This window comes from Salvelinus alpinus, chromosome 33 (genome assembly GCF_045679555.1).
Source record: "Salvelinus alpinus chromosome 33, SLU_Salpinus.1, whole genome shotgun sequence".
NCBI lineage: Eukaryota > Metazoa > Chordata > Actinopteri > Salmoniformes > Salmonidae > Salvelinus > Salvelinus alpinus.
In genome coordinates this window covers 29175565-29247653 of record NC_092118.1, presented here as the reverse complement: position 1 = coordinate 29247653, position 72089 = coordinate 29175565, and the positions used below count along the sequence as shown (strand labels likewise).

General features: G+C 44.1%; 1 protein-coding gene across 3 annotated transcripts; it reads left to right on the top strand.

Moving 5' to 3' along the window:
- The first annotated feature begins 52569 nt into the window (after window positions 1-52569).
- Window positions 52570-69287, top strand: LOC139563126 (alpha-protein kinase 3-like). Of its 3 annotated transcripts, XM_071381432.1 has the most exons (15): window positions 52570-52644; window positions 52932-53220; window positions 57252-57373; window positions 57535-57652; window positions 57807-59664; window positions 62433-64734; window positions 65223-65370; window positions 65604-65731; window positions 66308-66343; window positions 66578-66855; window positions 67038-67126; window positions 67246-67463; window positions 67564-67612; window positions 67791-67979; window positions 68395-69287. In XM_071381432.1, the coding sequence occupies exons 2-15, from the start codon at window positions 53084-53086 to the stop codon at window positions 68516-68518; spliced, it is 5796 nt and encodes a 1931-aa protein (XP_071237533.1). In that variant the 5' UTR covers window positions 52570-52644; window positions 52932-53083; the 3' UTR covers window positions 68519-69287. The 3 variants fall into 3 exon arrangements, 2 of the variants coding, with proteins under 2 accessions (XP_071237533.1, XP_071237534.1); XM_071381433.1 differs by lacking the exons at window positions 52570-52644; window positions 52932-53220 and adding an exon at window positions 56733-56767; XR_011672495.1 differs by lacking the exons at window positions 66578-66855; window positions 67038-67126; window positions 67246-67463; ... (1 more) ...; window positions 67791-67979; window positions 68395-69287 and having other exon boundaries at window positions 65609-65731; window positions 66308-66333.
- The last annotated feature ends 2802 nt before the right edge of the window (window positions 69288-72089 follow it).

Genomic DNA, 72089 nt, shown 5'->3' with positions numbered 1-72089 from the left:
GTAAGTTTGGCGGCGTGAGTGAAGGAGGCTTTGTTGCGGAATAGAAAGCCGATTCTTGATTTGATTTTGGATGTTTGATATGAGTCTGGAAGGAGAGTTTGCAGTCTAGCCAGACACCTAGGTACTTATAGATGTCCACATATTCTAGGTCGGAACCGTCCAGGGTGGTGATGCTAGTCGGGCGTGCGGGTGCAGGCAGCGAACGGTTGAAAAGCATGCATTTGGTTTTACTAGCGTTTAAGAGCAGTTGGAGGCCACGGAAGGAGTGTTGTATGGCATTGAAGCTCGTTTGGAGGTTAGATAGCACAGTGTCCAAGGAAGGGCCGGAAGTATATAGAATGGTGTCGTCTGCGTAGAGGTGGATCAGGGAATCGCCCGCAGCAAGAGCAACATCATTGATGTATACAGAGAAAAGAGTCGGCCCGAGAATTGAACCCTGTGGTACCTCCATAGAGACTGCCAGAGGACCGGACAACATGCCCTCCGATTTGACACACTGAACTCTGTCTGCAAAGTAGTTGGTGAACCAGGCAAGGCAGTCATTAGAAAAACCGAGGCTACTGAGTCTGCCGATAAGAATAAGGTGATTGACAGAGTCGAAAGCCTTGGCCAGGTCGATGAAGACGGCTGCACAGTAATGTCTTTTATCGATGGCGGTTATGATATCGTTTAGTACCTTGAGCGTGGCTGAGGTGCACCCGTGACCGGCTCGGAAACCGGATTGCACAGCGGAGAAGGTACGGTGGGATTCGAGATGGTCAGTGATCTGTTTGTTGACTTGGCTTTCGAAGACCTTAGATAGGCAGGGCAGGATGGATATAGGTCTGTAACAGTTTGGGTCCAGGGTGTCTCCCCCTTTGAAGAGGGGGATGACCGCGGCAGCTTTCCAATCCTTGGGGATCTCAGATGATACGAAGGAGAGGTTGAACAGGCTGGTAATAGGGGGTGCGACAATGGCGGCGGACAGTTTCAGAAATAGGGGGTCCAGATTGTCAAGCCCAGCTGATTTGTATGGGTCCAGGTTTTCCAGCTCTTTCAGAACATCTGCTATCTGGATTTGGGTAAAGGAGAAGCTGGGGAGGCTTGGGCGAGTAGCAGCGGGGGGGGCGGGGCTGTTGGCCAAGGTTGGAGTCGCCAGGAGGAAGGCATGGCCAGCCATTGAGAAATGCTTGTTGAAGTCTTCGATTATCACGTATTTATCGGTGGTGACCGTGTTACCTAGCCTCAGTGCAGTGGGCAGCTGGGAGGAGGTGCTCTTGTTCTCCATGGACTTTACAGTATCCCAGAACTTTTTGGAGTTAGAGCTACAGGATGCAAATTTCTGCTTGAAAAAGCTGGCCTTTGCTTTCCTGACTGACTGCGTGTATTGGTTCCTGACTTCCCTGAACAGTTGCATATCGCGGGGGCTCTTCGATGCTATTGCAGTTCGCCACAGGATGTTTTTGTGCTGGTCGAGGGCAGTCAGGTCTGGAGTGAACCAAGGGCTATATCTGTTCTTGGTTCTGCATTTTTTGAACGGAGCATGCTTGTCTAATATGGTGAGGAAGTAACATTTAAAGAATGACCAGGCATCCTCAACTGACGGGATGAGGTCAATATCCTTCCAGGGTACCCGGGCCAGGTCGATTAGAAAGGCCTGCTCGCAGAAGTGTTTTAGGGAGCGTTTGACAGTGATGAGGGGTGGTCGTTTGACCGCGGACCCGTGGCGGATACAGGCAATGAGGCAGTGATCGCTGAGATCTTGATTGAAGACAGCAGAGGTGTATTTGGAGGGCAGGTTGGTCAGGATAATGTCTATTAGGGTGCCCATGTTTACGGATTTAGGGTTGTACCTGGTGGGTTCCTTGATGATTTGTGTGAGATTGAGGGCATCAAGCTTGGATTGTAGGACTGCCGGGGTGTTAAGCATATCCCAGTTTAGGTCACCTAACAGAACAAACTCTGAAGCTAGATGGGGAGCGATCAATTCACAGATGGTGTCCAGGGCACAGCTGGGAGCTGAGGGGGGTCGGTAGCAGGCGGCAACAGTGAGAGACTTATTTCTGGAGAGATTAATTTTTTAAATTAGAAGTTCGAACTGTTTGGGCATAGACCTGGAAAGTATGACAGAACTTTGCAGGCTATCTCTGCAGTAGATTGCAACTCCTCCCCCTTTGGCAGTTCTATCTTGACGGAAAGTGTTATAGTTGGGTATGGAAATCTCAGAATTTTTGGTGGCCTTCCTAAGCCAGGATTCGGACACGGCAAGGACATCAGGGTTGGCAGAGTGTGCTAAAGCGGTGAGTAAGGCAAACTTAGGGAGGAGGCTTCTGATGTTGACATGCATGAGGCCAAGGCTTTTTCGATCACAGAAGTCAACAAATGAGGGTGTCTGGGGACATGCAGGGCCTGGGTTTACCTCCACATCACCCGAGGAACAGAGGAGTAGTAGGATGAGGGTGCGGCTAAAGGCTATCAAAACTGGTCGCCTAGAGCGTTGGGGACAAAGAATTAAAAGGAGCAGATTTATGGGCGTGGTAGAATAGATTCTGGGCATGATGTGCAGACAGGGGTATGGTGGGGCGCGGGTACAGCGGAGGCAAGCCCAGGCACTGGGTGATGATAAGAGAGGTTGTATCTCTGGACATGCTGGTCTCAATGGGTGAGGTCACCGCATGTGTGGGGGGTGGGACAAAGGAGGTATCAGAGGTACGGAGAGTGGAACTACAGGGTCCATTGCAAACCAAAACAATGATAATGATAACTAGCCTGAACAACAGTATGCAAGGCATATTGATATTTGAGAGAGACATACAATAAGGCATAAAGTGATTGCAGGTCTTGATTGGGAGAGCTAACTAAAACAACAGGTAAGATAACAGCAGCAATAACAGGGTGCTAGTCTAACACAGCAACAACAGGTAAAAATGGCGACGACTAGGCAGAGAGGGTCGGATTAACTACACACAGATCCTGAGTTAAAGCACAGAGCCGACAGATAAAACACAAATAAACAGAATGGAGTACCGTGAATTAATGGACAGTCAAGCATGCATCAGCTATGTAGCCAAGTGATCATAGTGTCCAGGGGGCAGCCGTAGATGGAGCAGGGAGGCCTCCACTAAGCTAGCACGCGGCGTTTAAAGTTAGTAGCCCGGGGGGTGGTCTGCTCAGACGGAGGGGGTCTGCTCAGACGTGGTCGTGTCGACAGAGAATCCAAGCCGGATGGCGAAAGAGAGGTTGTGAATTGTAGAATTGTGTTTGCTAACTGGTGCTAGCTTCGTGGCAGTGGCGCTAGCTGCGCTAGCTGCAAGCTAGCTGTGAGGATCAGAAGTAGTGGCTCAGGGATTACGGCAGGAATCCGGCGTTGTTGTCGAGAGACAGTCCGATGCTGGTAAATTGGTGAGTAATATCCAGGCTAATAACAGGGCTGGTGTCTGTGCAGAAGGTAAAAGCTACTAGCAGCGGCAAAAAAATGGCTAAATTAGCTTGTAGCTGATTTAGACCAGTTGTGATGGATTGGCAGGGCTCTGTGTCGGCAAAAAAAGGTCCAGTCCAATTGGCAAAAGAGGTATAGTAGCCCAAGAATTCGCTGGTAGACCTCTTCGGCTAGCCGGCAGATGGGCCTAGCTCGAGGCTAGCTCAAGGCTAACTGGTGCTTGCTTCGGGACAGAGGTGTTAGCCAGTAGTAGCCACTCGGTTGCAGCTAGCTAGCTGTGATGATACGGTGTAATTGTCCAGAGCTTGCGTCAGGAATCCGGTGATGTGGTAGAGAAAAAGCAGTCCTATATGCTCTGGGTTGATATCGCGCTTGCAGACTGGCAGGTATTGGCCCGGTATTGAAGCTGGCTGTGTCCGAGTTGATATGGTTCCCAATCAGAGACAGCTGTTTATCATTGTCTCCGATTGGGGATCATATTTAGGTAGCCATTTGCCTCGTTTGTGTTGTGGGGTCTTGTCTTCATTGAGTTGCCTGAGTGCACACAAGTAGCTTCACGTTCGTTTGTTCTTTATTTGTTTTGTTAGGTGAGTTTCAGTTTATTAAAATGATGTGGAACTCTACTCACGCTGCGCCTTGGTCTCATCTTTACGACGAACGTGACATCTCTCTGCAATTCAAATGTCCTCTCCACCCGCCACCATCCCTCCCGTCTTATGAGGCCAGCTATGCAGAACAACATTTTAATGTACATCTGTGACCTTTCCTTCCGCACAGAAGCCAGATCGGTGAGAGAGGAGCAGACAACCCATTATGTGCTCCCTGAGCTGGTATTTATCCCTAATTGAGGCAAAGTACCTTTTGAATCTTTTGAGAGAGAGAGAGAGAGAGAGAGAGAGAGAGAGAGAGAGAGAGAGAGAGAGAGAGAGAGAGAGAGAGAGAGAGAGAGAGAGAGAGAGAGAGAGAGAGAGAGAGAGAGAGAGAGAGAGAGAGAGAGAGAGAGAGAGAGAGAGAGAGAGAGAGAGAGAGAGAGAGAGAGAGAGAGAGAGAGAGAGAGAGAGAGAGAGAGAGAGAGAGAGAGAGAGAGAGAGAGAGAGAGAGAGAGAGAGAGAGAGAGAGAGAGAGAGAGAGAGAGAGAGAGAGAGAGAGAGAGAGAGAGAGAGAGAGAGAGAGAGAGAGAGATGATGAGATGATGAGATGATGAGATGATGAGATGATGAGTGATGAGATGAGTAGAGTGATGAGTGATGAGTGATGAGTGATGCACTGCAACTCATAACCAGATAGCCACTGAATGGGACTGTTTGAATGCAGGAAATGTTAGGTGGTGCCCTCACATGCCCTACAAACAGACCTGAGAGGGCCAATTAGATCCTGTCTGTTTATATTGAATACAAAATGGTAGGAGAGAGGCAGCTCCACTAACATGAAACACAAAATAACAACCGATGAAGGAGGTTAATCATTAATAAACAGTTGAAACACATTGGTTGAAATTAGTGATGCACGATATATCGGTGACCATATTGGAATCGGCCGATATTAGCTAAAAATGCCAACATTGGTATCGGCCCGATGTCTAGTTTAACGGCGATGTTAAAAACCGATGTCAAAGCTGCCGTGCATACCTATATAACGTAGGTACATGACGTAATGACGCCACGTAGAAATGTTGCGCTACACGTGCAACACAGCATTCCTAACCTAGCCCACAACGTCTGCTGTGTGGATCCAGCAAGTTGAGCAGTCATTTGAAAGAGTAAGAACATTTCAGCGAGAAAATTCAAAGGTGACATCCAATAAAGCCAAGATAATGGAATTCATTGCCTTTGACATCAATCGTTGTCTGTCGTGGGTGATGTTGGCTTTTGCCGATTGGTCGAGCACAGGGACACACTACCAAGTGTTCGGCCACGAACAATGTGTTTACAATACCGCGTTGGTAATAAAGCACCATTTGTTCGACCGCAACTTCTGGAACTTGGTACCTAGCTAGCACCAATAAAACCAGCCTGAAAACAATGACCAGGAGAAACTGAATTAATTTTCATTATTCTTGGCAATGATTTAGGAATCCTTGTGAGTAAGTATTAGCTAGGTTGCCACTTGTTGTTCGCCTACTGAAATTGAACTTCAGTTCATGAAAATAAATAGCTAGCCAGCTACTTAACACTGTTGCCCAAAGCTAATGTTATAAACCGCCAGCTAGCTTCATCTGGCTATTGAGGCTCGACCGGATCGGGTTAGCCACAATAAGGATTAGGCACAATAGTGGAATTTGCAGTTTGCCTTCAAAATAAAAGTATATAATTGACAGTGATGCAAATGAATACAAATAGTAGAATTATGCCATACTTTTATTTTGAAGGCTAACCACACAAAGTCCACTATTGTGGCTAATCCTTATTGTGGCTAGCTTCACATAGATGGGTCCGACCACCATTAATCAAATAAGAACTATCTTATAAATTAGGGTTATTTTAGATGATGACACCTAGCTATATAGTTAGCTAGCTAACTATACCTACTGAAACAGATTATGTTGTTTTGCTATGTTTTTGGGGAAGAACATTGTTTGCATCCATGAGCTAGCTAGCTTTTTTTAATGACCAGCACTGTAGGTGCACGAGACAACTTTACCAGCATCATAGCATACGTATCGATGAATCGTTATGAAATATGAAATATGAGTTATTGTCTAATCAATGTGTAATAACTACATAAAAAATGTATGAACGCGTTAAATTATTATGTGACATGCAGTCATATTCAGGTCCTGATTGGTCAACAAGCTTATTTGACATGTCAAATAGTGTTATTTGACACATCAAATAGTGTTATTTGACGTGTATCGTTTTTGACACGCAAAGTCCCAAACGGCGTTCCATAGAAATCCTGGATGAGAATGAAACGATTGAAGAAACGACAAAAAAACAAAACAGCACAGCAAGTAAGTGAAAGAAATAGGTTTTGATTATATTTTACTGGTAATGGGGACGAACGTAGATGCCAACAAAATAATTTTTGGGTTAGTGTGGTGTGTGTGTGTGTGTGTGTGTGTGTGTAACCTTTATTTAACTAGGCAAGTCAGTTAATAACAAATTCTTATTTACATTACCCGGACGACGCTGGGCCAATTGTGCGCCGCCCTATTGGACCAATCACGGCCGGATGTGATAGAGCCTGGATTCGAACCAGGGACTGTAGTTATGCCTCTTGCACTGAGATGCAGTGCCTTAGACCGCTGCGTCCATGTGTGTATGTTAACTATTTAACTGGCCACTAAAATTGTAAATATTGATTATCGGTATCGGTTTTTTTGGCAAGCAAAATATCGAATATCGCTATCGGCCAAAAATGTCATTTTGGTGCATCACTAGTTGAAATAGGTTAAATTATTGTCATTTCAGTGCTTTTTGCTTAAACATGGCTGTTGATTATGTTATTGTCCCTGAAGAAGAGAGTAATTGTAAATTACTTGCAGGAATAGATGAATGCGGATGATGACTCACAATCTACATTGTTTTTCAGTTTGCTTTTTCCCACATTGTTTACTCACTGTTTAATCATCAACTCTACCTTGTGTTTTACAGACGACCCTCCCTTCCTTAACTATTAAGATGGATGATCTATAAAAAGAGAGCCGCTGTTCCAGCTCCAAAAGACACATTATTACTGCAGAACGGTAACTGCTCAGTGCCAATCTAATGTTCACCAATTAGATTTGTGTGGCCGACTGGCCGTAGGTGGCTAGGATCTGCAGTAAATGAACAGAATGATGGAAAACGTGTCTGGAATGTATTCACTGGCAAGCAGCTACTGGGATGAAGATAGGAGAGCTATGCTGTCTGTCTGTCTGTCTGTCTGTCTGTCTGTCTGTCTGTCTGTCTGTCTGTCTGTCTGTCTGTCTGTCTGTCTGTCTGTCTGTCTGCATGAGGACGAGACAGGCAGGAGTGATGTGGAAACGTGCCACTGGAAATGGGCAGTGGGCACACATAGACACGCACATACATGCACGCACACACACAAACAAATCATGAAACTTCAAGAAGTTTATACTGTTTCATTTAAATATTCCATCAAAATGTGTCAATTCCTATACTTCCCATACCACTGGCATCCCTAAACTAAGTCTCAGTAGTATGAAATATGTTTGCTAGCAGAGGTCAACATTACATAGTTAAACAACACAGGTTTGCTTTTCTAACAGGAGCGACCAATAAATGTTCTTCATTAGAAGTTGTGCTCATTTGGTTAGCATGCAAAGTTCTGCTCTGCCATGAACTAACATAGGGCCGAACCTGACGGTAAAGTCAAAAAGGCTCCTTAGAACAGTTTCTACCCCCAAGCCATAATCAAATGGCCACCCGGACTATTTACATTGACCCCCCCCCCTTTGTTTTTACACTGCTGCTACTCGCTGTTAATTATTTATGCATAGTCACTTTACAAATTACCTCGACAAACCTGTACCCCCGCACATTGACTCGTTTTTTATTTTTATTTTTACTTTAGTTTATTTAGTAAATATTTTCTTAACTCCATTTCTTGAACTGCATTGTTGGTTAAGGGCTTGTAAGTAAGCATTTCACTGTAAGGGGTGTTATGGATAAGAAGGGCTACCTCTTGCTCTCTCGATGGGTCTTACTGTGTTTTTGTATATTTAGTTGTCATGTCAAGTTGTTGTATTTGGCACATTTGACAAATAACATGTGATTTGATTTGATAGTATTTGAAGTATCTCAAACCTTTGCGTAAATCTTCCACTGACATCAATCCATGAGGTACAAAGTGTGTTTCTAAAGTTAGGGGACAGCTCTTTAAAGAAAACACAATTTTGTTAGAACTACTATAGCTTAATCCATATACTGTACATCTATACATACAACTGAAAAAACACCAATATGGATGAATATAGCCCAGATAACTTTCTCTCTGACTGAGTCATTCTGCTGCTGTCCATCCACCTGTCCACCTGAGAGAAGAGAAGAGAGAAGAGAGAGACAGAGGAGAGAGGGGGGGTGTGAATAGGAGAGGAGAGCTCCCACAAGCGAAGGCAGACGAACACTGTCTCTTTCATCTCAAATACAGCCCACGAAACAAGAGTCTGAGCAGTTCTGTGTTGGTAAACTCCCTCTCAACAAGACACTTTAGGATTACAAATAAGGATCTTTCTCTCTCTCTCTCTTTCTGTTTATGTAGTCTGTCCACAAGAGATTTAACAAGAAAAGGAATGGGAACTTTGGTTAGCACATGACTGAAGTGTGTCGTGATGTGTGTATGGAAGTGATCTGATGATGGGGGAAGTTATGGCTGGTGAGAGGAGAGAAGAGGGGAGAGGAAAGAGACAGAGAGAGAGAGGCAGAGGAGAGATTTAATATGCTATACACACACTGGATGAGATACATAGAAAAAGGTAAAAATAGAACTGAACCAGGTAGCCAAACAAAACGCGAGGCCTGAGAGGAATACCAAGAGAACAGAAAAAAATGTACGGAGAGTACCGGAAGGGTGCAAAATGGCCTGCCGAAAGACAAATACAAATACCTTTATGTGTTAAATGTCAGAACACACATTGCTGGCTTACTAATGAATCCCATTTGTGGGAGAATAGAGCAGTTTTGGAGTCAAGAACGAATGCACAGTATATCTATAGTACTTTGTGATGTGTACTGAGTGTAGTAATGTGATGATCACATATATTTGTCACTTACTGTTGAGGTATAAAAGCCAAAGACAGAATTTGTAACATTATGACTACCCAAAACAAAACATTAAAACTTTCTAAGGCTGGAGTGCTTTTCTTCAATTCAAACTCCTGCTTTTCCACCCACCTGGGTCAAATACTATTGTCCATGATTCAACAAAAGCACTCAAGCAGTTCAACACGTTTTCCCTAGCTACAGGGCTGTGTAAAAACATTGATTCAGTATGCAATTTATTTCAATCCAGATGGCAAACTGACTTTCAGCTATTCCCAGCAGAGCTCTGTTAAATCCCCACACAGAGAGCTGAACAGTTGAAGAGCAGCGTTTTAGCTTCTATTTAGCACTTTCTCGCTTGCTATCTCTATCTCCCTTTTCCCCCTTTCAACAGCGAGCCTCTCTCTCTCTCTCTCTCTCTCTCTCTCTCTCTCTCTCTCTCTCTCCATAGCGAGCTGAACAGATTGAAGAGCAGAGTTCTAGCTTCTTTTCAGGAAACTCCCAGGTGGTTATTGCGCCTTTGCTGCCGTATGGCACTCTCTCGTCACTTCAGTCTAGATTGAGCTAGCAGGAAGTGCTCCAGCTGACAAGGTAGAAACACAATATAAAAGAAGGATATCAAAATACAGCATGATGAGGCTGCAGACCAGATGAGCTGTTTTTCCTGAAGTCTATCACTCATTATTTTATATAACAACAACAGTGTGGAAACTAAAATGATTGCGAGTGGCTTGTAACAATGCTTTAAAAGGATACTTCAGGATTTTGGCAATGCCCTTTACCTACTTCCCCGGAGTCAGATGAACTTGTAGATTCTATTTGTATGTCTCTGCGTCCAGTATGAAGGAAGTTAAAGGTAGATCCGCAAGTCAAAGCTTACTAGGGTTAGCACAATGGCTGGACGTCTATGGTAACAGCTAGCATGCCATAGACGTCCAGTAATTGTGCTAACACTAGTTAGCAATTGCGCTAATGTTACTTAGCAACATACTTCAAACTGAACGTAGAGATAAAAATGATATCCACGAGTTCATCTGACTTTGGGGGAGTAGATAAAGGACTTCATTGCCAAAATCTGAAGTATCGCTTTAAGCGTATACTTTCTTTAGAGACCTCAGTCGGCAACGCTGGTGTAGCTTGAAGATGGGGGAGAGATTGGAGATACATCCTCTAGGCCAGATCTAAAAGGACATGAAGCCGGTCCGTTTCAAAGAACAGCCTCTATCTCTGTGATATTACATACACATAGCATTTACGTCAAGATTTCACAACATTCCGTTATTCCTTGAGGGGAATATAACAGTAGTAGGCTTTGTAACAAAAGTCAAACTAGTAGTAACCAAACATCAACATTCTGGGAGGACATTTATGAGAGAGAATAATAGCTGAATATGAGATAATAAACAACAAGCACATATATATATACAGTTGAAGTCAGAAGTTTACATACACTTAGGTTGGAGTCATTAAAACTCGTTTTTCAACCACTCCACAAATTTCTTGTTTACAAACTATAGTTTTGGCAAGTCGGTTAGGACATCTACTTTGTGCATGACACAGTCATTTTTCCAACAATTGTTTCCAGACAGATTATTTCACCTATAATTCACTGTATCACAATTCCAGTGGGTCAGAAGTTTACATAAACTAAGTTGACGGTGCCTTTAATTCCCGAAAACGATGTCATGGCTTTAGAAGCTTCTGATAGGCTAATTGATCATTTGAGTCAATTGGAGGTGTGCCTGTGGATGTATTTCAAGGCCTACCTTCAAACTCAGTGCCTCTTTGCTTGACATCATGGGAAAATCAAAAAGAATCAGCCAAGACCTCGGGGAAAAAAATGAAGACCTCCACAAGTCTGGTTCATCCTTGGGAGCAATTTCCAAATGCCTGAAGGTACCACGTTCACCTGTACAAACAATAGTATGCAAGTATTAACACCATGGGACCACACAGCCGTCATACCACTCAGGAAGGAGACGCCTTCTGTCTCCTAGAGATTAACGTACTTTGGTGCGAAAAGTGCAAATCAATCCCAGAACAACAGCAAAGAACCTTGTGAAGATGCTGGAGGAAACTGTTACAAAAGTATCCACAGTAAAACGAGTCCTATATCGACATAAACTGAAAGGCCGCTCAGCAAGGAAGAAGCCACTGCTCCAAAACCTCCATAAAAAAGCCAGACTACGGTTTGCAACTGCACATGGGGACAAAGATCATACTTTTTGGAGAAATGTCCTCTGGTCTGATGAAACAAAAATAGAACTGTTTGGCCATAATGACCATTGTTATGTTTGAAGGAAAAAGGGGGAGGCTTGCAAGCCGAAGAACACCATCCCAACCGTGAAGCACGGGGGTGGCAGCATCATGTTGTGGGGGTGCTTTGCTGCAGGAGGGACTGGTGCACTTCACAAAATAGATGGCATCATGAGGAAAGGAAAATTATGTGGATATATTGAAGCAACATCTCAAGACATCAGTCAGGAAGTTAAAGCTTGATCGCAAATGGGTCATCCAAATGGACAAGGACCCCAAGCAAACTTCCAAAGTTGTGGCAAAATGGCTTAAGGACAACAAAGCCAAGGTATTGGAGTAGCCATCACAAAGCCCTGACCTCCATCCTATAGTAAATTTGTGGGCAGAACTGAAAAAGTGTGTGCGAGCAAGGAGGCCTACAAACCTGACTCAGTTACACCAGCTCTATCAGGAGGAATGGGCCAAAATTCACCCAACTTATTGTGGGAAGCTTGTGGAAGGCTACCCAAAACATTTGACCCAAGGTAAACAATTTATAGGCAATGCTACCAAATACTAATTCAACTGTATATATTGCTGAGGGTATTTGTCAGGCAGGGAGGCTATGCTATTGGCTGCTGAGCAGATGTTGGCTCTAGCAGAGTGTCTGACTCTCAGCACAGCCTTAGTCCCCATTACAGTGCAGCCAGGCAGTCAGCCAGGCAGCCAGCCAGGCATAGATCCCCAAGAGACTACAGACAAGAGAGAACAACAACAATATCAACACAAACACACACACAGATACGCGCTTACGCACACAACATTAATTGGTGAGGAAAAGGAGAATGTGGTTCCCTTATTTCCCATAACATTAACATAACTATATCACACGTCCGTGCTTATAGTAACACTATCTCCCATCATCAATAGCAGAGGCACTGTAACACATGTAATTAGCATTATTGTGTGGAAACACCCTCAGTACATTAGCCTATATCCTACATACTCAACTGTCGGATCGCGGACTGGATCCGGACCCAGAACGGGGTCAATATGGACCGTAGGTCCCCCCTCAAAAAATATATGATAATTATACTTATTTTTTACTCGTCGGGCTTCGACTCTTGGTACCATAAACACACAAGACATGGAAGAATGCATAGATTTGCAGGAAATTAGCTTTAAAACTGCAAATTGTCTATCCGCCAACAAGAGGGGTGTGAACAGTTTCAGGTCGCATGGGTTGTGAGGTGGGGGTTTGTTACTACGCTGATAAATGACATTATCCATCTGGACCTTTGCCGCCTAGGAAATGTGTGACCGGACCTTCTCAAATAGTACTTGAGTACCCCTGGCCTCTATCACGCCGCACTATCCCCCATGCCTTAGTCTACATGCAGCCTGTGTGTTTTTCACCTCCTCCACCAGTGGCTTAGGCCGTAAGCCCTGATAGGCTATGGAGAGGACAGTCAGAGGAGAGACCCGTGGGATATTGGGTTGTTGGGTATCCTCCAGAGTCCTGGGCTGCATCCCAAATACCTCTCTATTCCCTATGTTTTGACCAGGGCCCATAGGGAATAGAGTGCTATTTGGGATTCACACCAGACTAACCTGGCCAGCCTTCCACAGTGACTGCAGGACACAGACATGCATCCTATACAGGGATGCCAAGAGGAAGGGGCCAGTGCCAGTCAACATTGGCATTTAGTACAGCTAACATGTACAGGCCATCTTGGTGTAAAATTTCATCTTTCCCTCTCTCTCATTCTATCCCCCTCTCTCTCTATTATAGTCTCCTCTCCATCCCTCAATCTGTATTTTTCCTCTCTCTCTCCCTCCTTATGCTGTGTTCAACTTCCTATAGCGTCAAGCCCACTGAGAGGATGAGATGATAGTGTTGTCAGTAATGTGCAGAGCTAATGTGCAGAGCTAATGTGCAGAGCTAATGTACAGAGCTAATGTACAGAGCTAATGTACAGAGCTAATGTGCAGAGCTAATGTACAGAGCTAATGTGCAGAGCTAATGTGCAGAGCTAATGTGCAGAGCTAATGTGCAGAGCTAATGTGCAGAGCTAATGTGCAGAGCTAATGTGCAGAGCTAATGTGCAGAGCTAATGTGCAGAGCTAATGTACAGAGCTAATGTGCAGAGCTAATGTGCAGAGCTAATGTACAGAGCTAATGTACAGAGCTAATGTACAGAGCTAATGTACAGAGCTAATGTGCAGAGCTAATGTGCAGAGCTAATGTGCAGAGCGTGCACCTCTATAGGGCAGCACAGCAATCATACTGATCCTCTCTCTCTTTCCTTTACAGGACAAAACACATCATTCCTTTGTAGCTCAGTTGGTGGAGCATGATGCTTGTAACGCCAGGGTAGTGGGTTTGATTCCCGGGACCACCCATATTTAAAATGTATGCACGAATGACTAAGTCACTTTGGATAAAAGTGTTTTCTAAATGGCATCTATTATTATATATTTATTATCATTCAGTGACTGAACACATGCAAACACCCTTGGACACACACACACAAACATCCAGAGAAACACACAGATACACAAATAACCACACACACACACACACATATGTCAAGATCGTCTAATGAATAAACGGACCAAGGTGCAGCGTGCTCTGAGTTCCACATCTTTATTTCGTGAAACTTACAAAAAAAACAAAAAAACAATGAACCGTAACATAAGCGGTGCAACATGCACTAACTCCAAACAAGATCCCACAAAACACAGTGGGGAAATGGCTGCCTAAATATGATCCCCAATCAGAGACAACGATAAACAGCTGCCTCTGATTGGGAACCATACCAGGCCAACATAGACATACAACAACCTAGATAACCCAACCTAGTCACAATATATATATACAGGTACGGTGCTTCACACACACAAGTACGCACAAATACGCACCATAACAAGTATGAGCACCTCAGTAAAAACATAATTAATATGCAGATTGAATATCAAAAGGAAGAGAAGACTTAATGGGATTCCATGAATTAAACAAAAAGTCCTCAGTAAACTGCAACAAAACAATGTTCAAGTTCACTGCTTTTGACACAATCATCTGTCTGAACAGAATCCCGCTACCTCCCTCGCTCCCATTTCAAAGATGATGTCCTCTACAGCAGGAGAACTGCAGCACTCTTAAATAAGCGTTGTCACTCCTTTCAAGTTCATCATGAAAGAAGAAAGGAACGATAGCATACTCCATGTCTGAGCCAGAGTAGTGAGTGGAGCGGAGCTGGAGCGGAGCGTGCCCAATTTGACTGGAGCATGGAGCGAGATTCCCAAATGCTCCAATATTTCTCCAGTAGTGCTCACTTCGACCTCAGGGCATGCCCGGCCCAGCATGCATTTGTAGTGTACTTGTGTGCTGCTATAGCTCCTTGATTTAGCTACTGTCATGGAGTTCGCAAAATATTTTCATAAAGAAACTGAATCAAGGTGACTTACAAAGATGAGGACCAAGAGCAAGAGAGTGTCCATAGTAGTGTCCATAACTAAAGAACCATTGTAGAATCTGAAAAGCATGACGGTGTACTTTACTTACTACATTGCACATGCTAAAAGAAAGCAACGAGGTGGATAGATAACTACGTGTGTCATTGTGGCAAAGTATTTATAAACAAAAAATCTGATCTCTTAAATGTTTCATTCATTTTTGTTCTATAATCTATAGAATAGGCCATAATTGAATTTGGCCCAATAGACCTGGCATATTCCCACGTTCAAGGAGCTTTCCGTTTTGATTGGGTTATTTTGCCTAAAAACCTTTACCTACCTATAGAATAATTTTAAAAAACAACTCTGCATCTCTGCCCAGCCTGGCATCAGTGGCCAAAAGGGTGTTTAGCATCTCCAGTGACTCTGCAAGTGTGGAGAGGATATTCTGCGATGCTGGCCTGCTCCCCAGGCACCACCGCGTGAGCCTGAAGGCACAGACTGGCCAAACTCGTGTTTCTGAAAAATGAATTCAAAAAATGTATTCAAAAAGCACTAATAAGTTATATTTCATTTAATTTGTATATCACTCTAAGTAAGTCATAGTCTATATGCACAATTTATAGACTACGCTGATTTAATACCACAAAATGTTGTTTAAATGCTGAGGTCTTTATGTTATGCTGGTGAATGAGGACCCAAAAGCGACGTAATAGAAACAGAGTCTTTATTCCAGTATTAAACAAATAATGATTCTCCTGGATATATCGATGGTAAATCCAAAACAGGAAACTGAAATCCTCTCGTCAGTAGAGAGGAACGACTGGAGACGCGACCACAGACTGCAGGTCGCTTCAGGAAGGCACAGGCCGTAGCTGACATAGACACCTGCTCACACGCAGCATCTGAAGAAGGCAAAAACACGACAGGGCGGAACAAGGACAGAACAGCAAACATCAAACGAGAATCCGACAAGGACAGAAGCGGAAAACAGAGGGAGAAATAGGTACTCTAATCAGAGGGCAAAATAGGGGACAGGTGTGAAAGAGTAAATGAGGTCGTTAGGAGAATGAGAAACAGCTGGGAGCAGGAACGGAACGAGAGAGAGCGGGAGAGGGAGAGAGGGAGGAGGAGAGAGAGGGATAGAAAGAGGGAAAGAACCTAATAAGACCAGCAGAGGGAAGCACAGGGACAAGACATGATAATCAATGACAAAACATGACAGTACCCCCCCACTCACCGAGCGCCTCCTGGCGCACTCGAGGAGGAACCCTGGCGGCAACGAAGGAAATCATCAATCAACGAACGGTCCAGCACGTCCCGAGATGGAACCCAACTCCTCTCCTCAGGACCGTAACCCTCCCAATCCACTAAGTACTGGTGACCACGTCCCCGAGAACGCATGTCCATGATCTTCCGTACCTTGTAAATAGGTGCGCCCTCGACAAGGACGGGGGGGGGGGGAGGGAAGACGAACGGGAGCGCGAAGAAAAGGCTTGACACAGGAGACATGGAAGACAGGGTGGACGCGACGAAGATGTCGCGGAAGAAGCAGTCGCACGGCGACAGGATTGACGACCTGAGAGACACGAAACGGACCAATGAACCGCGGAGTCAACTTGCGAGAAGCTGTCGTAAGGGGAAGGTTACGAGTGGAAAGCCACACTCTCTGACCGCGACAATACCTAGGACTCTTAATCCTACGTTTATTGGCGGCTCTCACAGTCTGCGCCCTGTAACGGCAAAGTGCAGACCTGACCCTCCTCCAGGTGCGCTCACAACGTTGGACAAAAGCCTGAGCGGAGGGAACGCTGGACTCGGCGAGCTGGGACGAGAACAGAGGAGGCTGGTACCCAAGACTACTCTGAAACGGAGATAGCCCGGTAGCAGACGAAGGAAGCGAGTTGTGAGCGTACTCAGCCCAGGGGAGCTGTTCTGCCCAAGACGCAGGGTTTCGAAACGAAAGGCTGCGTAATATGCGACCAATCGACTGATTGGCCCTTTCTGCTTGACCGTTAGACTGGGGATGAAACCCGGAAGAGAGACTGACGGAAGCACCAATCAAACGACAGAACTCCCTCCAAAACTGTGACGTGAATTGCGGGCCTCTGTCTGAAACGGCGTCTAACGGGAGGCCATGAATTCTGAACACATTCTCAATGATGATTTGTGCCGTCTCCTTAGCGGAAGGAAGCTTAGCGAGGGGAATGAAATGTGCCGCCTTAGAGAACCTATCGATAACCGTAAGAATCACAGTCTTCCCCGCAGACGAAGGCAGACCGGTAATAAAGTCTAAGGCGATGTGAGACCATGGTCGAGAAGGAATGGGAAGCGGTCTGAGACGACCGGCAGGAGGAGAGTTACCTGACTTAGTCTGCGCGCAGTCTGAACAAGCAGCCACGAAACGGCGCGTGTCACGCTCCTGAGTAGGCCACCAAAACCGCTGGCGAATAGAAGCAAGCGTACCCCGAACGCCGGGGTGGCCAGCTAACTTGGCAGAGTGAGCCCACTGAAGAACAGCCAGACGAGTAGAGACAGGAACGAACAGAAGGTTACTAGGACAAGCGCGCGGCGACGCAGTGTGAGTGAGTGCTTGCTTTACCTGTCTCTCAATTCCCCAGACAGTCAACCCGACAACACGCCCTTCAGGGAGAATCCCCTCGGGGTCGGTAGAAGCCACAGAAGAACTAAAGAGACGGGATAAGGCATCAGGCTTGGTGTTCTTATTTCCCGGGCGATAGGAAATCACGAACTCGAAACGAGCGAAAAACAACGCCCAACGAGCTTGACGTGCATTAAGTCGTTTGGCAGAACGGATGTACTCAAGGTTCTTATGGTCAGTCCAAACGACAAAAGGGACGGTCGCCCCCTCCAACCACTGTCGCCATTCGCCTATGGCTAAGCGGATGGCGAGCAGTTCGCGGTTACCCACATCATAGTTGCGTTCCGATGGCGACAGGCGATGAGAAAAGTAAGCGCAAGGATGAACCTTATCGTCAGAATGGAAGCGCTGGGACAGAATGGCTCCCACGCCCACCTCTGAAGCGTCAACCTCGACAATGAATTGTTTAGTGACGTCAGGAGTAACAAGGATAGGAGCGGATGTAAAACGCTTCTTGAGGAGATCAAAAGCTCCCTGGGCGGAACCGGACCACTTAAAGCAAGTCTTGACAGAAGTCAGCGCTGTGAGAGGGGCAGCCACTTGACCGAAATTACGAATGAAACGCCGATAGAAATTAGCGAAACCGAGAAAGCGCTGCAACTCGACACGTGACTTAGGAACGGGCCAATCGCTGACAGCCTGGACCTTAGCGGGATCCATCTGAATGCCTTCAGCGGAAATCACAGAACCGAGAAATGTGACAGAGGAGACATGAAAGGCGCACTTCTCAGCCTTCACGTAGAGACAATTCTCTAAAAGGCGCTGGAGTACACGTCGAACGTGCTGAACATGAATCTCGAGTGACGGTGAAAAAAATCAGGATATCGTCAAGATAAACGAAAACAAAGATGTTCAGCATGTCTCTCAGTACATCATTAACTAATGCCTGAAAGACAGCTGGAGCATTAGCGAGACCGAACGGCAGAACCCGGTATTCAAAATGCCCTAACGGAGTGTTAAACGCCGTTTTCCACTCGTCCCCCTCTCTGATGCGCACGAGATGGTAAGCGTTACGAAGGTCCAACTTAGTAAAGAACCTGGCTCCCTGCAGAATCTCGAAGGCTGACGACATAAGGGGAAGCGGATAACGATTCTTAACCGTTATGTCATTCAGCCCTCGATAATCCACGCAGGGGCGCAGAGTACCGTCCTTCTTCTTAACAAAAAAAAACCCCGCTCCGGCGGGAGAGGAAGAAGGCACCACGGTACCGGCGTCGAGAGAAACAGACAGATAATCCTCGAGAGCCTTACGTTCGGGAGCCGACAGAGAGTATAGTCTACCCCGAGGAGGAGTGGTCCCCGGAAGGAGATCAATACAACAATCATACGACCGGTGAGGAGGAAGAGAGTTGGCTCTGGACCGACTGAAGACCGTGCGCAGATCATGATATTCCTCCGGCACTCCTGTCAAATCACCAGGTTCCTCCTGAGTAGAGGGGACAGAAGAAACAGGAGGGATAGCAGACATTAAACACTTCACATGACAAGAAACGTTCCAGGATAGGATAGAATTACTAGACCAATTAATAGAAGGATTATGACATACTAGCCAGGGATGACCCAAAACAACAGGTGTAAAAGGTGAACGAAAAATCAAAAAGGAAATGGTCTCACTGTGGTTACCAGATACTGTGAGGGTTAAAGGTAGTGTCTCACATCTGATACTGGGGAGAAGACTACCATCTAAGGCGAACATGGGCGTGGGCTTCCCTAACTGTCTGAGAGGAATGTCATGTTTCCGAGCCCATGCTTCGTCCATAAAACAACCCTCAGCCCCTGAGTCTATCAAGGCACTGCAGGAAGCAGCCGAACCGGTCCAGCGTAGATGGACCGACAAGGTAGTACAGGATCTTGATGGAGAGACCTGAGTAGTAGCGCTCACCAGTAGCCCTCCGCTTACTGGTGAGCTCTGGCTTTTACTGGACATGACATGACAAAATGTCCAGCAGAACCGCAATAGAGGCAAAGACGGTTGGTGATTCTCCGTTCCCTCTCCTTAGTCGAGATGCGAATACCTCCCAGCTGCATGGGCTCAGTCTCTGAGCCGGTGGGAGGAGATGGTTGAGATGCGGAGAGGGGAAACACCGTTAACGCGAGCTCTCTTCCACGAGCTCGGTGACGAAGATCTACCCGTCGTTCTATGCGGATGGCGAGTGCAATCAAAGAGTCCACGCTGGAAGGAACCTCCCGGGAGAGAATCTCATCCTTAACCTCAGTGTGGAGTCCCTCCAGAAAACGAGCGAGCAACGCCGGCTCGTTCCAGTCACTGGATGCAGCAAGAGTGCGAAACTCTATAGAGTAATCCGTTATGGATCGATCACCTTGACATAGGGAAGCCAGGGCCCTGGAAGCCTCCTTCCCAAAAACTGAACGATCAAAAACCCGTATCATCTCCTCTTTAAAGTTCTGATAAACGTTAGAACACTCAGCCCTTGCCTCCCAGATAGCTGTGCCCCACTCCCGAGCCCGACCAGTAAGGAGTGATATGACGTAAGCGATCCGAGCTCTCTCTCTAGAGTATGTGTTGGGCTGGAGAGAGAACACAATATCACACTGGATGAGAAAGGAGCGACACTCAGTGGGCTGCCCAGAGTAACATGGTGGGTTATTAACCCTAGGTTCCGGAGACTCGGAAGACCAGGAAGTAGCTGGTGGCACGAGACGAAGACTCTGAAACTGTCCTGAGAGATCGGAGACCTGAGCGGCCAGGTTCTCAACGGCATGACGAGCAGCAAACAATTCCTGCTCGTGTCTGCCGAGCATTGCTCCCTGGAACTCGACAGCAGTGTTGCGAGAATCCGTAGTCGCTGGGTCCATTCTTGGTCGGATTCTTCTGTTATGCTGGTGAATGAGGACCCAAAAGCGACGTAATAGAAACAGAGTCTTTATTCCAGTATTAAACAAATAATGATTCTCCTGGATATATCGATGGTAAATCCAAAACAGGAAACTGAAATCCTCTCGTCAGTAGAGAGGAACGACTGGAGACGCGACCACAGACTGCAGGTCGCTTCAGGAAGGCACAGGCCGTAGCTGACATAGACACCTGCTCACACGCAGCATCTGAAGAAGGCAAAAACACGACAGGGCGGAACAAGGACAGAACAGCAAACATCAAACGAGAATCCGACAAGGACAGAAGCGGAAAACAGAGGGAGAAATAGGGACTCTAATCAGAGGGCAAAATAGGGGACAGGTGTGAAAGAGTAAATGAGGTCGTTAGGAGAATGAGAAACAGCTGGGAGCAGGAACGGAACGATAGAGAGAGAGAGCGGGAGAGGGAGAGAGGGAGGAGGAGAGAGAGGGATAGAAAGAGGGAAAGAACCTAATAAGACCAGCAGAGGGAAGCACAGGGACAAGACATGATAATCAATGACAAAACATGACACTTTATGTCCCTACCAGCCTATTGTGTTGCAGTCGCAAATGTTTCACAAAGTATTTCTTTGTAGGCTATAGCCTTAAAATAATTGAAATACTATAGCCTAAATAATTCATTTTCATTACTTCTTTGGCTCCCTGTCTGGCTCCTGACCTATTTAGAGTGTTTAAATGCTATTTAATATGACATGTAGCCTATTTGAAATTATGAGTGCTTCTTACATTCACCTTTTCATACATTTAATTTAAATCCATATGGTTTAGTTTCAATACTTCAAAACCAATTGGTAGGTCCAGATAGTCACAAAAATAGATTGGTGTTGGTTAAATTGTGATTTTAATGAATGGAGCGAATTTGGAGCGGCAGTTTTTTTTCCTTTGAGTGCAGAGCGTTTTTAGCGGAGCTGTTGGAAAGGACGATGAGCCCTGGACGCTCCATGAGCAATGAGGGGGATTTCCAACCGCTCAACTTCGCTCACAGGCTCTGGGCTGCGCCCCAAATGGCACCCTATTCCCTTTATAGTGCACTACCATAGGGTTCTGGTCAAAAGGTATACACTATATAGGGAATATGGTGCCTCTATCATATTCAGAAAGCTTGTTTAGGTTCCCCAATGCATAGACAAGCAGCTAGCCTGCACAACTAAAGCATCTTCTCCTCCAGCTATAAACCCATTTTAAGAGGCTGTACTGATGTATTCTCTAGAGGTGCACTGCTACACACGGTGGATTAACACTTGTGGAATTCTGTCTGGTTTGATCTGTCTCTTCAATGCCATGATCACATGGTGTAGGTTTACAGTCAGTGGTTGCTCTTCCTTCATACAAAAAACTATGACTCAGGCAGTCATCTCTTTGGAATATGGGAAATTCTGACAAAATAACTGACTTAGAAACAGCAGGAAATGCTAACTTGTAGTTTATTCGAGGTTAAAAATGGAATCTAAAGTTTGTAATTTCCACTTAAAATGTCAGACTTAACGAAAAATGTATCAACCCCTACAAAAAATCTCCATTAATTCTAATCCACATAATAATTCACATTTCCTGTTGCTGCAGGATTATTTTCCGGCTGTAGCAAACTGGCTCAAATGAAGATCCTACATCTGTCTAGTTAGATGATCTGAACTGTCCAGACAAATCAATGAAGAGCTGCCTAGCTATTGCTCATTGCCAAATGAAGACGAGAAGGGACAGATGAAAGTGATCATGTCTGAAGGAGGGAGAGAGACAGAGAGAGAGAGAGAGACATCTAGAAGAAATTCATAACAACATTCGGCCACATTCATGTCTCAGTTTCCCAGTTTCGCAGACAGACATGCAGTGGTTCTGTAATCCAGGAGACGAAACACACTTCATAATCTCCTGCTTGATTCCCAGTACGACAAAGGCTGAGAATTACTTTTCAGCAATAACATTTAAATGGGTAAATGTAATGTGCAGGGAGCAGGATACACACGAGGCGGTGCATAAAAGCTGGGATATTGGATCATTAAACTGTTTTGATTACACTGATAGACCTCTGCTCAACTCAGCATGCACTCCTCAGCCAGATTCATTACTACTGCTCAGTTCAGTTTGCTTTGGTTCACGTGTGAACTTTTTGGCTTGGCACGACTCGACCACCTGTGTGTGGTGTGTATGTGTGTGTGGTGTGTGTGTGCTTGCGTGCATGTGCGCTTGCGTGTGCATGCATTTATGCATCTGTGTGTGTGTGCGTGAATCTGTGATTGAGTGTGTGTACTCTACTCTGAGCCAGCTCATTAGGCCTCTATGGCACAGTGTTAGTGATGGATTAGTACAATGGGCAAGTGTCAGTGATGAGGATGGCTAGGAACAGTACAGGGACAAACACAGGCCATCTGTTTGGTCCTGGCCAGGCCTGAGACACAGCAATCATAGCGGGAGGCCAGGTCTTCTGGGTACTGCTCCACAGTGGTCTGAGGAGAGGAGAGACAGGCACTACTGCACCCATAGCAGCACACAGCACAGAGACAGTCCACGCTGGATGTGCTCTTCGCAAAAGCGAACCCCATAGGGAATGGCCTGCAGAGACGTACTAGATATATACACACATCTATACAGAGATACAGCACAGTATGTACACACAATCAGCTTCCTCTTCTGCAAACCAGCTACACTACTGCCGGTGCTTTAGTCATTCAGTGATATCGTGCATGTTCTGCTGTGTCATGTACACTCAGTGACAGTTTATTAGGTACAACCATCTAGTACCGGATCGGACACCCAGTCTGAATTCTTCAGGAGTGGACTTCGAAAGGTGTTGGAAACTTTCCACAGGGATGTTGGTCCATGCTGACACGATGGCATCACGCAGTGGCTGCAGATTAGAACGCGGTACATTCATGCACGCATGTATGTCGGGAAACAGCCTTTTCCATCTCATCCCAAAGATGCTCTACTGGGTTTGGTCAGCAACAATGTTCAGATATGGTGTGGCGTTCAATCGATGCTCAATTGGTATCAAGGGACCTAACGTGTGCCAGGAAAACATTCCCCACACCATTACACCATCGCCACCAGCCTGTACTGTTGACACCAGGCAGGATGGGTCCAAATCCTGACTGCCATCAGCATGACACAACAGGAACCGGGATTCGTCGGACCAGGCAATGTTTTTCCACTCCTCAATTGTCCAGTGTTGGTGATCACGTGCCCACTGGAGCCTCTTCTTCTTGTTTTTGCCTGTTAGGAGTGGAACCCAGTGTGGTCGTCTGCTACAATAACCATCCCTGACAAGGATTGACGAGTTGTGCGTTTTGAGATGCCGTTCTGCACACCACTGTTGTACTGCGCCGTTATTTGTCTGTTTGTGTACCGCCTGTTAGCTTGCACGATTCTTGCCATTCTCCTTCGACCTCTCTCATCAACGAGCTGTTTTCTCCCACATGGCGGCTGCTGACTGGATGTTTTTTGTTTGTCGCACCATTCTTGGCAAACCCTAGACACTGTTGTGAGTGAAAAGCCCCAGGAGGGCGGCCATTTCTGAGATACTGGATCCGGCCCGCCTGGCACCAACGATCATACCACAAAAAGGCACTTAGGTCACTCGTTTTGCCCATTCTAACTTTCAATCAAACAGTAACTGAATGCCTCGATGCCTATCTGCCTGCTTTATATAGCAAGCCAAGGCCATGTGACTCACTGTCTGTAGGAGCGATCCATTTTTGTGAACGGGGTGGTGTACCTTATAAACTGGCCAATAAGTGTATATACTACACAGTACAGGGTAGAGGTCGACCGATTAATCAGAATGGCCGATTAATTAGGGCCGATTTCAAGTTCTCATAACAATCGGTAATAGGCATTTTTGGACACCGATCATGGCCGATTACATTGCACTCCACGAGGAGACTGCGTGGCAGGCTGACTACCTGTTCTCCGAGTGCAGCAAGAGCCAAGGTAAGGTGCTAGCTAGCATTAAACGTATCTTATAAAAATCAATCAATCTTAACATAATCACTAGTTAACTACACATGGTTGATGATATTACTAGTTTATCTAGCTTGTCCTGCGTTGCATATAATCGATGCGGTGCCTGTTAATTTGTCATTGAACTTCGCCAAACGGGTGATTTAACAAGCGCATTCGCGAAAAAAGCACTGTCGTTGCACCAATGTGTACCTAACCATAAACATCAACTCCTTTCTTAAAATCAATACACAAGTATATATTTTTAAACCTGCATATTTAGTTAATATTGCCTGCTAACATGAATTTCTTTTAACTAGGGAAATTGTGTCACTTATCTTGCGTTCTGTGCAACAGAGTCAGGGTATATGCAGCAGTTTGGGCCGCCTGGCTCGTTGCGAACTGTGTGAAGACTATTTCTTCCTAACAAAGACAGCCAACTTCGCCAAACGGGGGATGATTTAACAAAAGCGCATTTGCGAAAAAAGCACAATCATTGCACGAATGTACCTATCCATAAACATCAATGCCTTTCTTAAAATCAATACACAGAAGTATTGTATATGGGTATATGCAACATGGGTATATGGGTATATGCAACAGTTTGGGCTGCCTGGCTCGTTGCGAACTAATTTGCCAGAATTTTACGTAATTATGACATAACATTGAAGGTTGTGCAATGTAATTTTGACTTATGGATGCCACCCGTTAGATAAAATACGGAACGGTTCCTTATTTCACTGAAAGAATAAACGTTTTGTTTTCGAAATGATAGTTTCCGGATTTGACCATATTAATGACCTACGGTTCGTATTTCTGTGTGTTATTATATTATAATTAAGTCTATGATTTGATAGAGCAGTCTGACTGAAGGGTGGTAGGCAGCAGCAGGCTCGTAAGCATTCATTCGAACAGCACTTTACTGCGTTTGCCAGCAGCTCTTCACAATGCGTAAAAGCATTGCGCTGTTTATGACTTCAAGCCTATCAACTCCCGAGATTATGCTGGCAATACTAAAGTACATCCAATAGTCAAATGTACAGTGGGGAGAACAAGTATTTGATACACTGCCGATTTTGCAGGTTTTCCTACTTACAAAGCATGTAGAGGTCTGTCATTTTTATCATAGGTACACTTCAACTGTGAGAGACGGAATCTAAAACAAAAATCCAGAAAATCACATTGTATGATTTTTAAGTAATTCATTTGCATTTTATTGCATGACATAAGTATTTGATCACCTACCAACCAGTAAGAATTCCGGCTCTCACAGACCTGTTAGTTTTTCTTTAAGAAGCCCTCCTGTTCTCCACTCATTACCTGTATTAACTGCACCTGTTTGAACTCGTTACCTGTATAAAAGACACCTGTCCACACACTCAATCAAACAGACTCCAACCTCTCCACAATGGCCAAGACCAGAGAGCTGTGTAAGGACATCAGGGATAGATTGTAGACCTGTACAAGGCTGGGATGGGCTACAGGACAATAGCCAAGCAGCTTGGTGAGAAGGCAACAACTGTTGGCACAATTATTAGAAAATGGAAGATGTTCAAGATGACGGTCAATCACCCTTGGTCTGGGGCTCCATGCAAGATCTCACCTCGTGGGGCATCAATGATCATGAGGAATGTGAGGGATCAGCCCAGAACTACACGGCAGGACCTGGTCAATGACCTGAAGAGAGCTGGGACCACAGTCTCAAAGAAAACCATTAGTAACACACTACGCCGTCATGGATTAAAATCCTGCAGCGCACGCAAGGTCCCCCTGCTCAAGCCAGCGCATGTCCAGGCCCGTCTGAAGTTTGCCAATGACCATCTGGATGATCCAGAGGAGGAATGGGAGAAGGTCATGTGGTCTGATGAGACAAAAATAGAGCTTTTTGCTCTAAACTCCACTCGCCGTGTTTGGAGGAATAGAAGGATGAGTACAACCCCAAGAACACCATCCCAACCGTGAAGCATGGAGGTGGAAACATCATTCTTTGGGGATGCTTTTCTGCAAAGGGGACAGGACGACTGCACCGTATTGAGGGGAGGATGGATGGGGCCATGTATCGCGAGATCTTGACCAACAACCTCCTTCCCTCAGTAAGAGCATTGAAGATGGGTCGTGGCTGGGTCTTCCAGCATGACAACGACCCGAAACACACAGCCAGGGCAACTAAGGAGTGGCGCCGTAAGAAGCATCTCAAGGTCTTGGAGTGGCCTAGCCAGTCTCCAGACCTGAACCCAATAGAAAATCTTTGGAGGGAGCTGAAAGTCCGTATAGCCCCGCGACAGCCCTGAAACCTGAAGGATCTGGAGAAGATCTGTATGGAGGAGTGGGCCAAAATCCCTGCTGCAGTGTGTGCAAACCTGGTCAAGAACTACAGGAAACGTATGATCTCTGTAATTGCAAACAAAGGTTTCTGTACCAAATATTAAGATCTGCTTTTCTGATGTATCAAATACTTATGTCATGCAATAAAATGCAAATTAATTACTTAAAAATCATACAATGTGATTTTCTGGATTTTTGTTTTAGATTCCGTCTCTCATAGTTGAAGTGTACCCATGATAGAAATTACAGACCTCTACATGCTTTGTAAGTAGGGAAACCTGCAAAATCGGCAGTGTATCAAATACTTGTTCTCCCCACTGTATATGAAATACAAATGGTATAGAGAGAAATAGTCCTATAATAACTACAACCTAAAACTTCTTACCTGGGAATATTGAAGACTCATGTTAAAAGGAACCACCAGCTTTCATATGTTCTCATGTTCTGAGCAAGGAACTTAAACGTTAGCTTTTTTACATGGCACATATTGCACTTTTACTTTCTTCTCCAACACTTTGTTTTTGCATTATTTAAACCAAATTGAACATGTTTCATTATTTATTTCAGACTAAATTGATTTTATTGATGTATTATATTAAGTTAAAATAATAGTGTTCATTGTTCATTCAGTATGTAATTGTCATTATTACAAAAATATATATTTTTTAAAAATCGGCCGATTAATCAATATCTACTTTTTTTGGTCCTCCAATAATTGGTTTCCGTCACGCCCTGACCATAGAGAGCTTTTTATTCTCTATGTTGGTTAGGTTGGGGTGTGACTAGGGTGGGTCATCTAGGTAATTGTAACGGTTTTCGTCGGCTGAAGAAGAGTAGTCGGATCAAAGCGCAGCGTTGTAAGTGTTCATGTTTTTTATTTACACTGAACACTAAACAAAATAACAAGAGAATAAATGAAACCGAAACAGTCCTGTAAGGTGCAAAACACTAAACAGAAAATAACTACCCACAAAAACCATGTGAGAAAAAGCTACCTAAGTATGGTTCCCAATCAGAGACAAAGATAGACAGCTGTCCCTGATTGAGAACCATACCCGGCCAAAACAAAGAAATACAAAACATAGAAAAAATAAAATAGAATGCCCACCCAAATCACACCCTGACCAAACCAAAATACAGACATTAAAAGCTCTTTACGGTCAGGGTGTGACAGTAATTTATATTCCTATGTTGGCCTGGTATGGTTCCCAATCAGAGGCAGCTGTTTATCGTTGTCTCTGATTGGGGATCATATGTAGGCAGCCATTTCCCCTTTGTGCTTTGTGGGATCTTGACTATGTATAGTTGCCTGTGAGCACTATAGCAGCTTCACGTTTCGTTTTGCATTTATTGTTTTCTTTTAGTTTCACTTCATAATAAAGAGGATGGAACCATACCACGCTGCATCTTGGTCCACTCATTTTAACGATCGTGACAGTATCGGTATCGGTGTTGTACCTCTAGTACAGAGCCTTCACTGCTGTGTCATGTATATACTGTACAATACAGAGCCTTCACTGCTGTGTCATGTATATACTGTACAGTACAGAGCCTTCACTGCTGTGTCATGTATATACTGCACAGTACAGAGCCTTCACTGCTCTGTCATGTATATACTGTACAGTACAGAGCCTTCACTGCTGTGTCATGTATACACTGTACAGTACAGAGCCTTCACTGCTGTGTCATGTATACACTGTACAGTACAGAGCCTTCACTGCTGTGTTATGTATATACTGTACAGTACAGAGCCTTCACTGCTCTGTCATGTATATACTGTACAGTACAGAGCCTTCACTGCTGTATCATGTATATACTGTACAGTACAGAGCCTTCACTGCTCTGTCATGTATATACTGTACAGTACAGAGCCTTCACTGCTCTGTCATGTATATACTGTACAGTACAGAGCCTTCACTGCTGTGTTATGTATATACTGTACAGTACAGAGCCTTCACTGCTCTGTCATGTATATACTGTACAGTACAGAGCCTTCACTGCTGTGTCATGTATACACTGTACAGTACAGAGCCTTCACTGCTGTGTTATGTATATACTGTACAATACAGAGCCTTCACTGCTCTGTCATGTATATACTGTACAGTACAGAGCCTTCACTGCTGTGTCATGTATATACTGTACAGTACAGAGCCTTCACTGCTGTGTCATGTATATACTGTACAGTACAGAGCCTTCACTGCTGTGTCATGTATACACTGTACAGTACAGAGCCTTCACTGCTCTGTCATGTATATACTGTACAGTACAGAGCCTTCACTGCTGTGTCATGTATATACTGTAGGCTATACTGTACAGTGGTGTCAGGTTCTCTCTGGGCTGCTGTCTCATTAATCTAGAGAGAGAGAGAGAGAGAGAGAGAGAGAGAGAGAGAGAGAGAGAGAGAGAGAGAGAGAGAGAGAGAGAGAGAGAGAGAGAGAGAGAGAGAGAGAGAGAGAGAGAGAGAGAGAGAGAGAGAGAGAGAGAGAGAGAGAGAGAGAGAGAGAGAGAGAGAGAGAGAGAGAGAGAGAGAGAGGAGAGCGAGAGAGAGAGAGAGAGAGAGAGCGAGAGAGCGAGAGAGAGAGCGAGAGAGCGAGAGAGAGAGAGAGAGAGAGAGAGAGCGAGAGAGCGAGAGAGCGAGAGAGAGAGAGAGAGAGAGAGAGAGAGAGAGAGAGAGAGACTTTTTTGACTTTTTGTCTTTCTTTATTGAAACATTCTCATTTCATTTAAAACTCACCCCCCCATAAAATAAAAAAACAAAAATATATCCTGTACTGCATACATGTACCATACTCACCTTTCCATCTACCACATGATACAAACCACCATCACCATACACAAAAACAATACCCTCTCCTACAACCGTATATCCAAAACATCTTCCCCAGCAATACAGACAGCCCCCCCAACACACCATATCTCCTCAAACATCTCCACACATTTGATCAGTTTATAGAACTCAAACTCAACCCTAAGGCGCGCAGAGACCATCCCATTAAACAGTAGTAAAGGGTCTGTTATCCCCCCACCTTTGACCCTGTTTCTCCTTGTTAGCCAAATAGCTAATTTTGCCTGAGCAAACAGAAAATTCAACAAAACACATTTTTCTTTCTCCTTACTCGAATACCTGTATCCCATTATAAACATCCCAACAGCAAAAACCACCCCCAACCTGTCACACAGACATTCCAACAGAGACATTAATGGCATTAACCTGGTGCACACAGAAAACACATGAATCACAGTTTCATTCATTTGACAGAAAGGACACCCCTGCCCAATTCCCGGATCAACCCGTGCCAACCAGCTGTTAGTGGCCAGGGCTCCATGAAGAACCCTCCACTGGAGGTCCCCTGACCTCTTTGGTACTGGGGGTTTGTAGAGCGCCCTCCATCTAAAACCCACCATACTCTCCGCCCCACATACCCCCTGCCACTGATGTGCCTTCACTCCTGTTAGGCTTCTAATGTTCCTAACCTTAACGCAGAGGTTGTAGAGGGCTTTACCTCCCACCCCCTCAAACTCCCCCAGGCTCGGAGTGTTAAAATCTAACAAGTCCTCCAGACCCCCTTGCCAGTCTCCAGTCTCTGCCGTCACCTGCAGTGGCGGAAACATTGGTGGCCCCTCTCCCTTTGGCCTCTCAAACACCCCCCTTACCGGCTCAGACAGTGCCTCCTGGACCTCCTCCAGGAATCTCTCCAGCAGCCTAAGAGACGTTATTCCTGTTTGTTGCGCCAAGACCTCCGGGGTTTTCCACCCCTCCTCTCCCAGCAGTCTCAGGTCACCTAGCCTTTGTAAACCCCCTGCCATCAGTTGCCTCTGCAGGGTGGCCGACTGAACCGATCTCAAAGGGATGGCTGGGTTGTGGAAAATAGGCTCCTCCCACACCCACTGCCCAGGCTCCACACCCCCTTCTCGTGTGGGCCTTAGCAGCTGCCAGGCCCTCAGCACCGCAGAGTAAAACTCTGAGAGACCTGCTGTACTCAGCCTCTCCAGCTTCATGAGGAACAGCTGCCGGTCCAACCCTAATCCGCCAGCTCTCCTCAGCAGCGCGCATGCTGGTTCCCTCCAGCCAACATCAGTATGGTACAGCAGTCTCTGTACCGCCTTTAGCCGGAAAGCAGCCATCCTGCTCTCCAGTTCCACCAGGCCCTGTCCTCCTTCGTGGACGGTCATGTACAACACTGCTGCCTTCAGCCAGTGATGGCCCGACCAAAAGAAGTCCACCAGCTTGCGTTGCAGGTCTGCAAGCAGACCGGCGGGGGGGTTGAGGACAGCCAGTTTATGCCACAAGGAAGATGCCACCAGGTTGTTGATTATCAGCACCCTCCCTCTATATGACACTTGGGACAGGAGCCACCTCCACCTGGCCAGTCTTGACACCACTGCCTGTGACAGCCCCTCCCAGTTCTTGCTGACCCACCTCTCCGAGCCCAGGTACACCCCCAACACTTTAAGCCCTTCACAACCCCACTGCAAACCCCCTGGAAGCAGAGGAGGAGCCCTATCCCCCCATGCCCCACATAACAGAGCTTTGCTCTTTCCCCAGTTTACCTTAGCTGATGAAGCTCCCTCGTACACCTTCAGACTGGTCTCTAGCTCCTGCATATCTTGCCCATCCCTGACCATCACAGAAACATCATCTGCATATGCTGAGACTGCTATTCCTGTCACCACCTCCATGCCTGTCCAGCACACTCCCCGCAGTCTCCTGCGTAGCAGTCCTAAAAAAGGCTCAATGGCTAGTGTGTACAGCTGCCCAGATAGAGGGCATCCTTGTCTAATGCCCCGTCTCACCCAGACAGGCCTACTGAGCGCCCCTCCCACCTTAACCATACATGACGCCCCAGCATACAACAGCTTCACACAGTTCACAAAGCTCTTCCCAAACCCAAACACAGACATCACATTAAACAGATACTCATGATCCACTCTATCAAAAGCCTTCTCTTGATCTAAAGAGACCAGTCCAAAGTTCACATTAGAACCTCTCGACAAGTCCAACATGTCCCTAATCAAGAACAAGTTGTCCGTGATTGAGCGTCCCGGTACACAATATGTCTGGTCCTTGTGTATTATAGAGTCCAGATGGGACTTCAGTCTGTTAGAGAGGACCTTGGCAAATATCTTATAGTCCGCACAGAGTAATGCCACAGGCCTCCAGTTCTTAAGTTCACACAAGTCCCCTTTTTTGGGCAGGAGAGTCAGTGCCGCCCGACGGCAGCTCATCGGCAACTCTCCTACCTCGACGCATTCACGCAACACGCAAAAGAAATCCTGTCCAATAGTTCCCCAGAATTTTTTGTAAAACTCCACTGGAAGTCCATCGACCCCGGGTGCACGACCGGGGGACATCTGGGTTACGGCCTCTGCCAGCTCATGTGACAACAGAGGAATGTCCATTTCATCCCTCTGTGCCCGAGAGAGCTTAGGGAGTCCTGCGAACAAGACCTGAGCACACATAGGATCACACATTTCTGCCCTATACAATTCAGTATAAAACTCCACAGTCCGCTCCCGCATCTCCCCCACCACAGAGGTCACCCGCCCATCAGACAGCCGTAGACAATGCATACCCTTGGCTTCACTGCTCTGTCTTTCCAAACCAAAGAAGAAGGAGCTGGGAGCATCCATCTCCTTTAGCATGGAGAACCTAGCTCTTACAAGTGCTCCCTTTGCTTTAACCTGGAAAAAACTACCCAGGTCCCTACGTAATTCGGCTAAGTTAGCCTGGAGGCCTACATTGCCTTGCCCCACCATCTCTACCTCCATCTCACTAATACACCGCTCTAGTTCCCCCAATACTCTCCTAGCCTCTGAGGATGAGAGAGCTGTGTACTGTTGACAGAAAAGCCGAATTTGCACTTTCCCCACATCCCACCATTGACTCAGAGACTCATACTCCTCTCTTCGCTGCCCCCATCTTTCCCAAAAAGTCTGGAAACCTGAGCAAAAAGTGGCATCTTGTAAGAGCTTTACATTGAACTTCCAATAAGATGCCTGCCGGGGCCCTGGTGAAATAGACAGCCGAGCCATGGTTATGTGGTGATCCGAAAACCCCACTGGGAGAATGGTAGCACCCAGCAGCCTATTGCTCTGATTCCTGGACATGTAAAAACGATCAAGTCGAGCTGCACTCACCCTAGCCCCAAAAACCTTCACCCACGTATACTGTCTTGTGTTTGGATGTTTAGTTCTCCAAACATCCACTAGGTCAAACTGATTAAAGATGTCCCTTAACACTCCCACTGACACTGAATGAGGCTCTTCCCCATTTCTGTCTTTTGTAAAATCCATTGTACAGTTCCAGTCACCTCCGATCACCAGCGTCTCCTCAGGCGCTACTTGTGAGAGTTCCTGTCTAAGACTCCCAAATAGAACCCCTCTTTCTCTCCCTGTGTTAGGCGCATACACATTTATAAAGACAAAACCCATGTTGTTAATCTCTGCTTTAACAACAAGCAACCTGCCCCTACACACCTCCTTTGAGGAGCAAATTTTTACAGCCAGACCCGGTGCAAAAAGGACTGCCACCCCTGCACTAAGATTTGTCCCATGGCTCAACACACTTGCCCCTTTCCACCAGAGCCCCCAATCAACTTCATTCACCACATCACTATGCGTCTCCTGCAGAAACAACACCTGTACTTTCTTTTGTTTTACATATTCACCCAACACACTCCTCTTTCCCGCATCTCTGGCACCATTTATATTAAGCGAGCCTACCCAAAGAGTCTCCATAAGAAGTGGGAGAAAAGCCAGCAGAGAAATAGACCAATAGGAAAGCTCAAAAAGCCCCAGTGTCAGTAAGAAATTAAACATTTAAACAGTGTCTGAAGGTAAACCTTTACGCACTGTTGTGACCCACTTCCTCAACCTAAACCGTTTCTTGGGTGAGAGGACACCATGCCCCTCATTTCTCATAGCATGTTGTACTGATCTTACAAACTTTCTAGAATCAGGAAAAAAAGCCTCAAGATTAACTTTTTTCCCCTTAGTCTCATTCAGGAACCTTGTCAGTTCTCTCAACGTGTACTTAGACCCCTCTGGTTGACTGGCTGTCAGCTCCGGGCCAATTGAAGAGGAGTCTGAAAAAAATAACTCCTCATCCTCTTCCTCAGACTCACTTTCCTCCTCTTCTCTATCTCCCACCCTGACCACCTGCCCTTTCTCTCTGGTTAGGGCCTCACCCACAGCAACAGGCAACATTTCCATGGTGCCTTTGTCCACACCCTTTTTCCTTTTCCGCTTGACACCCTCCTCCTCCCCCCCTAATCTCTTACACTTCCCCACTATACTCTCCTCATCCACTAGAATAACCTGACTAGACCCAGTATCATCTACACCACCCTCCATAGCATGACTCGGCCCAGCATCATCTGCACCACCCTCCATAGCATGACTCGGCCCAGCATCATCTACACCACCCTCCATAGCATGACTTGGGCCAGCCTCAGCTACCCCACCATCCATAGCTTGACTAGACTCAGCCTCTGCTATACCACCATCCATAGCCTGCCTAGACCCAGCACCCTCTACACCACCCTCCATAGCATAACTAGGCCCAGCCTCAGCTACCCCACCATCTCTAGCCTGACTAGACCCAGCCTGTGCTTCCCCACCATCTCTAGCCTGACTAGACCCAGCCTCTGCTTCTCCACCATCTCTAGCCTGACTAGACCCAGCCTCCACTACCCTACCATCTCTAGACTGACTAGGCCCAGCCTCTGCTGTCTGCATCTCCTTACCCCCTGCATTTTGACCTCGATTTCCCCCATTTGCGCTTGTATCCTCACCTTGTCTACGGCCTTTATGTGGGCACGCAAAGCTCTTGTGCCCCAAATCCCCACATTCAAAACACCGTAGACTATCTGTGCTGGCAAAACCTGCATAGAGACCCTCCCCATGCCTCACTTTAAAATGCACATTTAGCTGTTGCTCGTTGTTGTTCAGAAACATAAACACTTGCCTCCGGAACGAAACAACGTGTTTAACGGCATCTGCCTGAAACCCTGCTGACAGTACACGGAAACCGCTAGCAAACTTACCAAAACGACTCAGCTCTTTCCTAATTTGATCATCCGTGATAAACGGAGGCAAATTTGCCACTACAACTCTTGTTGAAGGGGTAGAGAGAGGTGAAATTGACACCAACACATCCCTTACAAATATTCCGCTAGCAATTAGCCTACCGACCAAATTAGCCCTTTTCATGAACACAACCACAGCTTTGTTCATTCTAGAAGCAGAATGTATAAACTCAGCTCCTACCTGTTCACCGACCGCGAGCAGAACCTCCTCCACCTTAACTCCGTTCTCAGGAACACACCTGAATCCATGCTGTATAGACAGCGTCTCCTCCGCGCTAGGCTGAGAAGCCATTGCGCACACTACACCTTCCAACCCCCAGGAAAGTTACTCTGTCCTCTTCCACCCTAACTTTGAAAAAAAAACTTTGGATACCGCCAAAAACAAATATTGCATTAACCCTCCACCATAGAAAATAACATGTAAAGAAAAGAATCAAGAAAGTTAGTTAGGATAGAGCTTTCCACACCAAACACTCAGACTCCAAAAACACCCAGCATGCACCGAGAGAGAGAGAGAGAGAGAGAGAGAGAGAGAGAGAGAGAGAGAGAGAGAGAAACAAAGAATGTATTCTGTGGAGCTCAGAGGTTCAGATACGAGCTAGGAACTTTAAAAAATATATATTTCACCTTTATTTAACCAGGTAAGCTAGTTGAGAACAAGTTCTCATTTACAACTGCGACCTGGCCAAGATAAAGCAAAGCAGTGTGACACAGACAACAACACAGAGTTACACATGGAGTAAACAATAAACAAGCCAATAACACAGTAGAAAAAAGAAAGTCTATATACAGTGTGTGCAAAAGGTGTGAGGAGGTAGGCAATAAATAGGCCATAGGAGCGAATAATTACAATTTAGCAGATTAACACTGGAGTGATAAATGAGCATATGATGATGTGCAAGTAGAGATACTGGTGTGCAAAAGAGCAGAAAAGTAAATAAAATAAAAACAGTATGGGGATGAGGTAGGTAGATTGGGTGGGCTATTTACAGATGGACTATGAACAGCTGCAGCGATCGGTTAGCTGCTCAGGTAGCTGATGTTTAAAGTTGGTGAGGGAAATAAAAGTCTCCAACTTCAGCGATTTTTGCAATTCGTTCCAGTCACTGGCAGCAGAGAACTGGAAGGAAAGGCAGCCAAAGGAGGTGTTGGCTTTGGGGAGGACCAGTGAGATATACCTGCTGGAGCACGTGCTACGGGTGGGTGTTGTTATCGTGACCAGTGAACTGAGATAAGGCAGAGCTTTACCTAGCATAGACTTGTAGATAACCTGGAGCCAGTGGGTATGGCGACGAATATGTAGCGAGGGCCAGCCGACTAGAGCATACAGGTCGCAGCGGTGGGTTGTGTAAGGTGATTTGGTAACAAAATGGATGGCACTGTGATAGACTGCATCCAGTTTGCTGAGTAGAGTATTGGAAGCTATTTTGTAGATTGCATCGCCGAAGTCGAGGATCGGTAGGATAGTCAGTTTTACTAGGGTAAATTTGGCGGCGTGAGTGAAGGAGGCTTTGTTGCGAAATAGAAAGCCGATTCTAGATTTGATTTTGGATTGGAGATGTTTAATATGAGTCTAGAAGGAGAGTTTACAGTCTAACCAGACACCTAGGTATTTATAGTTGTCCACATATTCTAGGTCGGAACCGTCCAGGGTGGTGATGCTAGTCGGGCGGGCGGGTGCGGGCAGCGAACGGTTGAAAAGCATGCATTTGGTTTTACTAGCGTTTAAGAGCAGTTGGAGGCCACGGAAGGAGAGTTGTATGGCATTGAAGCTCGTTTGGAGGTTAGTTAGCACAGTGTCCAAGGAAGGGCCAGAAGTATACAGAATGGTGTCGTCTGCGTAGAGATGGATCAGGGAATCACCCACTAACAGGAAGGAGACTGGAGATGGGAGAAGGAGGGTAAAGATCTCTAGGGTGACATGGGTACAAATATAACACTGCCCCTTTGGCATTACCTGGGAATAAATACCTGGGAAACAATATGAAATTCCTAACAATATGATGCACCACCTAAACGTTACAGCTCCTAGGCTAAAGACTCGTCTGAGTGGACTCAGTGGACACTTCCATGCACCTCAAACTATTGGGATTGTTTTGTCTTTCTATTTTCTCTTTCCCGACACACTCAGTCACTCACTAAACCCTGTTGAACTTGATTGTGTTACAAGATCTGCACTCAGGTAGATTACAAGCTTAGAGGCATTGGAAATGTCAGATCAAGAGTTGCAGACTGTAGCTAGGTAAGTAATGAATCCCAAAGAGGTAGCAAACCACAAAGCACTATGGGAAGAGTTATTGTCCAGAAAAGACTAGGTAGAAGGAAAGGAGTAGGAGTAAGATACAGTACTATTATAAACTGGGTGGTTCGAGCCCAGAATGGCTGAAAGCCGTGGTATATCAGACCGTATACCATGGGTATGACAAAACATGTATTTTTACTGCTCTAATTACGTTGGTAACCAGTTTATAATAGCAATAAGGCACCTCGGGGGTTTGTGATATATGGCCAATATACCACGGCTAAGGGCTGTGTCCTAGCAATCCACATTGCGTTGTGCATAAGAACAATCCTTAGCCGTGGTATATTGGACATATACCACACCCCCTCGTGCCTTATTGCTTAATTATACTATGCCAAGATATTACATTTTACGTATCTTGTTTACATTATTCTCTGTCTAATCTTTCTTGAGGGAAGTTATTAATTTAAAGTAATTCATGATAAATCCATCTGTATCTCTTAATTTCTTTGGGGCATCCTAATACTGCTCCATATAGGATGAAAATGTACACTGAGAGAATATACTCTATACTGAGATTGACTACAGCGGGAATCTTCATTGCTCCTGTGCTGACTGTGGATCCTACAGGCACTGCTGCAGAGTCCTGAGCTATCCCAGTGACATCATCACTGGGTGAGGAGAGAGGGAGCATGCAATGGTTGCAAAGTGAGCTAAACGATTATATTTTTGCTTCCTGCCTGCACCACAACGAAATGAAAAATCACTACTAGCAGCAACATGTCTGTTGCTATCGTGGTGTGTGCGTGCGCATGTGCGCACGTGTCTGTGTGTGCATGTGTGCATCTGTGTGTGTTTGTGTATAACAGCCCCAAAAACATGTGTGCTGTGATGCCTGCAATCGTAGCAGTCTGAGGTAGAGGTGAAACGCTCCATGAAATATTCCCTCCTGACACACATTTGTATTATTTATTGTCGTGGGTCGGCACAGCAACAGTAGAGCCGCGTGAACCCTAAACAGAGTCAGAGACAGCTCTGTCATCACTGCCTCACTGCTGACAGAAGCAGCCTGTCAGTCCGCTCTGCAGGCAGGCACTCTGTGGCTCCAATGTCTGTCTGACAGCGACTAGGTTCATATTCACTAAGCTACAGAGAAAGGTGTTTATCTATCAAGGTTTGTAAGCAACAGAACTGTGCTTATGTTCCAGTAAGGCAGAACATTCTACTTTATAACCAGTAATGTATGCTCTCGTATGTTCCTCATACTTAATAGGACATGATATGGTATTAATGTGTATTGTCTGGTAATGACTTTGTATAATTCAAAACAACTAGTAACTAATTAACGACCCAAATAAACAAACAATTCATAGGCTATTAGTGTGTAACAGCAATTTTACCATGGAAGTAAATACCATATCAAAATATTTCTGTACTTCTTATCCGAGACTCTACAGGTCACCTGGGACTGGTGTGGTTAAAGGTCCACTTCTGGTGCTGCTGGCTAAATATGGAGGTGTAAGGTTTCATGCCTGAAGTTGGCAGTCAACCAGAGATGTTTGTTTTGTTCTTCCAAACTGCTATGGAGTATAGCGTATCTTAACAGCTGTACAGCACTGACTCCAGGAATGGGTTATGGCACAGCAGCTCAGATGCATGCAGCTTAACCAAGTATTAGAGAGATGCATGTTGGGTTTATCAGTTGTCATGGTGAGTAGTTAGTAAAAGTAAAGGAGAAAACTCACCAGACCAATTGTCGGTCTGCACAGTACAGGGCTGCTCCTCCACCGTTCGCTTGCTGTCAGAGCGGTGGGATATAGGGACCACCCACCGTTGGCGACTGACCATAATGACCATCATTTTCGCCCATTTCTACATGTAGAATCGCTTTGCACTTGGTTTGCAAATTACATCCGCCACTCTGTTCAGAGGTGGTAAGTAGTCTCGCCGGCAGACGCTCGACAATCCTACCGGTCTGTCCACGTCGTAGTAGTAAAAATCAGCACCATTTCAAGCTGTCAGTGACAATGATGCAAATGTTTAAATTCTGAAATTTGGCATCAGAGATTTTTTAAACATTGCTGAAAGAGCAGCAATCAAAGGGACAAGCTGAAGCAGTCAGTGTCTGCATCCTAAATGGCACCCTATTCCCTATGAAGTGCACTGCTTTTGACCATAGCCCCATAGAGCCCTGATCAAAAGTAGGGCACTAAATAGGGAATAGGGTGACATTTGGGATGTATACAGTGACATCATTAGAATTATGGTTATTACTGTCATGACCGCAAATCATCCTAATCTGAGAACGCACCAAGGCCTTGGAGGATTTATCTCACTATCCCTCTACATTATGGATTAACCATGTTGTTGCAGGGTGCCTTCGAATCAAAGTGACATGCGTTGTGTAGATTCAGCTCTGTGGCGTCAGGACTGGTTCAAATAGTATTTGTGAGCGTTTGCTTGAGTCTGTTTGCCTTCACCGTACGATTCCATTAGTTCTACTGCACCAGGCATAGTCAACTAAGCACAGCGGAAGTATTTGAAAGACAAATACTATTTGAACTCAGGCCTGGTGGCGTAGAGTAGGCCTGTAGCTAGAGGGACTGATAAGCAGAGCTGTGGCTGTCTAAATCACATTTTACTGCTATTCTAGGTTCTATTAAGCCTGAGCCAGCAGTTAGAAATACATATAAATAGGGGAACAGCAATCCCAGTCTCAGGATTATCATGGGGTGAAATGATCCCACTTGGAACCCTCTCTCTCTCCTGTGATGTAATGTTCACTCTAGGTGGAATTTCAGTTTCAGGATTTATTTGGTATTGCATCTAGGAGAGATTATTTTGACTGGGAATGATTGGGGATTAACCCACATGCAGTTTTAAGAAGTCCTTTTGGTAATAACATGTTCATGTACAGTAACAAATGCACATATGACAGTCCAACTTTAAACAAAGTACAATTTATAAAGGCTTTAAATAGCATACTTCATAATCACAACATAAATGCTTCACAAAGAATCTATAAGTGTATTTCATACTCTATAAATGGTGGATAAACATACATAGTGCGTTGTGTCACATTTGGCAATTGACCCTACAGTGGGAATGGTTATGTCACCCTTTATAGAGCATGATATACGCTTATAGATTATCTGTTAAGCATTTTTGCAGTGCTTACAAAGCCTTTATGTATACTATTAAAAGTCTTAAAGTCGTACTTCGTATAAAGTGGGACTCAACAACTAAATGTGCAAATATGATCAAAAGACGAGTATTGTATAATAATGAAGAAAATGCTTCGATAATTTTAGATCAACTTTGTTTAGATAATCTCTGTTAAATTTCAACAGTTGTTACGTTTGTTGAAATGAGCGGACCAAGGCGCAGCGTGCATAGAGTTCCACATGTTTATTTAAATGAAACTCACCAACAAAAACAATAAACAGCAAACGAGACGTAACGACTGGAGTGCTCACAGGCACTACACAAAAAAAAGATCCCACAAACTAAAGGTGGAAAAAAGGCTGTCTAAGTATGATCCGCAATCAGAGACAACGATAGACAGCTGCCTCTGATTGGGAACCATACCCGGCCAACAAAGAAATAGAAAAACTAGAACGCCCACCCAAATCACACCCCGACCTAACCAAATAGAGAAATAAAAAGGCTCTCTACGGTCAGGGCGTGACAACGGTCTGCTTGTATTTTGACAATAGGGACATAATTATGATCAAACTGTATGGTATAGGCATGAGAAGAAAGAAAAGCTAACTTGACATCTACAATAGGCTTTTCTATCTGAATGTAGGCTCCAAAAATAAAAACAAAGCTGCCTAGCCCTTTCCTGCAGTCAATGACCAAAAGCACCCTCTTTGGCCTCATGGGTGAAATGTTATTCATATTTTTCCTAATTGAATCATTATTTAAGATTATTTTTAAAAACCTGACCGAAATCCAGTGTTTCTATGTCAAACTGTTACGTTATATTTCAATCTTCTGTAATGTATATAAAGTGTAATATTGGGATGCAAACTCAAAATGTAATACATTTCAACTCTATATCTGACATGGTACAGGTGTCTTATTTTTTTAAGCCCATAACCATGTGTGTGAAGTGTATACTTTTGTTTCAAAGTAGATGTGTTTAAGACTTACCAAGAATCACTCTGTGTGAACCTGATTTAGCCCACTGCAGTAAAAGTTTAACAAACCCCAACATTACCAGGAAACACGCCAGGCAGTAAACAACATAACTTAACAACGCCCACTTAGACGAAAGCAGCGGAAGTCTATTTCAATAATGCATTTACAAGACAAAATCAGAGCTCCATCCAAGTCCTGCATTAGACTTCCAGGGAACGGTGGTGATTTCATTAGTGCACCACAGAATGCAGCATCTTAACTGAGGCCTGTAGACTGTGGACGTCCCAAATGGCACCCTACTTTTGACCAGACTCCTATGCACCCTGGTCCAATATAGTGCACTACATAGGGTGCCATTTGGGACACCACCACTGACTCTGTGCCAGTGCCTCAGTCACCCATACTGATGAGGAGGAGAGGACTTCTCTGCTCATCTGGATCAATAACATTCTATGAAAGACAGAGACATATTTAATTCAAGCTCCTGTCTAAATCAAATCAAATCAAATGTATTTATATAGCCCTTCTTACATCAGCTGATATCTCAAAGTGCTGTACAGAAACCTAGCCTAAAACCCCAAACAGCAAGCAATGCAGGTGTAGAAGCACAGTGGCTAGGAAAAACTCCCTAGAAAGGCCAAAACCTAGGAAGAAACCTAGAGAGGAACCAGGCTATGAGGGGTGGCCAGTTCTCTTCTGGCTGTGCCGGGTGGAGATTATAACAGAACATGGCCAAGATGTTCAAATGTTCATAAATGACCAGCATGGTCAAATAATAATAATCACAGTAGTTGTTGAGGGTGCAACAAGTCAGCACCTCAGGAGTAAATGTCAGTTGGCTTTTCATAGCCGATCATTAAGAGTATCTCTACTGCTCCTGCTGTCTCTAGAGAGTTGAAAACAGCAGGTCTGGGACAGGTACCACGTCCGGTGAACAGGTCAGGGTTCCATAGCCGCAGGCAGAACAGTCTAAAATCATTAATGAATGTACTTGTTTCTTTTTTAAACTTGTATGAATTCCAGGTGAATTGAAGAGGGTACAAGTAAGGAATACCATTGTGCCATAAGATTAGAAGAGCTTTGGGGGAAATACAGTACACTTCAAGACTTGGCTAGGAGTGATTCCAGTTTCCTTCAGGGTGAGCAAGACCAAACACCATCAGAAGTTAAAATGCTCATCTTGCCACAAAGTCAGTGCATCTCAAAATCTTTAGTTCCTTCCTTTTTTAAAACGTTTATTTAATTACTCCAGTGGGCTAAATCAGAGTGTTTCTTGGTAGTCTAAAATAAATCTACTTTGAAACACATATGGTTATAGGCTTACAAAAAAGAAGATACCTGTACCATTTCAGATCATTTTAAGTTTGCATCCCAATGTTACACATTATATACATCACAGAAGGCAGAACTATAACAAAACCGTTTAACATATAAAACAGGATTTTCAGATTATTTTTTAACAATGTTGATTCATGAAATTATGAAAAATATGAATACCATTCCACCCATGAGGCCACTAGATGGCACTTTGGTCATTCGACTGTAATCAGTATCATAAAGGGTTTGAATATGTCCTGTTCCAAACCACCCTGTAACAATAGAGAGCAGCAGATCCAGAGACACATTCTGAATAGAACCAGAGAGCACATTATAAGTACGGCTGTGAGCAGTGCAGCTCTAAAGCGTTGAGGTACACAGACTAATAATGCCCAAATGCAGTATATAAAGAGCTGAAGATGTGTCTTGTGTTTCAATACTTTGTCTCTCTCTTAGAGCAGATGCAAGGACCTGATCAGGCATGGATCAGCAAAAGGAAGGCCAGGGTCATTACAATACTCAGAAAGTCAGAGGTTCTCATACAAAGAACGCAAAAAATGGTCATGTTGATTGATTGCAGATGGCTGACCTCTTCTTATACTGTAGATTCTCTGAAAAGGTATCAGCATTTGTTTACAGACTTTACATGGTTGGTGTAAAATCCTATCATTTCCTTTCAATTCAGTGTTTCAGTCACATTGGAAAGTAGGCTGTAGCTTTCCTTTGTTGTCAGATCCCAGAGATGTTGGTGAAGGTCTCTACCTATTGTCATTACTAATATGATGGTGAGGAGAACTGTCACATCTCTAAGCGTCCGGGTTAGGAGACACACTCACAAACTGCTATTGATGCTGATTATCACTCTCTACCGAGGCCAAGCCAGTCTAAGACCAAGACAAACAGAAAATGTGAAAAGTGTCATAGATCAATAGATGATCCATAGATGATCAATATTGCATGATGAACGATTCAGGACAGTTGCAGTGCACCGAAGCCACGCTTCCAAAATTCAGCCAGCAGAATGACATCAAATACCCGATGAGATACATTAGATCTTTACACATTTAATACGCAATGCAGATTACGGTTTTCTCTATTTTCATCAAGCTGTCATGTGATGCGCACAGGTAGCAGATACTCATACGAAAGAGACATGACCCACAGTGGGGCAACCAACGGTGACAGCAACAGCATCAACATAATAGGTTCCCTGCTTGCTAAACAGGAACTGACCTGGATCGTGCAGGTGTACTCCGAGTCATCCAGCAGCCTCACCGTACAGTTGTATTCTCGTTCCAGATTCCTGATGCTGCCACTCATGAAACGGCTCAGCATCTTCTTGCTCTGTGTCTGTGAATGGGACCACAAAAAACTGCACACAGCATAGATGTAATGTCACATCAACAAAGTCCCTCCTCTTTGGTCCAACACCTGGATAGCAGCAATGTCAATCTACAGCGGTGGTTGAGCATCGTATTTCCGGTAGCCCAGATGTGATATCGCACTGAATGCTCAACGGCTGGGCAACCAAAGAATGTATACTGTATCACTCAATGTGATAAAATGTTAGCCTGCTGCTGAGGTCCAGTTAAACTGTTGTCATACCTCCACACTCTTCATTGCTCTATTCAGTCAAATGCTGCTGGGCGGGCCACGGACTAGTCTCTGAATGACGTGTCTGCGCGCAAACGACAGTCAAAGCAGAGGAAATTGGCTACATTTCTGTGTGTAAACCACAGGTTGGTTCTCCGCGAGAGCAATGTGACGAATAGTAATTTCGAATCTCCCACGTTTCCATCAGAATGCAGGGCCATGCCCATCAGCTGAAATAATGCCAGTTAGCCTACACCACCAAGGATACGAAATGCCAGCAAGGACTGCTCGACCTGATTCGATGAGCTGCTCAGTTCAAGAGCTGTTTACATTGTATTTCAAATCGCACCGTATGCAAATGAGTGCATCACGCGCTCGAGGAGAGCCGCTGGAAAGGAGGTTGGCGAGCGGGAGGTGTTAATCGGGGACTGTTTCATAATACAGAGAATGCAATAGTCATATTTTTCTAGATTCAACCTTTGAAATAACCTAGGGAATATGCAATGTCCATAATTGCCAACAGTATCCAATGAGGATACAAGGACCATATCACCTCCACCCTACCTGACACCCTAGACCCACTCCAATTTGCTTACCGACCCAATAGGTCCACAGACGACGCAATCGCAACCACACTGCACACTGCCCTACCCCATCTGGACAAGAGGAATACCTATGTGAGAATGCTGTTCATCGACTACAGCTCAGCATTTAACACCATAGTACCCTCCAAACTCGTCATCAAGCTCGAGACCCTGGGTCTCGACCCCGCCCTGTGCAACTGGGTCCTGGACTTCCTGACGGGCCGCCCCCCAGGTGGTGAGGGTAGGTAACAACATCTCCACCCCGCTGATCCTCAACACCGGGGCCCCACAAGGGTGCGTTCTGAGCCCTCTCCTGTACTCCCTGTTCACCCACGACTGCGTGGCCATGCATGCCTCCAACTCAATCATCAAGTTTGCGGACGACACTACAGTGGTAGGCTTGATTACCAACAACGACGAGACGGCCTACAGGGAGGAGGTGAGGGCCCTCGGAGTGTGGTGTCAGGAAAATAACCTCACACTCAACGTCAACAAAACAAAGGAGATGATTGTGGACTTCAGGAAACAGCAGAGGGAGCACCCCCCTATCCACATCGACGGGACAGTAGTGGAGAAGGTGGAAAGTTTTAAGTTCCTCGGTGTACACATCACGGACAAACTGAATTGGTCCACCCACACAGACAGCGTTGTGAAGAAGGAGGCTGAGGTTGTCGGGCTGTATCACCGCCTGGTACGGCAACTGCTCCGCCCACAACCGTAAGGCTCTCCAGAGGGTAGTGAGGTCTGCACAACGCATCACCGGGGGAAAACTACCCGCCCTCCAGGACACCTACACCACCCGATGTCACAGGAAGGCCATAAAGATCATCAAGGACATCAACCACCCAAGCCACTGCCTGTTCACCCCGCTATCATCCAGAAGGCGAGGTCAGTACAGGTGCATCAAAGCATGGACCGAGAGACTGAAAAACAGCTTCTATCTCAAGGCCATCAGACTGTTAAACAGCCACCACTAACATTTAGTGGCCGCTGCCAACATACTGACTCAACTCCAGCCACTTTAATAATGGGAATTGATGGAATTATGTAAAAATGTACCACTAGCCACTTTAAACAATGCCACTTAATATAATGTTTACATACCCTACATTACTCATCTCATATGTATATGTATATACTGTACTCTATATCATCTACTGCATCTTGCCATCTTTATGTAATACATGTATCACTAGCCACTTTAAACTATGCCACTTTATGTTTACATACCCTACATTACTCATCTCATATGTATATACTGTACTCTATACCATCTACTGCATCTTGCCTATGCCGTTCTGTACCATCACTCATTCATATATCTTTATGTACATATTCTTTATCCCTTTACACTTGTGTGTATAAGGTAGTAGTTGTGGAATTGTTAGGTTAGATTACTTGTTGGTTATTACTGCATTGTCGGAACTAGAAGCACAAGCATTTCACTACACTCGCATTAACATCTGCTAACCATGTGTATGTGACAAATAAAATTTGATTTGATTTGAGGTAAGGAAAAACAATGATAATGTAACTTATTATAGCCTAATATGCCTATAATTGATCTCATCCGGGGAGTCTATAATTTATTGCATAGACTAGGCCTACTATTAGGATTGTCTGGTTATGCAATAGGCTGTTGGCTCCCTCAGGTGCTGGGTAATTTCTAGTGCCGTCTGCTCTTGGTAGTCTTGAGCAGGTGGGCCGCTAGACCACTAGGAGAAGCCGCTGGAAATGGTTGACATAACGGTATGTACCTGCCCTACCTGCTTTACCGTTATCTCAGTGTGCGCTTATAATAAGTAGAGGGGTGGATGGGATCGCAGATCACAGAATAGGCTACCAACACATGTGGAATGCATGTAGCTGTAGGAGATGAATATATTAGGCTACACAACAGCCCTATGAGTATCGGAAGCTGTCAATGATATCACTTATCAATTATTAATGAAAGACTCATGTTTCAAACAAGTTTTGTTTAACCCATAAGAGTCTAAACCCTGTCTATGTTCTACTAAGCTATATGGAATTGTTTTAAGAAGGTCATACCCAGGATCATTTTGCTATTTGGTTTTGAATTTTAAGACCCCTTGAAGTATAAAAAAATATATACACAAATTATTTGATGAAACATTTTATTTGGCCTTACTGCTATTAGCCTATACAAACGCATTGAATAACAGATTCACTACATGGAACAACAGATAGTCCCCCCAAAAAATCTAAAGGAAGTTTGTTCTGAGGTGTCTGTCCTATATCTGAGAGATATAAGAAAGATCAGGAAACATTTGTTGACATATATTTGACCCCGTATTTTTGGCACTTAACAGTCTAACGCCTCGATCACACCGACAGCGTTAAAAAGAGTACGCAGCATCATCTGGATATGTGTGCCACAACATTTCAACATTCACCTTCTGCTACCATTTCTGTCAAGCCATCTACACATACCGTTTAATGCATATGTTCGATAAATCCAACATATGCACCACACAGAACGCACTGCAACTACCTCTGCAACGCAATGCTGCAAGGCAAACACAGCGTTCCATTGGAAATGAATGTACTTCTGGTGTACCACAATGCAAGGACAGCTGTCGGTGTGATCAAGGAGTGAGCCCTGTCTAAGACGGGAGGGGGGGGGGGGTTACTAACTATATGGAATTGTTTTAAGAAGGTCATACCATGGATGATTTTGCTATTTGATTTTTAATTTTAAGACCCCTTGAAGTATAAAAAAATATATAAAAAAATGTGTAGAGGGTGAGCTAATCCGAGGTCTTTGCTATTGCTAACTTATGGGATAGGCCTATGGTGCTGTTAAAATTCTGATATGTGTTCAACATTACATGTGTGGGCAAATACTTTTTAACAACAGGAGAAAACACATTTACCAATCATCATTCATGGACATGACAGCATGCTAGTAACACCTATCTGTGATGGCATGCGGCAGTTGATTGGTTCATGGCACTGCAGAATGGGTGTGGTCACAAGCATAAATGTGACCCTGAGTGAGGAGGGGTTTCTGGGTGTTGTTCAGCTGTCCTTTCACAGGGTCACGTCTTCTTCCTGTTTCTCCTTCTGGCCTTGGGAGTCAACACGGTCTGGGTGTGAATAACCAAGAGATGATGTCATAGATTCAGCAGCCCAGGACAGTCTTACAAATCCAAGCCCAGTTTCCACAGTGACCTGACCCCAGGCTGTCAAACATCAAAACAACCCTACCGGCTGGCTGGGGGGTAAGGAGCGAGAACAGGACTTGGCATCATGCTACCTGAGAGGGGTAAACAACACTCCAATATAGCCTATATATAGTGCACTACATTTGACCAGAGGTCAGAAGTGGTGCATTACATAGGGAATAGGGTACTATTTAGGATATACCCCAGGACAGCCAGCCAATCACTCTGGCACAAGACGTCATGTCAACACCTAGCCGCTCCAATTAGCTCAGATCTTAACCCTCATGAGTCCAATCGAAACGGAACACCATGTTCCAATGTTCCATAGTTTCGATACCCTAATGTGATATGTTGTATTTTAATCTTATCCAATATTTATCCTGATGGAAGCCATTTGAAGCTGGACACACTACTGTATATCTTACATAGCTTTGTGATCTCAATCCCATACACACAATGTTTATGAAAGCCTAGCAGTCTGAAAAGTCAGTGGAGTTTAATGTTCTGCTTTCACCAAACAGTAATTAACTGTTGGCCCACCTGGGTGCATGTGAGGATGTCTATAGGAGTGATAACAGAAGTTTCATAGTAGTGTGCCACACGCAGTCTACTTCCTGCTTGTTTGCTATTGGACCACTAGAGGGAAGTAGTGAAGTGTTCAGTACTGCATAAACTCAGGCACCTACTGTAAGCAGGGTATTTGTACTCTTTACAGACCTGTTTGAATTGAAATTATTAAATTGCTAAACTGTACAGAGAAGTGTATTTGTATCCAATGAGATATTGACTTGAGTGACTTTACACATCTGTCTAGCACTGAGGCATATTGTAGTAGGCCTACATTAATTATATATTTGGGCCTACATCTGAAGGGGCTCTGGTTGTGTTTAGCTGCTGTTGAAACTGCTGAGGCCTAGAGACGACATAGGAAACCATGATGATAAATGTATTCATTTGATCATAATTAGGGGATCAGTTATCCTGTATCCTGTATAGCTGACAGGCAGATAAGCATTACAACTTCTACCATTTATAAATACTGTAGAAATCAACATGTTGTCTCATATCAGAACCAACGTGATATCTTGTATCACAGCTGTAGAGTAAATCAAGTTACCTGGTTCTACCTGACCTTGTAACAGAGTGGGAGGAAGCTGGGTGAAAGTTCAGGGCCATGAGGCGTTAAAGGTCACTATTTACGATGTCAATGAAGTGGATGATGACCCCGCCGGCCATGGTGGAATCAAGATGAAGTTACAGCGGCTCAGGCCCTTATCTACTACCACACCAGAACAGAAGTACTATATCCCAACAAGGTGACATAAAGAAGTCCTCCTTCCTCTTTAACAGCCACTCACCTTGTGATAATGTGATTTAATTGGCTGCTTTTTGGTTTCACTTATAGCGGCACAGTTTACTCATTATTTTGGGCAAGCACATTGCTCTATGCTGTCTTGCATTGATTGAAGAAGGCTTGTATAACCATTTTACAGTCATTCAGTGTCACGTGATTTGGGTGGGCATTCTATGTTCATTTTCTATGTTTTGTATTTCTTTGTTGTTTGGCTGGGTGTGGTTCTCAATCAGAGGCAGCTGTCTATCGTTGTCTCTGATTGAGAACCATACTTAGGTAGCTTTTTCCCACATGTTATTTGTGAGTAGTTTTCTGTTTTTGTGTCTTCACCAGACAGAACTGTTTCGTGTTGTTACATTTTGTTATTTTGCCTCAGTGTTCAGTTTTTTAAATAAATAATCATGAACACTTCCCACGCTGCGCTTTGGTCCACACCTTCTTCATACGACAACCGTGGCATTCAGAATTGGATTTTAGCGTTATAGAGTGTGTAAATTAGTATAGAAACATTTCTTTTGAGGGTGCTGTCCAAAATTAGCAAGAGATTGCCTTGTAAAAGGGTAAAAATGGGATGAACTCCAGAAAATGTTCATAAAAATATGTCAGTTCAATCAACAGAAACAGAAGCCGGTGAACCTACATTTCATCTGTCTTGTATAACTATTTTGCCATGGGATTATGTTTATGTAAAGGCCGCTGGTGTTCCTGAACATCATTCACAGACATCTAGAAATCTGTCCAACAAGGCTACAGGACATTAGGAATGACGCTACGCAATACAAAACATGCTTTTCAAACCCCCCATCTGATCCAGACCATGAGGTCAACACAAATAATAACGTAACGTCTGAATATCAGGTTTCCTCATTTATGCAATGGGATAATTATCCTAAATCAGCTGTAAATTCAATATAATTACAATAATGTGATTTTCTATTTCCATAATCAGTGGGCAAAACATATGGCGTAACAAAAGCTACTATCAGGTATGAAGGTAAAACCCAGATGCAGACAACGTCAAATTAACAATTGTTTAATAATCCAACAAGGGCAGGCAATAGACAGGTCAAGGCAGGCAGGGGTCAGATAACCAGAGGTGGAGCAACGGTACCAGACGGCAGGCAGGCTCAGGGTAGGCAGCGGTCAATAATCCAGAGGTTCTGCAAAGGTCGGCAGGCAGGCTCAGAGACAGGACAGGCAAGATTCAAAACCAGGAGGGCGCGAAAAAGAGAGACTGGAAAAAGCAGGAGCTGAGACACAAAAACACTGGTTGACTTGACAAACTGGCAACAGACAAACAGAGAACACCGGTATAAATACACAGGGGATAATGGGAAGATGGGCAACACCTGGAGGGGGGTGGAGACAATCACAAAGACAGGTGAAACAGATCAGGGTGTGACAGCTACTTTAGACGTCCACTATACCAAAGATGTATCCAAGACAGCCTCTGTGAGGTCAAAGAGGATATCAACCAAATTTGACATAATCTGAGACCCTTGTACAATCTGTCATTCTCTCTTTCCACACATCTTGTAGAAAATCCCATCCATTACGCCATAGGCCAGGTGTTTCAGGGTCATGTGACATGGCCTCGTGGTCTATGTAGTGGTTTCACACAGTGTTGTGCTTGGATCCCAGTAGCATAGCAGCATACACACCCCTCTAAGAATGTACAGCCAGGCAGAGGCTAGCCGAGGGCTTCCCTCTTTGTCCCTACCATGGCTTCTGATTGAGGGCTCTGAGCCAGCTGCTGTGGGAGGTGTGTGTGTGTGTGTGTGTGTGTGTGTGTGTGTGTGTGTGTGTGTGTGTGTGTGTGTGTGTGTGTGTGTGTGTGTGTGTGTGTGTGTGTGTGTGTGTGTGTGTGTGTGTGTGTGTGTGTGTCCAGTCCAGTCCAGTCCAGTCCAGTTCATGTACGTCCATCATCACGTGGTGGTGGTGGTGGGAGCAAGCAAAAGAGTGGAATAATTCCGCTTGATAATAAGCAGAGACACACTGCATCAGCTTTCCATGTAAAAGACAAGGCCTGCAATGGAAATGTAAAAAATTGTCATTTAAAATAGTAGCGCGGGAGGCACGTATGCATGTGTAATCTGATGACTGTCTATGCAGAGTAACATGGGAGGAATTTTGATTGGTATCTTTGGACTTGATTTAAGTGTCACTCACTCAAAAATCTGTGAATTCATAGTGATAGTGCCAGTTACGTTCCCTAATCCCTAGTGCACTGAGATGCATGTTGAGTTGTCCGTATGCTGGAGAGAATGCAAGTTAAGGTGAAAAGTGTAATATCCTTCTTTAGAGTTATTTTGATTTTGTTTTGAATTTGTTGTCCATTCATTGACTAACTAATGACCTTTAACTACACAAATGAGGCATCATGCACCACATTTTTGAAGGGGACACTGGTGGCCAAATGTGAATTATTTTGTACATTTTGCGCAAAATGTACGATATTGTGTGTATTTTCATTGTGCTCCGTCAGTTGGATGAGCAAATGGCAATGTACCACCCACACCCATAGATCTTGAAGGGACTATATAAGGCTGTTCTATTCCTATTGCTTTTCCTCTGGGGGTCTGACAGAACAGTGTCAATCACAACACAATGAGAGCACAGGCAAGGACCAGGGTGGTCGAACAGTGTCATCACAGCTTAACCAAACAGCAGCCCAACAGATGATGAAACTGACATCCACAACTTGCACGGCAATTCTGTGAAAAACTCACTAAGAACAGCACTTGTTTACATGTTATATCACTAGCATAAAAATATCACAGAGAAGTAACCATTGCAAAATGTTCTATTGCATTTAGACTCACATTTGTCCCAGTATCTTTGTCATATGCAGGATCAACAAGCTTGTTGCTGTGGAAGGTCAGTCATTGTAACCAAACACTTTTATGTTTGGAAAGTGGGAGTGATGGGACTGGATGCCTGAATTTACAGCTCATTTAAATGGACTTTTAAGGCTGGTGTCATCATTCTGATTGACAGGGTCATATGATACTTTAGCACCACGGGCTGTATCAAGCACTAAGCATACACGCTGTTTAAGAGAAGAAAAAGCGCAGTCACCCATTGGGCCACATGAAAGACCCTCTGCTGTTTTAGAGGGCACGTTTTCCAATGGTAACCAAGTCACAAAATCGTGGTGGCCTAACTTGCTTAACCCAATTCATAACATTTGGAAGACAACCAACTCTTAGATGGCCTTGTGGCTTCTGACTAAGCATTGTTCCATATGGATTTATCTCCTCCACAATGCTGGAACGGATATCATCAAAACTATTTTCTACGGATTCTTTCCCAAATTGAGTTTTCCTTGTGGTGGTGGGGTATTGTACTTAAAATGGTTCGAAGGCTAGTTTTGGAAAATGTGATGTGCTCTTGTGCCTATTTGTAGGCCTGCTATAAATAGGTTTGGCAGGGTACGCATGCTCATGTTTGATTGGAAATTGCACAGTGCCCTGAGCCGGAGAGAGTGGTGGGTCCTTATACAAAGAGACAAAAGGAAAGCTATGAATGGTGAGTTTACCTCAGAGATCTGATGGAAGATAGCTTGTCGATGAATGATGATATAATGGATGTGTTACCAACTGAACATAACAACATTACTTTGAACAAACATCTCTGTTGCTGATATCAGTCTCTATGGTATAAGGCATTACACTACAATTGATGAAGACAATAGAAGTGTTTGTTTTTTTTAAACATGTTTTCAAGCTCATAAATATCTACCAAAAAAGGGTATCATCTTGATTTTGTATCTTGTTATTAAAAATAACTTAGTGTCATCTTTATCTCTCTTTCAGCTGCTATCTCCCAGATTTAGACCATAACAGATTACAGCCACAGAAGAAAACCTCATTTGTTTGGTGGATGTACATCATCATCTGTTGCCTTCTCTGAGGAAGTTTCTCCTGGGAATTTAAGTTTGAAAGAGAAACTCTCTATCTGTTGGAGAATGAGTTCCAGGAGGCTGATGACACGCTCCTACTCTGCGGGGGACGGGAGGTCCAGCTCCCACAATGGAGATGATGTCATAGGGAGTAGCAGAGCCAGCAGCCGCAGCTACCTCTCTGATGTCAGGCCTGAAAACAGGTACCCAACCCCTCAGCTCAACACAGGAAATATTACTGTACCTCAACAAGCAACAAGAAAGTTAGAATATGTTTATTACCACATCCCTTTCCTTCTGAAGTGAAGTTTAACCATTGATTCAGCATCATTGCATTATGAGGTCTTAATAATAAAACAATAATTATTGAATTTATAATGCCCTTTTAAATTAAAATGATTGGATGGCTTGGATTGAAATGATTTATCAGTGTGTTAGTTAGTTGGAGATGGTTGTGTTAGCTATATTTACATAACATTTACATTTGAGTCATTTAGCAGACGCATTCATCCAGAGCCACTTATAGTGCATTCATCTTAAGTTACCTGGATGAGTCAACCACATATCAAAGTCATTGTTGGTTTCCATGGTGTCGTTTACTGCATTTAGGACTGTTTGAATGGCCAGCTGATAGGCAACACTCACTACCGGCTCATAAAAAGCTATGACCATGAAGGTCAGCTCTCAGCTCTTTATAAATAAACTGCATCTCACTGCATGAGCCTGTGTAAAGGCAAACCGGCTTCCAAAATGCATCCTACAAATAGAAGAAAAGTTTATGAAAATACAATCTTCCTACTACTGGGTATGTCTACTTGTGGCCAAGTGCGTGCTGCAAAACTATCAAGTCAAGTGAAAACATGTATTCTTAATTATAATTCAGTAAAATATTAATGGTACAGATAGTATCGTCATGTAATACTTGCTGACGTCACTTAGTGTTTTTCCACTGTCAGTGGTTTGATTTTGTTTCACTGTAGACACTAAGCAATAGTCAGTCAAAATAAAATCTCAAATAAACCATGGCCTTAGCAGCACCCTGTCTTAATGATCTGGCCGAGAGACTGAAATAGATGACAACACCAGACAGAGTGACTAGACCTACACTTAAACACTGTTTATGGCCATGATTACAGGCATGACATATCCACCAATTAAGATGTTGCACGCTATGGTGTATGGAGTGATAGTAGTTCCAACAGAAGTGGAATCTGAATTCAGTCATTTTCAATTCAAAATACATTTCTGAATACAAATGCAGTTTTTGTTGGCATTAATGTCACTCAATAATGAGCCTTCAATACCTGCATTCTGTATTGAAAGCACTATATTCATATAGAGTCATGTACAGTTGAAGTCAGAAGTTTACATACACCTTAGCCAAATACATTTAAACTCAGTTTTTCACAATTCCTGACATTTAATCCTAGTCAAAATTCTGTCTTAGGTCAGTTAGGATCACAAATTAAGTTTAAGAATGTGAAATGTCAGAATAATAGTAGAGAGAATGATTTATTTCAGCTTTTATTTTTTTCATCAGATTCCCAGTGGGTCAGAAATGTACATACACTCAATTAGTATTTGGTTGCATTGCCTTTAAATTGTTTAACTTGGGTCAAACGTTTCGGGTAGCCTTCCAATACCTTGACTTTGTTGTCCTTAAGCCATTTTACCACAACATTGAAAGTATGCTCGGGGTCATTGTTCATTTGGAAGACCCATTTGCGACCAAGCTTTAACTTCCTGACTGATGTCTTGAGATGTTGCTTCAATATATCCACATAATTTCCCGTCCTCATGATGCCATCTATTTTGTGAAGTGCACCAGTCCCTCCTGCAGCAAAGCACCCCCACAACATGATGCTGCCACCCTCGTGCTTCACGGTTGGGATGATGTTCTTCGGCTTGCAAACGTCCCCCTTTTTCCTCCAAACATAACGATGGTCATTATGACCAAACAGTTCTATTTTTGTTTCATCAGACCAGAGGACATTTCTCCAAAAAGTAGGATCTTTGTCCCCATGTGCAGTTACAAACCGTAGTCTTTTTTATGGCGGTTTTGGAGCAGCGGCTTCTTCCTTGCCGAGCGGCCTGTCAGGTTATGTCGATATAGGACTCGTTTTACTGTGGATATAGATACTTTTGTACCTGTTTCCTCCAGCATCTTCACAAGGTCCTTTGCTGTTGTTCTGGGATTGATTTGCACTTTTCGCACCAAAGTACGTTTATCTCTAGGAAACAGAACGCGTCTCCTTCCTGAGTGGAATGACAGCTGCGTGGTCCCATGTGTTTATACTTGCGTACTATTGTTTGTACAGATGAACGTGGTACCTTCAGGCGTTTGAAAATTGCTCCCAAGGATGAACCAGACTTGTGGAGGTCTACAATTTTCTTTCTGAGGTCTTGGCTGATTTCTTTGGATTTTCCCATGATGTCAAGCAAAGAGGCACTGAGTTTGAAGGTAGGCCATGAAATACATCCACAGGTACACCTCAATTGACTCAAATTATGTCAATTAGCTTATCAGAAGCTTCTAAAGCCATGACATAATTTTCTGGTATTTTCCAAGCTGTTTAAAGACACAGTCAACTTAGTGTGTATAAACTTCTGACCCACTGGAATTGTGATATAGTGAATTATAAATGAAATAATCTGTCTGTAAACAATTGTTGGAAAAAGTACTTGTGTCATGCACAAAGTAGATGTCCTAACCAACTTGCCAAAACTATAGTTTAACAAAACATTTGTTAAACTATAGTTTTTTAATTTTTGGAGTCATTTTTTAATGACTCCAACCTAAGTGTATGTAAACTTCCGACTTCAACTGTATGTCTCATTACTGTAAAATTAATTTCCTATGGACTAAAAGATGGGAATTTGATGGGAATTTGATAACCAATTTGATAACCAATTAAAAGCATGACATGTCACGCCCTGACCTTAGAGATCCTTTTTATATCTCTATTTTGGTTTGGTCAGGGCGTGAGTTGGTGTGGGTATTCTATGTTCTATGTTTTGTAGTTCTATGTTTTGGCCGGGTAGGGTTCTCAATCAGGGACAGCTGTCTATCGTTGTCTCTGATTGAGAACCATACTTAGGCTGCCCTTTTTCCCACCTGTGTTTGTGGGAAGTTGACTTTGTTTAGGGCACATAGCCTTTAGCTTCACGGTCTGTTTTTGTAGTGTTTATGTTTAAAGGAAAATGTACGCTTACCACGCTGCACCTTGGTCCTCCTCTTTTAACGGCCGTGACTGTCACGCCCTGACCTTAGAGATCCTTTTTATGTCTATTTTGGTTTGGTCAGGGCGTGAGTTGGGGTGGGCATTCTATGTTTTCTATTTCTATGTGTTTGGCCGGGTATGGTTCTCAATCAGAGGCAGCTGTCTATCGTTGTCTCTGATTGAGAACCATACTTAGGTAGCCTTTTCCCACCTGTGGTTTGTGGGTAGTTTTGTGTTGCTGTTTTCGTTCCCTCTCTTTGTTATTTTGTTTAGTGGTCTGTTTAAAAAAAAAAATATCATGAACACTTACCACGCTGCGCTTTGGTCCGATGATTCCTCATCTTCTTCATCCGAAGACGAATATCGTTACAGTGACATGACAATTGGTGATAGTTTATGTAAGAACACTTCTTAGTCCATCTTCATTCATACCAGAACGCCTATATATTGTGCCTGATAAGCTGCTTCTATTTGCTTCCTCTCTGCATAGCTACTCCAGTCACAGCTATTCTCAATACAGGCCATCAAGGTACTGTCATGTATTTGTTTCATGAAATTCATTTCAACTAACACCAGCACTTGCTATCTTTTAGCTTTTCCTTAGCCTGGCTTATGTTGCCTCACCGTGATGACATTGAGGATGAAAGATGGAACAATGTGTGCTTGGTGAAATATGTTGGCTGATATTTGATTATAGTGATATTGGATTGCACCAGATATTGCATCACAAACTACATAACACCCATTTTGACCTCTGCAATTCTTATGGAAAGCAAGACAATCCATGGAAATCAAATCACTAGGAAATGGAATCACATTACCTTACAGTATGTAGGGTTAAATGTGTTGATCAAAATGTCTTTATATATTTTACAAACTATTGCATTTTATATTCCATATATTTTGTCTATCTTCCATTGCCTGCATAGAAGATTACATATTTTGAAAATAGCTTTGGCCCAGGTGAGAGACATTTGTTTACATTTGAAAATGTAACTAAGTGTTTTATGCAGGAGCACACTACATTGTGTTATGGCACATTTAACGGAGGAGACCCAGCCATCCTTTGAGACGACATTAAAGTCAAGAGCCGTGTCTGAAACCTGTAGCATCAAGTTCACCTGTGAGGTGTCAGGTAAACTCTCCTCTGGTGTGTGAGTGGGCACAATACGTTGTTTGTAATAGCCTACATACTTTGTTGTTGTACTTCCTAACCACTATTATCTATCTGAAGATTTTACAGTAAGTGCGAAATGTAGTCTCTATAACTGTTTCTCTGTTTCAATATGTCTTCAGGTCACCCCGCTCCAGAAGTGACATGGTATAAAGATGATTTGCAATTGGACAGATACTGTGGACTACCTAAATACAACATTTCCCGCAATGGACAAAACCATTCACTGCACATTTACAAGTATGTATCAAGATCATAATTGTCATTTGTATTGAAGATGTTAAACATTTTCATATTGATGTCAGTTTCGTTTGTAATGATGCACACAAATATTATTTAAAGAATTGTGCAGCAACTGTATAATACAAGTATCTATAATTTGTTTTCTTTACAGTTGCACTATGGAGGATGCAGCCATCTACCAGGCGTCAGCCAGGAACAACAAAGGCATTGTGACCTGCTCTGGAGTCCTTGAGGTGGGGACGATGAGCGAATACAAGATCCACCAGCAGTACTTCGCCAAGATCAAACTGAAGGCCGAAAACACACGCAGAGAGCTGGAGGAGCCCAAGCCGTGGGACAAGGAGAACCACGGGTCTCCTGGTAGTCGGCAGGAAACACTGAGGACCATCAGTCCAGACCGGTCCCAGAGGAAGCGACGGTCCCCCATGGACCCCAGCCTCAGTGCCCCCAGCTTTATGGAGGATGAAGTGGTTGAGGAGAGCACTCAGGCTCATGCTGGGGAGGCAGAGGCCAGGCTACAGGACACACCTGTGGTGGGAGAAGAAAAAGGGGAATCTAACAGGGCTGGGTCTTCCAATGTCAATGGACAGGCAGCTATTACAGAAAATAGCAGCAACAAAGGCCGGACGTATGTTTACGATTCAGTGCAGAAGTCTTTTGCTCCACACACACCAAAAACATCACTGGCCAAGAAAAAGATAAAGATCTCCAATGGAGAGGATAGTGGGATGACGGCTGATAGCCAAGCAGGGAAGAAGCCTGAGGAGAGAGGGATGAGTGAAGGAGAGGTCAGTGTGACACCCTGTCTGGTTGAGTCCTCACCCTCACTGGGGTCATCAGAAGAGGCCCTGGAAGTGGAGAGTGCTGTTGAAACTTCAGCCTCAAAGACAAAGAGTGTAAAATACATGAATCAGTCTGAGAGAGCCCCACTGAACAACACTGTGTCAGTAATGGAAGAAGTGAAGGTCCAAGTGAAGGAGAAAGTACCTGTACAAACCCCACCACACAACGGAGAGCCTAGCATCCTGTCTCCTTCTACTGGGCTCCTCTCTACAGGGGAAACCGTCTCAGGGAATAAGAGTCAGAATGCTGCAGTGGCTCAGGTGACCCAAAATGTTGGAAATAACAATATTATGGGGAGTCAGAGTACAGTTCCTCCTGTCACCTCATCACAACCAAGTCCTTCAGCTAAAATACAACCACAACCAAGTCCTTCAGCTAAAATACAACCACAACCAAGTCCTCCTTCAGCGAAATCACAATCACAACCACGTCAACCAAGCCCTTCAGCAAAACCACAGCCACAACCAAATCCTCCTTCCGCGAAACTACAACCACGTCAATCAAGCCTATCAGTAAAATCACAACTAGGTCCCTCTGTAACACCACAACCACAACCAGATCCTCCTTCTGCGAAACTACAACCACAAATACGTCAACCAAGTCCTTCTGAGAAACTCCAAGCAAGTCCTTATGCGAAACCACAATCACAACAGAGTCCTTCTGCGAAATTACAACCACAACCACGTCAACCAAATCCTTCCCCAAATTTACAAGCACAACCAAGTTCCTCTGTCACACCACAACCACAAGGAAGTCCTTCAGTAACAACTCCACAGGTGTTGAGCAACACACCAGAGGACATTAAAACCCATCAAAGCAACGTAACAGACATGGAGGTAGATGATAAGCCTTCTGTCCTGGAACACCTAAACAGCACCACTACTCCCCTAAAAGGTCAAACTGAATGCCCGGGGAAGGATTCAGCATCAGTGCTTGAGGTGCTAAACTCAGATACTTATTCCATCCATGGAACTAGAACTGCAGTTGAAGTTGCTGGAGAATCAGTGGAGTCAGTACTAACATCACCCTGTAAGAGCAGCGAGGCTGTCTCTGCCTTGCCTCAGCGTCTGTGTGAACAGTCAGGAGATCAGCTGTCTGTGGAGGAAACAAGCACGTGCCTAAAGAATGTGTCTTTGTCTCGGCTGCCTGCGCAGCTGGGCGGGGAGGTGAGTGTCTCTGCCCTGGCCCTATGAGCTCATGGAGCGCCTAACGTTTCCAAAACACACCAGCCAGATCAGATCAGTAACACAAGCACACACAGGGCTATTATTAGACTTTACAAGTATGCCCCTCTCTGTGTGACAAGACGTATGTGTAATGATGCATGTGCTGGCACGGACAGCAGGTATACTACCACTGCTACATATCGAATGGCTGAAAACATGAATATAGAAATCCCAGAGTACCTCAAGGCTTCTGTTGTGCGTATGATTTGTGCAATAAGGATTTTGGGAGGTCAACAATCTTAGCTTGTTTGACAGTTTGGGGCTTTAAGGCGACTGTAAATGGTCTTGGTGGTGGAAAACACTTGGCATGAGAGTGAAAAGCACAATGGAACAGATGGTTGCAGCAATGATGCCTTAAAAGGTTTTGAATTGGTCCCGACATAGAGGCAGAGAGCATGATGGGTAATATTTTTGCTATCCTTGAGAGTTGAGCTGCACTGTTATCCTCGTCTTTTAGTTACGCTGTTGGTCGCAGCCATGCAAACAGAGAGGAAGATGTGTTTTTTTTGTCTCTCATCCAAAAAGTTGTAAATCATTTTAGGCATTGATTATTTTCTCTCTCCAAAGAAGACATTTATGATTTCATACTATTTGGGCTTTTTGAAACACTGCATCTTCTACTGAACCCAAGAAAAGGAAGGTATGGAAACAAAGTACTGTGAAAATAGTGCTGAGACAGACTTCTGTCCACTCTGTTCCACCAAAGCACCCCTTTGAATGATCCACATTACATTGTCTCCTCACTAAACCTAAAAATATTCCATGTTCCATGTCTGTCTGTGCTTAGTCCACTATCATACACTCCACTGTGAACACTGTGAGAGAGAGAGACAGGTTATAAAGCACTTTCTTGTTTCAATGAAACCAAAGTAGGCCTACAATAGATTTGTGTACAATGTGAACCTAAGAGCATACTCTCCCTTCTGTACTTGTCATTGTAAATGTTCATGTACTCCCCATTTCAATATAATTTGTCAGTTGATTCTTCAAACGGAATGCACTGTTATTTCACACAACACCATATTTTAGTTCTGTGATATTGAAATCAAAGTAGATGCAATGTGAATGGTCCTTTCAGTAACTCTGGACTTATCTCATTCACTGATGGAGTGACACATAAGTCACACCGGAGCCAATCCCTCTGGTGCTAATTTCAGCTGACCAATTAGATCTGGTGCTTATTTCAAATGAGTTACATATCTCTTACTGTTATGTTTATCTAAGACTAAAGGAACATGAGCTCAGACCAGGAGTCAATCTCACAACAGATCCACATGCACTCTGCACCTGGTCGAAACACGACTACCTCGTCCTGTACTGTGGGACTGCACTGTGTTTGTGAGGGTATTGTTCATCTCTGTGGCTCATCAAAGGACCTATTAGGTGAAGTAATAAGCCTATCATAATCAAATGAGTGCAGCTTAACAGCACTACACCACCAGTAGCACTATTAGACACTATTCAAATCTTTCTATCTGAGGTGTTGAACCTGTGTGAATTATAGTGATTTGACTACAAGCCATAGCTGTCAAGTCAAGAACAGTTTGTGAGATAGTAACAGAGTTATAACTGGAAAACAGGATTGCTTCATCCATTGACCAGGTTCCAGTTAGTAAATATGTCTGAGCACTCAGCACTTAACATTTTATACACCTGTCAGCAACGGGTGTGGCTAAAATAGTCAAATCCACTAATTTGAAGGGGTGTCCATATATATACACGTTCAAAAGTTTGGGGTCACTCCGGGATGCTGGTCTTCTAGGCAAAGTTGCAAAGGAAAACTCATATATCAGACTGGCCAATAAAATATTAAAATGGGCAAAAGAACACAGACACTGGACAGAGGAACTCTGCCTAGAAGGACAGCATCCCGGAGTCGCCTCTTCACTGTTGACATTGAGACTGGTGTTTTGCGGGTGCTATTTAATGAAGTTGCCAGTTGAGGACTTGTGAGGTGTCTGTTTCCCAAACTAGACACTAATATACTTGTCCTCTTGCTCAGTTGTGCACCGGGGCCTCCAACTCCTCATTCTATTCTGGTTAGAGCCAGTTTGCGCTGTTCTTTGAAGGGAGTAGTACACAGCGTTGTACGAGATCTTCAGTTTCTTGGCAATTTCTCGCATGGAATAGACTTCATTTCTCAGAACAAGAATAAACTGACGAGTTTCAGAAGAAGGTTCTTTGTTTCTGGCCATTTTGAGCCTGTAATCAAACCCACAAATGCCGATGCTCCAGACACTCAACTAGTCTAAAGAAGGCCAGTTTTATTGCTTCTTTAATCAGAACAACAGTTTTCAGCTGTGCTAACAATTGCAGAAGGGTTTTCTAATGGATCAATTAGCCTTTTAAAATGATAAACTTGGATTAGCTAACACAGGAGTGATGGTTGCTGATAATGGGCCTCTGTATGAATACTTATAAATACATACTGACTTTTTTTTTAAACTAGTAAACACATCTGCAGGCGACAGAGCTTTGCACATTGTGGATGTGGAATGTATTTCAGTTTATCGGAGAAAAGGTCAAGCCTTTGTTGTTATTTTCGTAGTCTTTAACACTTACAGCAGTCTCTTTGGTGACTTGTTCATAAGATAACGCTTTTATGTTTTTGATGTGTATATAACAATGATGTGTGTTTATGTGTGGATATGACTACAGCAAAGTATTTACACAATGGAAATCTGTCTCTGCTTTTATTGTGCCTCAAGGTTACACAGAACCACAGACAGACAGAGAGAGAGTGGAATGGAACACCTGTCGGGCAAGAACCTGTAATACTAACCATCCGGAGAAAGCTGGACGGACAATCACCTTCGCCACGACAACGTTCTCCATCGTCATCGGACAGAGAAGTCACAGCAAATGCCAACAAACGGTCTCCTACTTTGCACAATCCTCCGGGCCGATCGGCCTCTGACAAAATGACGCAGGGTACACAGGATCATTCCAGGGGATCAAATGAGAGCCATACATTACCTTTTACAGAGCCACTAAAGTCACCCCTGGAAAGCCCGGGTGTTGGTGAGAAAACCTTGGGGTGTAGTGTTTCCTCAGTAGGCCAGCAAGGCCAAGTTGAGATAGCTATAAAAACCGTTGGTGAGACAGAAATACAAGTTGACGTTAAAGTACAGGGTAATAATTTGGCTGAGTTACATGCACAGGGAGGCAGTTATGAGAGAAGAGTTGACATGGAAACTGTTTATAAAGTTAGCAAAGTTCAGGAAGGTGAAATTGAAAGACTTACGAAAGCACCTGAAAAGAAAACCGTTGAAAGTATAGCAGTGGCTGTATGGGATGAGAAGAGTATACCTGTGTTGAAGATAGCAGAATGCCAAGGTCTTTCTCTAAAACCCCGCTTTCAGCCTATTATTCCAGACACATCACAGACGGCAGACACAACAACAAGTGTCCCAAACACAAATATCTCAGAGCAACAAACAAAAGCCCCAACACCTGTAGCCAAAGTAATGTCTATTGCCGATATTCTAAGGTCACAAATGGAGAATAGTGCCCCTACAGAAGTAAGTCCAGTGCCACCCATTTCAGTGGCACCTATTTCAGTAGCTACCATTTCAATGCCCCTTATACAAAGTCTAAACACAGACCAACAACCGAAATGTCCCCCATCAACTGACATACAGGATGTGAGAATGCAAAGTCCAGAGTTGAGGATGGATGAGACAGAGTACAGGCAGGAACCTGAGAAAGACACTTGTAAGAAGGAAACTGATACGTCTGTCGGTTCTATTTCAGCTTCAAATGTAGAATATAGATTTAATACCTATGAACCGGAACGATTTGAGTCCCCCATAGTTACTCCTATGACTGAAGCCTCACCTAAAGCTTTTGTTATTCCTCCGATCTCTATTGTCGACATGGATGGCACTTTAGAGAACAGTAATCCTCCTGTATGTATAGTAACCGACATTGAAAGTGTCATGGATACAGACCAGGAGCATCTTTTGGACCATAATGCTGATATTAGTCTGGCTGCGAATAAGGGTGGTCAAAAAGAGTCTTCTCTTGTTACTCCAGAGCAAAAGTCCTTGGACATTACAGTTCCTCCTACATCCATCTCATCTGTTACCTTCACTGCAGAGAAACAACAAACACTAGAAAATACAGTCAAAGGGATGGATTCTTCACACTCACTGCCTCCAGTGTTCAGCAGTCAACATGGCAGAGACAAAAGATGTGCTTCTCCCCATTCGGAGCGTTCAACAGAATCTAGCTCACTTCCTAGTGCCACTGAGAACCAACGTTTTTCTACAAAAAATACAGGATTTACAAACAACATTGCAACCCCGACATTGCAACCTGTCAGTGAAAAACGGAGAGACTCTTCACCAGATACTGGTATGATTTTAGGTCGGAGTGAAGCATGCAAACCTGATGTTCCTCAGCCTGGTCCTCAGACTGTACGAAGGTTTGATACCAAGGGTTCCCCAAGTAGTGAGACAAAAGGGTATGTACCTGTTCCCACCATTCCGTTGGATAGCAAAAGCTCTCCATCCAAGGAGGTGAAAGTTGAGGAATATTCAAAGTCAGACTCTAAAACATCTGTCTCGGTCACTGAAAGCAGTACTGGCCTGCTGAAGGGATCAGACAGTGTGTCCCCCATGCCCTCAGCCACCCCACAGGAGCTGGCCTCCGGCGCTAGACGCAAAATCTTAATCCCGAAACCCAAAGGAGAGGACCCTGAAGCTGTTGCTTCACAGATTGACACCCAGAGCCCCCAGAGAGAGGAGGTCCTCAGGATGAGCTCCAGGCTATCCCCAGAGTCCTCCTCTCCCATGTCCCCTGGTCTGTCCCGCAGGTCGTCCCTGCTGCAGCCCCCCAATGGCCAGCGCACCCCTCCAACAGAGAGACGCTCCCCACTGCTCAGTAGGAGGAAGCTGGCTCCAACACCAGAGACCCTCAAAAAGAGCCAGGAACCTGCCCTAGAGACAACCGACACTACCAAGACTGAGGAGAAACCAGCTAAGAAGGACAAGCATAACCCATTCAAAGGTAAACTCCTTTCAAGATATATCAGCTTAGTGTAAAAAAAAAAAAAAAGGGGTGGCTGATGTTGGCATACTTTTAGAGAGTAGCTAGTCTTATTCAATTAAATTAACCATTGGAGTCAGTGTAGTTTCTTTGGCTAAGCTCCAGTAGGGAGTGCTATCGAGAGCCTTCGTGCTTCCTCTGTTTGCTTTGACACTGTCATGAGATGGATTGTCAGTTATAGATATATAATTAATAGAACTGGCTTGCAACCTCTAAACCTGGCAATTTGACTGGGGATGCTTGTTCTATTCATTCTATTTCTATGGGACCAGCTACTTGCCAGGTGGGATTAAATGGAGGCTTAACTGAAATAGTATCCATATTACTTAAAGTTAGGAAGCTGAAACATAAGAAAGTGTTAATCTTTACCTAGTTGTGCCTGTCTGTCGGGAGTCCCTCTCTTACTGGCACTAATCTCTCTCCTCTATCTCCCCCCCCTCTCTCTCCAGCTCCTCAGGTCATCAGGAAGATTAGAGGAGAGCCCTTCTCAGATGCGGCAGGACATCTGAAGCTGTGGTGCCAGTTCTTCAACGTTCATAGTGACTCCACAATTAAGTGGATCAAGGATGAGGTGGAGATCGCTGAGGTTAAAAGAAGGTGAGTCCTCCATGTAGGCTGCCTTGATGTGAAATGCTGTAGCCAAAATTTGGAAAATAGTGTTTATAAAAGGTATTCAACAATAAAATAATCACAATCAAAGACGGTTTTCCTGATGGCAACAATGTAAAGGTGTTGTAGAGACACCATGTGGCTGAGAAATTCTAGTTAGAGCTTTCTGAAACTGTTTATTTTGCTGTTCTGTCCATCCCTGACTCCTGTGTGTTTCCCAGTGCAGGAGATGAGACTCAGGTAGCCTTGGCTATTGTCCAGACGTCCAGCAGAGACTGTGGAGTTTATGGCTGCACCATCACTAATGAATACGGGACAGACACAACAGACTTCCTACTGAGTGTTGACAGTATGTACACTAGTGTCTCAGTTCAATCTCTGAAGTTTGACTTGTATCTCTTATCTCTCATTCTGTCGACTAGAATCTATTTGTTGCAGTACTCTGGCGTGTTTTATCTCCTATATCTTTCAAGTTTTATTTGTCACATGCACAATTACAGTGAAATGCTAAACTTGCAAGCCCTTCCCAACAGTGCAGTATTCAATGTCAAAATAGTATAACAAAAAAACTGGAGAAATAAAAAATAAGAGAGGAAGCAAAATAAATATAAGAATGTAAGTTATATACAGGGTCAATGCCAGTACCACATTTACAATGTGCAGGAATACTGGAGTAGTTAAGGTTGATATGTAGGCAGGGATCAGGAGAAAGTGACTGGTAGCAGGATTAATAATAATAGTAAACAATATGGCAGCTGTATAAGTGGAGGGAGGGTGTGTGCGTGGTGGTGAGTGTGCAAGAAAGTCAGTGTGGGCGTGACAGGTGGATATACATAAACTGGGCTGAAAAGTGACTGGTAGCAGGAATATATAAATACTTAGCATCTCACAAGCTCTTATTCTTTCTACTCTGTCTATTTTGCAGTACTCTCTGGCATGTTTCTGCGTGAGGATCAAGAAGGTAAAATTACATTTGTCTATTATTTGTTAGGATTTAATTGGTTTTCAATACTGTCCGGTCGCACCCCATCATTTGCCTTGCGAGGCACCTGATCCCCAAGCTTACATGAATGGTTAGCGCCGTTCAACTAGCCATTCATGTAAGCTTGCAGGATCAGGTGGCTCATGATGCAGCCTCATAATACCACTTCCAGTGCATTATATTTGATGATGTTACTATCTTTCCTCTCTACAGTGGGAGAGGAGATAGAGATGAGTCCACTACTGTTCACCAAGGGCCTGGCTGACACTGGCGTCTGGGGAAGTAAGCTCTTTGGGCGTATCATGATGGAGGAGGACCATATAGGAGAGGGCTGCTCCCACAAGGCCTGCAGAGTGAAGGTCATCTATGGGCTGGAGCCAGTGTTTGAGTCTGGGACCACATGTTACATTAAGGTGAAGAGCCCCATCGCCTACTACGGAGTCAAGGAGGAGAGCAACCTGGTCGAGAGGAACCTGGCAATCACCCAACAGGTGAAGGGTTTTACTTCTTTCACATAAAGTAAATGTTTAATGAGAATCAATGGAAATTGGGCCAATGTAATGATATTATTGATGTTATGAAAGGAATCAAAAAAACATTTAGTCAGAGCTCTGATCACTAACCCAATTAAAGTTTTTCTGTCCGATCATGAATGCAATCTTCTTTCCAAAAGGAATGTAGACTTCAGAACATTGCTCGTGAATACTGCAAGATCTTTGCTGCAGAATGTAGGGTGATAGGAACCTTTGGAGAAGCGCTGGAGTGAGTGAGATCATCAAAATGATACGAAACTTACACATAAAAACATGTTTTTTCATACTATTTCACTACTTTGTTTAGTCTTCTGTCATACCACAGTGTGTGTATGTTCTTGGTTACAGAGTGATCCCAGTCCACCTTATGTATCGGCCTGCCAACACCATTCCCCATGCTACGGTGGAGTCTGACCTGAAGGGGGTCTATCTGAGGTACTGTCTGATGGACGCTACAGGCCGGCTGGTCATGAGAACTGGCTCAGAGGCGGCACTGAAGTGTTGTGCTCTGCAGCACTGGATCCTCCAGTGGACCAATGGAAACCTGCTGCTCACTCGGATGGAAGGTACAGTGTCCATAGTCTCGGATGACTAACTCTAGCAGGACAATGCTTTGGCTGAAAAACAGAACAGGTGAAATGAACTGTAATTGTGATTGTGCTGCAGGTGTTGACTTCAAGATCACAAACGTTGGAATTTCCATCAAATCAAAAGGGTTGGTAGGCCTATAATTTATTCTGTTGTATTTTCTGAACATTGTATTCTAGAGATATTCATGACTACATAGACCATTTACAATTACAATACTGTAATAACAAACTCTGGCAAGAAGCTCTGTCAACAAACTGTTCCTTTACTCATCTGTAAGATTGAATCTGTTGTTATTATTCCAGGTACCAAAGTCTCACGATCACAGAGAACCCCAATGTGTTTGAGCAGTTTGTCTCTCAGCACCAGTGTAACTACTACTGCGGCCTCCTCAGCCTGAGGTCCCTGAAGACACAGGACTCCCTGCAGACCCCAGCCAAACCCAAGTGCTCCAGGAGCCCCCTGCTCCACCGCAAGATGGGCGGCTCCTCCAGGTATGAACCACTGCCATTGTGCCCTTCAGCAAGGCACTTAAAGGACAACTCCACCCAAAAACTATCTTTTGGTATTTGTTTCATTAGTCCGTTGTTGATATAGTCCCAAAATGTTTTGCATGTCAGCAATCAAGTTTAAGATATGTAACGTTCAAAATACAGAAATCTGGCACGAATAATGCATTTTGCATCATGATGCAAACACAGCATCGGAGGATGCAAAATGCATAATTCAGGCAAGATTTCTGTATTTTGAAAGTCCCCCAAATCCCCCAAATCCTCTCCATCCAAGGGCGCTGCGCTGTGGCGGACCCTGTAACCTCTCAATGTGTGTGTCTAGGGGTGTTATTAAAAAAGGTAGAAGTCGAATTTCTGTGCTAGCCAAATTGATTAATAAAGTGCCTATTCTATTCAGTCCCCAGCCCTCCAGGAAGGCCACAGGAAGCCCCCGGCTGATCAGAAAGCCAGCACAGCCAGAGGACAGCAAAGCCACCGCCAAGCACAAGGCCGTTGATGTTCCCAATGTTGTCCGAAGTTAGAATGGCTTCATCGGCCGTAGAAAGCAAGCAACTGCTTTTCTCAATAAAGAGAATAAATGCTGAACCAGATATGGCATTACTGCCAGACTTGTCCTCCCACCTATAGAGCTTTCGGGGAGCTGGTCTGGGATGAAAGGCTGGTGACCCCTCCTCCAAGCTGTGACAGACAGACAGAGACACAGACAGACAGAAATATGAGATCAGAAGGAGAAAGAGAAGGCCAGGTGAAGGAAGAACTTGAATGTTTCCAGAAATGACAGAGGCTTCATCCACATCTTTCAATGAATTCTGTGTTAAAATAAACAATGAAATGCCACCTCAGTTTTAATGGGCATGGGCTCTGTTGCCAGAATCAGAGACAATGAAATTAATGACTACACTAGTATGTCCTTCAAATTATTAAATTACACAATTTCACTAATGAATACATTCTTAATTTATTGAGTAGATCACATAAAATGTTAGGCTAAAGCTTTCACATTATACAGGGTAGGCTACCTGGATTCCTATTGCATATTAGTAATAATTCGGAGTAGTAATTCACAGTAGTAATTCACAAGGTTAGCACGCCAGCTCGATTCAGGTCCCAACAACATGAACATCTGGGGGAAATACATTTAAAGGGATTGTTGAGGAGTTAAAGGTTATCTTCAATGGTGCACAGTGCTCAGGGTAATAGTTCTGTTAAGAAAACTATGCCCTAAGAATGTAGCGTATATTGTATTCCATGACACTCTGAATAAAAACGCGGTGCTTTTTATACTGTAAATGTGCCTACGTTTTCATGTTGCAGTGTATGACATTCATAGAAAATGCTCACTGGATACAATGGCTGTAAATTAAAATGAAATATATTGAAATTAAGCCTCTTATTGACCAGGGTGTGTTTTTCTCAAGGAATTTGGAGTGCTACCCTGGAAACCATTTGACATGTAATGTATCTCAGTCGTAAATAATGACGTGGGCTAGCCGCTATGTCACTTGCTGTAATCTGACATAAGTATCTGACATTACAGATGTAGGATCATAATTTGGTCACCCTGTTGCAGGAGAACTGTACCACTTGGGTAATGATTTACCTTGACGACATATCCATAATCTATAAGCATTTCATGAACGTGTTATAAAAGATCCCAACCACATTATTAAAGGTTAATTCAATATATCCATAGCCTATCTATAACTTAAGTAATGTCATGCTATACAAGAGGTCATATTTAGGTATCTTAATAGATCCTCATTACAATGACAGTATAGGCCAATGACTTACCTTCTGCTTCTTCTTCTCACTTAGCTCAATGGTACATGAAGATCCCCAAAATGAATCATACAGGTACATTTTACGGATCAAATTGTGTAGTTCAGGGTAAAGGTGTACCGGTTCACCAAACCCATGGTTCGATTCATATTGCGGTTTTGGGGTTACGGTTCAGTACAGCGTAAAAAATAAATAGAAACAGTTTTAATTTGTGTTTATTTGGGAAAATACGCAAAATTAAAAAGCACCCTATTTGTGGCCAAAGTCCAGTTTCTGTGACATCATTCACAATGTTTCTGGCATTGTCTATTGTGACAGGGGTTGTTAGGTTGGTCCTCAAGTAGAGGTCTAAAAAGTTGGACACGATCCAAAATTAGACTTGGGGCTTACGGTGTAATATGCATAAATAAATGTTTCAATTCAGAGACCCGCTCCAAATGGACCTGAGGACGTGGTCGGATCCGGGTGAGGGAAGTAGCAGAAAAATATATTTGTAAGCTACTTTAACCAGAGCTGATTAAGTGCAAAGGAGAGCAGGCGGAGGAGGGGCCTTGCAGTGTGTGTACTTTGAGTGAGTGAAACAGGAGCAAGGAGGGAGGGAGAGGCAGCAACCAACCGAGCTGACTTGTGCTAGTAGACTAACTTCTAGCTTGTCATAGCTAGGCTATTTATCTTCCAATATGATTACGTAGCACCTGTCTTGACTGCATCAATACGATAGAAGCTAATTAGCTATGATAGCTAACTACCCCTTACAAAAATGAATTTGTTGCGGCAAACTTCCCGCAAGTTTGTGGCAAATTTGCTGCGAACTAAATAGTGTGCAACAAAATGTTGCCAGAAGTTTGCAAAAGTTTTCCACTAGTGGTGAATCTGCAGCAAACCTTTGGCAACAATAATATTCACTACCACTAGCGGCAAACAGTTGATGGCCAATCAAGGGGATTAGAAACATCTGTTGGAAATTGGAAACCAAGCTATCTATTTAGCTACAGTACCTACCAACATTGTCTGGTGAGTGTCTAACTTATTAATTCAACTTTAAAATGGTATTAGCTAAATTATGCCTAGTTAGCAATGTCATGTTTTATCAGATAGAGTGAAACATTTATTGATACCAGTTTCATTCTGTCGGCGCCACTGACTGACTGGCTAGCGCTTAGCTAGCTAACGTTAGCTATCATATTTGTGCACAATTCATGTGATTGGTAGCTAACTAATGATTTGGTTTTTTTAGGTGAACACATTGCTGTCTTTTAATAACAATATGCATGGCAACACAGTGCATTCAGAAAGTATTCAGACCCCTTCACTTTTCCCACATTTTGTTATGTTACAGCCTTATTCTAAAATCGATTAAATAAATAAAGGTTGAAGGAATTGTCCGTAGAGCTCAGTGAAGATTGTGTCGAGGCACAGATCTGGGGAAGGGCACCAAAAGATTTCTGCAGCATATAAGGTCCCCAAAAACAGTGGCCTCCATCATTCTTAAATGGAAGAAGTTTTGAGCCACAAAGACTCTTCCTAGAGCTGGCCGCCCAGCTAAACTGAGCAATCAGGGGAGAAGGACTTTGGTCAAGGAGGTGACCAAGAACCCGATGGTCACTTTGACAGAGCTCCAGAGTTCCTCTGGGGAGATGGGCGAACCTTCCAGAAGGATAACCATCTCTGTGGCACTCCACAGGCCTTTATGGTAGAGTGGCCAGATGGAAGCCACTCCTCTGTACCTACCTGGCCGGATAGCCAGATAGCTAGGTCCAGCCAGATAGGTAGGTCGGCCAGACGGGCCTGCAAGATGGCTAGGTTCAGCTGGCCAGATATCTGGTTCAGGCCGGCTGGCCAGATAGCTAAGTCCGGCCAGTCGGCCCGCCAGATAGCTAAGTCCGGCTGGCCAGATAGCTAGGTCTGACTGATATCTCAGAGGGCAAAATTACATTGCGTTCTGTCATCACCATGCAATAATATACAGCATCACCGGAGCTATGGATAGTAAGGCTACATTAGAGCTGCGCGCCACTGATAATAATCTACTTTAGTCTTAATCATTCTAATATTTCAGATCAAAAGAGCAAACACATAATTGCTGTAAAACATTCACTTGAAGAAACATCAAATTGAGGGAAATACTGCAATTTCAGTCAAAAGAGATTATAATTCCCTTGTTCATGGATTGGGTATGTCTGACAAAGAGTAGTACAATATGTAATGTATGACAGACACTGTACTACCTACTCATTTAGAAACCAATGTGTTTATAGATTCAAATAGTCAGTGCACAGCTGCTGATGTAGCTGTGAATTATGCCAGAAACCA

What these genes read in the sequence shown, in the direction of transcription:
- LOC139563126 (XM_071381432.1), top strand. Translation starts at nt 53,084, where the DNA reads ATGAGTTCCAGGAGGCTGATGACACGCTCCTACTCTGCGGGGGACGGG. An exon ending in ATTTCCATCAAATCAAAAGG is followed by an intron (nt 67,613 to 67,790) that starts GTTGGTAGGCCT and finishes TTATTATTCCAG; the next exon opens with GTACCAAAGTCTCACGATCA. An exon ending in AAGATGGGCGGCTCCTCCAG is followed by an intron (nt 67,980 to 68,394) that starts GTATGAACCACT and finishes TATTCTATTCAG; the next exon opens with TCCCCAGCCCTCCAGGAAGG.